General features: G+C 49.2%; 1 protein-coding gene across 1 annotated transcript; it reads left to right on the plus strand.

The window, feature by feature from the left end:
• Window positions 1–3,831: 3,831 nt before the first annotated feature.
• Window positions 3,832–27,097, plus strand: LOC142922633 (oxygen-dependent coproporphyrinogen-III oxidase, mitochondrial-like). Its single transcript, XM_076063458.1, has 6 exons — window positions 3,832–3,987; window positions 6,213–6,351; window positions 10,886–11,608; window positions 16,126–16,184; window positions 20,882–20,927; window positions 22,038–27,097. Exons 1-6 carry the CDS (start codon window positions 3,897–3,899, stop codon window positions 22,120–22,122), a joined length of 1,143 nt encoding a protein of 380 aa, XP_075919573.1. The 5' UTR covers window positions 3,832–3,896; the 3' UTR covers window positions 22,123–27,097.
• Window positions 27,098–72,089: the final 44,992 nt, after the last annotated feature.

Here is a 72,089-nt window from a genome sequence, read left to right on the forward strand (position 1 = left end):
ATCATCACCATCATCACCATCACTACCATCATCATCACTACCATCACTACCACCCCCATCGTCAGCATCACTATCACCATCACCATCATCACCATCACTACCATCATCATCACTACCATCACTACCACCCCCATCGTCACCATCACGTCATCACTACCATCACTACCATCGTCACCATCACGAACATCGTCACCATCACCATCACCACCATCGTAACCATCACGAACATCGTCACCATCACTACCATCACTACCATCGTCATCACTACCATCGTCATCACTACCATCGTCATCACTACTACCATCACTACTACCATCACTATCACCATCACGACCGTCGTCACCATCACTACCATCACTACCACCCCCATTGTCACCATCACGTCATCACTACCATCACTATCACCATCACCACCATCGTCACCATCACTACCATCGTCACCATCACGTCATCACTACCATCACTACCATCGTCACCATCACGAACATCGTCACCATCACTACCATCGTCACCATCACGTCATCACTACCATCACGAACATCGTCACCATCACTATCACCATCACTACCATCACTACCATCACCATCACGACCATCACCATCATCACTATCACCATCACTACCATCACTACCACCATCACTACCATCACTACCATCACCACTATCACTACCATCACCACCATCACTACCATCACTACCATCACCACCATCACTACCATCACTACCACCACTACCATCACTACCACCATCACTACCATCACTACCACCATCACTACCACCATCACTACCATCACCACCATCACGACCATCACTACCATCACCACCATCACTACCATCACTACCATCACTTTCATCACCACCATCACTACCATCACCACCATCACTACCATCATCACAACCACCATCACCATCACTACCATCACCACCACCACTACCATCACCATCATCACACCGGGCGCCAACAGTACCCCCATCACCGCCATCACCGCCATCACCATCATCATCAGCAACGCCATCACCAGCATTAGTGGCCATTGTGGTGGTTTATTTTGATTGTGGTTATTGTGATATTGGTTGTGGTTGTTGTGATATTGATTGTGGTTATTGTGCTGTTAATGGTTGTTGTGATTTGGTTGTGGATGTTGTTGTTATATTGGTTGTGGATGTTGTTGTGATATTGGTTGTGGATGTTGTGATATTGGTTGTGGTTGTTGTGATATTGGTTGTGGTTGTTGTTGTGATATTGGTTGTGGTTGTTGTGATTTGGTTATGGTTGTTGTGATATTGGTTGTGGTTGTTGTGATATTGGTTGTGGATGTTGTTGTGATATTGGTTGTGGATGTTGTTGTGATATTGGTTGTGGTTGTTGTGATATTGGTTGTGGTTGTTGTGATTGATTGTGGTTGTTGTTGTGATTGATTGTGGTTGTTGTGATATTGGTTGTGGTTGTTGTGCTGTTGATGGTTGTTGTGATTTGGTTGTGGTTGTTGTTGTGATATTGGTTGTGGTTGTTGTGATATTGGTTGTGGATGTGGTTGTGATATTGGTTGTGGATGTTGTGATATTGGTTGTGGTTGTTGTTGTGATATTGATTGTGGTTGTTGTGATATTGGTTGTGGCTGTTGTGATATTGGTTGTGGTTGTTGTTGTGATATTGGTTGTGGATGTGGTTGTGATATTGGTTGTGGATGTTGTTGTGATATTGGTTGTGGTTGTTGTTGTGATATTGGTTGTGGTTGTTGTTGTGATATTGGTTGTGGATGTTGTGATATTGGTTGTGGATGTTGTTGTGATATTGGTTGTGGTTGTTGTTGTTGTGATATTGGTTGTGGTTGTGATATTGGTTGTGGCTGTTGTGATATTGGTTGTGGTTGTTGTTGTGATATTGGTTGTGGATGTGGTTGTGATATTGGTTGTGGATGTGGTTGTGATATTGGTTGTGGTTGTTGTGATATTGGTTGTGGATGTGGTTGTGATATTGGTTGTGGATGTTGTTGTGATATTGGTTGTGGATGTTGTTGTGATATTGGTTGTGGATGTTGTTGTGATTTAGTTGTGGATGTTGTGATATTGGTTGTGGTTGTTGTGATATTGGTTGTGGTTGTTGTTGTGATATTGGTTGTGGTTGTTGTGATATTGGTTGTGGTTGTTGTGATATTGGTTGTAGTTGTTGTGATATTGGTTGTAGTTGTTGTGATATTGGTTGTGGATGTTGTGGTATTGGTTGTGGATGTGGTTGTGATATTGGTTGTGGTTGTGGTTATGATATTGGTTGTGGTTGTTGTTGTGATATTGGTTGTTGTTGTGATATTGGTTGTGGATGTTGTTGTGATATTGGTTGTAGTTGTGATATTGGTTGTGGATGTTGTGATATTGGTTGTGGATGTTGTTGTGATATTGGTTGTGGATGTTGTGATGTTGGTTGTGGTTGTTGTGATATTGGTTGTGGATGTTGTTGTGATATTGGTTGTGGATGTTGTGATATTGGTTGTGGATGTGGTTGTGATATTGGTTGTGGATGTGGTTGTGATATTGGTTGTGGATGTTGGTGATATTGGTTGTGGATTTTGTGATATTGGTTGTGGATGTTGTTGTGATATTGGTTGTGGATGTTGTGATATTGGTTGTGGATGTTGTGATATTCGTTGTGGTTGTGATATTGGTTGTGGTTGTTGTGATATTGGTTGTGGATGTTGTTGTGATATTGGTTGTGGATGTTGTTGTGATATTGGTTGTGGATGTTGTTGTGATATTGGTTGTGGATGTTGTTGTGATATTGGTTGTGGATGTGGTTGTGATATTGGTTGTGGATGTTGTGATATTGGTTGTGGATGTTGTTGTGATATTGGTTGTGGATGTTGTTGTGATATTGGTTGTGGTTGTTGTGATATTGGGTGTGGTTGTTGTTGTGATATTGGTTGTTGGTTGTTGTGATATTGGTTGTGGTTGTTGTGATATTGGTTGTGATATTGGTTGTGGTTGTTGTGATATTGGTTGTGGATGTTGTGATATTGGATGTTGTTGTGATATTGGTTGTGGATGTTGTTGTGATATTGGTTGTGGTTGTTGTGATATTGGTTGTGGTTGTTGTGATATTGGTTGTGGTTGTTGTGATATTGGTTGTGAATGTTGTGATATTGGATGTTGTTGTGATATTGGTTGTGGATGTTGTTGTGATATTGGTTGTGGTTGTGATATTGGTTGTGGTTGTTGTGATATTGGTTGTGGTTGTTGTGATATTGGATGTTGTTGTGATATTGGTTGTGGTTTTTGTGATATTGGTTGTGGTTGCGGTTGTTGTTGTGATATTGGTTGTGGATGTTGTTGTGATGTTGGTTGTGGTTGTTGTGATTTAGTTGTGGTTGTTGTGATTTAGTTGTGGTTGTTGTGATATTGGTTGTGGATGTTGTGATATTGGTTGTGGATGTTGTTATATTAGTTGTTGTTGTGATTTTGGTTATTGTTCTTGTGGTTATTGTTGTGATATTGATTGTTGTTGTTGTGGTTGTTGTTGTGATATTGGTTATTGTTGTGGGTATTGTTGTTGTGGTTATTGTTGTGATATTGATTGTTGTTGTTGTGGTTGTTGTGATATTGGTTATTGTTGTTGTGGGTATTGTTGTTGTGATATTGGTTGTTGTTGTGGTTGTTGTTGTTGTTGTGGTTATTGTTGTTGTGGTTGTTGTGGTTGTTGTTGTGGTTATTGTTGTTGTTGTTGTGATATTGGTTGTTGTTATTATTGTTGTTGTGGTGTTGGTTGTTGTTGTGGTATTGGTTGTTGTTGTGGTTATTGTTGTTGTGATATTGGTTGTTGTTGTTATTATTGTTGTTGTGGTTATTGTTGTGGTTGTGGTTGTTGTTGTTGTTGCTCTGGCAGGCCAGTACCCGTTTGTGGCGATGGGCGTGAGCTCGGTGATCCACCCACACAGCCCCCACGTGCCCACACTGCACTTCAACTACCGCTACTTTGAGATTCAGCAGCAACAAGGTGGGTGGGTGGGTGAGTGGGTGGGTGGGTGGGTGAGTGGGTGGGTGGGTGGGTGAGTGGGTGGGTGGGTGAGTGGGTGGGTGGGTGGGTGGGTGAGTGAGTGAGTGGGTGGGTGGGTGGGTTGGTTGGTGAGTGAGTGGGTGGGTTGGTTGGTGAGTGAGTGGGTGGGTTGGTTGGTGAGTGAGTGGGTGGGTGGGTTGGTGAGTGAGTGGGTGGGTGGTTGGGTGAGTGGGTAAGTGGGTGAGTGGGTTGGTGAGTGGGTGAGTGGGTTGGTGAGTAGGTGGGTGGGTTGGTGAGTGGGTGGGTGGGTTGGTGAGTGAGTGGGTGGGTGGGTTGGTGAGTGAGTGAGTGGGTGGGTTGGTGAGTGAGTGGGTTGGTGAGTGAGTGGGTGGATGGGTGGGTGGGTGAGTGGATGGGTGAGTGGGTGGGTGGGTTGGTGAGTGGGTGGGTGAGTGGGTGGGTGGGTGGGTGGGTGGGTGGGTGGGTGAGTGAGTGGGTGGGTGGGTGAGTGAGTGGGTGGGTGGGTGGGTTGGTTGGTGAGTGGGTGGGTTGGTGAGTGGGTGGGTGAGTGGGTGGGTGAGTGGATGAGTGGGTGGGTGGGTGAGTGGGTGGGTGGGTTGGGGTGGGTTGGTGAGTGGGTGGGTGGGTTGGTGAGTGGGTGGGTGGTTGGGTGGGTGGGTGGGTTGGTTGGTGAGTGAGTGGGTTGGTGAGTGAGTGGGTGGGTGGTTGGGTGAGTGGGTGAGTGGGTTGGTGAGTAGGTGGGTGGGTTGGTGAGTGGGTGGGTGGGTTGGTGAGTGAGTGGGTGGGTGGGTTGGTGAGTGAGTGGGTGGGTTGGTGAGTGAGTGGGTTGGTGAGTGAGTGGGTGGATGGGTGGGTGGGTGAGTGGATGGGTGAGTGGGTGGGTGGGTTGGTGAGTGGGTGAGTGAGTGGGTGGGTGGGTGAGTGGGTGGGTGGGTGAGTGGGTGGGTGGGTGGGTGGGTGAGTGGGTGGGTGAGTGGGTGAGTGGGTGGGTGGGTGAGTGGGTGAGTGGGTGGGTGGGTGAGTGGGTGGGTGGGTGGGTTGGTGGGTGGGTGAGTGGGTGGGTGAGTGGGTGGGTTGATTGGTGAGTGAGTGAGTGGGTGGGTTGGTGAGTGGGTGGGTGGGTGGGTTGGTGAGTGGGTGGGTGAGTGGGTTGGTGAGTGGGTGGGTGGGTGAGTGGATGAGTGGGTGGGTGGGTTGGGGTGGGTTGGTGAGTGGGTGGGTGGGTTGGTGAGTGGGTGGGTGGGTGAGTGGGTGGGTGGGTGAGTGGGTGGGTGGGTGGGTTGGTTGGTGAGTGAGTGGGTGGGTTGGTTGGTGAGTGAGTGAGTGGGTGGGTGGTTGGGTGAGTGGGTAAGTGGGTGAGTGGGTTGGTGAGTAGGTGGGTGGGTTGGTGAGTGGGTGGGTGGGTTGGTGAGTGGGTGGGTGGGTGGGTGAGTGGGTGGGTGGGTGAGTGGATGGGTGAGTGGGTGGGTGGGTTGGTGAGTGGGTGAGTGAGTGGGTGGGTGGGTGAGTGGGTGGGTGGGTGAGTGGGTGGGTGGGTGGGTGAGTGGGTGGGTGGGTGAGTGGGTGGGTGAGTGGGTGGGTGGGTGGGTGGGTGAGTGGGTGGGTGGGTGGGTGAGTGGGTGGGTGGGTTGGTGGGTGGGTTGGTTGGTGAGTGAGTGGGTGAGTAGGTGGGTGGGTTGGTGAGTGAGTGGGTGGGTGGGTGGGTTGGTGAGTGAGTGGGTGGGTTGGTGAGTGGGTGGGTGAGTGAGTGGGTGGGTGAGTGGGTGGGTGGGTTGGTGAGTGGGTGGGTGGGTTGGTGAGTGGGTGGGTGGGTTGGTGGGTGGGTGGGTGGGTTGGTGAGTGGGTGGGTTGGTGAGTGGGTGGTGGGTGGGTTGGTGAGTGAGTGGGTGGGTGGGTTGGTGAGTGAGTGGAGAGGTGGGCGCTCAGAGAGAGTTGTGGTTGTATGGTTGTGGTTGTTGTGTGGTTGTGGTGATGGTTGTGGTGGTGGTTGTGTTGTGGTGATGGTTGTTGTATGGTTGTGGTTGTTGTATGGTTGTGTTGTGGTGATGGTTGTTGTATGGTTGTGGTTGTTGTATGGTTGTGTTGTGGTGATGGTTGTTGTATGGTTGTGGCTGTGGTGATGGTTGTGGTGATGGTTGTTGTATGGTTGTGGTGATGGTTGTGGTTGTTGTATGGTTGTGGTTGTTGTATGGTTGTGGTTGTAGGCGGCACGGTGTGGTGGTTTGGTGGTGGTACCGACATGACTCCGAGTTTCCTGGTGGAGGAGGACGTCACCCACTTCCACGGCACCCTACAGGCGGCACTCACAGCCTTCCCTGGCCTCTACCGCCACTACAAGAAGTGGTGACGCCTACAGTCACTCACTACAGTCACTCACTACAGTCACTCACTACAGTCACTCACTACACCTACAGTCACTCACTACAGTCACTACACCTACAGACACTCACTACAGCCACTCACTACACCTACAGACACTCACTATACCTACAGACACTCACTACAGTCACTCACTACAGCCACTCACTACACCTACAGACACTCACTACACCTACAGTCACTCACTACAGTCACTCACTACACCTACAGTCACTCACTACACCTACAGACACTCACTACACCTACAGACACTCACTACAGTCACTCACTACACCTACAGACACTCACTACACCTACAGACACTCACTACACCTACAGACACTCACTACAGTCACTCACTACACCTACAGACACTCACTACAGACACTCACTACACCTACAGTCACTCACTACACCTACAGTCACTCACTACACCTACAGACACTCACTACACCTACAGACACTCACTACACCTACAGACACTCACTACACCTACAGACACTCACTACACCTACAGACACTCACTACACCTACAGTCACTACACCTACAGACACTCACTACAGCCACTCACTACACCTACAGTCACTCACTACAGTCACTCACTACACCTACAGACACTCACTACACCTACAGACACTCACTACACCTACAGACACTCACTACACCTACAGACACTCACTACAGACACTCACTACACCTACAGACACTCACTACACCTACAGACACTCACTACAGTCACTCACTACACCTACAGACACTCACTACAGTCACTCACTACACCTACAGACACTCACTACAGTCACTCACTACACCTACAGACACTCACTACACCTACAAACACTCACTACACCTACAGACACTCACTACACCTACAGACACTCACTACACCTACAGACACTCACTACACCTACAGACACTCACTACACCTACAGACACTCACTACAGACACTCACTACAGACACTCACTACACCTACAGACACTCACTACACCTACAGACACTCACTACACCTACAGACACTCACTACACCTACAGACACTACACCTACAGTCACTCACTACACCTACAGACACTCACTACAGTCACTCACTACACCTACAGACACTCACTACACCTACAGACACTCACTACACCTACAGACACTCACTACACCTACAGTCACTCACTACACCTACAGACACTCACTACACCTACAGACACTCACTACAGACACTCAATACACCTACAGACACTCACTACAGACACTCACTACACCTACAGTCACTCACTACACCTACAGTCACTCACTACACCTACAGACACTCACTACAGACACTCACTACACCTACAGTCACTCACTACACCTACAGACACTCACTACAGACACTCACTACACCTACAGACACTCACTACACCTACAGACACTCACTACACCTACAGACACTCACTACAGACACTCACTACATCTACAGACACTCACTACACCTACAGTCACTCACTACAGTCACTCACTACACCTACAGACACTCACTACACCTACAGACACTCACTACAGACACTCACTACATCTACAGACACTCACTACACCTACAGTCACTCACTACAGTCACTCACTACACCTACAGTCACTCACTACACCTACAGACACTACACCTACAGACACTCACTACACCTACAGACACTACACCTACAGTCACTCACTACACCTACAGACACTCACTACACCTACAGACACTCACTACACCTACAGACACTCACTACACCTACAGACACTCACTACACCTACAGACACTCACTACACCTACAGACACTCACTACAGACACTCACTACACCTACAGACACTCACTACACCTACAGGCACTCACTACACCTACAGACACTCACTACAGACACTCACTACACCTACAGACACTCACTACAGACACTCACTACACCTACAGACACTCACTACAGACACTCACTACACCTACAGACACTCACTACAGCCACTCACTACACCTACAGCCACTCACTACACCTACAGACACTCACTACAGCCACTCACTACACCTACAGACACTCACTACACCTACAGACACTCACTACACCTACAGACACTCACTACAGCCACTCACTACACCTACAGACACTCACTACAGCCACTCACTACACCTACAGACACTCACTACAGCCACTCACTACACCTACAGACACTCACTACAGACACTCACTACATCTACAGACACTCACTACACCTACAGACACTCACTACAGCCACTCACTACACCTACAGACACTCACTACACCTACAGACACTCACTACACCTACAGACACTCACTACACCTACAGACACTCACTACAGCCACTCACTACACCTACAGACACTCACTACACCTACAGTCACTCACTACACCTACAGTCACTCACTACACCTACAGCCACTCACTACACCTACAGACACTCACTACACCTACAGACACTCACTACACCTACAGACACTCACTACAGACACTCACTACACCTACAGACACTCACTACACCTACAGACACTCACTACACCTACAGACACTCACTACACCTACAGACACTCACTACACCTACAGACACTCACTACAGACACTCACTACACCTACAGACACTCACTACAGACACTCACTACACCTACAGACACTCACTACACTACAGTCACTCACTACACCTACAGACACTCACTACACCTACAGACACTCACTACACCTACAGTCACTCACTACACCTACAGACACTCACTACACCTACAGACACTCACTACAGACACTCAATACACCTACAGACACTCACTACAGACACTCACTACACCTACAGTCACTCACTACACCTACAGTCACTCACTACACCTACAGACACTCACTACAGACACTCACTACACCTACAGACACTCACTACACCTACAGACACTCACTACACCTACAGACACTCACTACAGACACTCACTACATCTACAGACACTCACTACACCTACAGTCACTCACTACAGTCACTCACTACACCTACAGACACTCACTACACCTACAGACACTCACTACAGACACTCACTACATCTACAGACACTCACTACACCTACAGTCACTCACTACAGTCACTCACTACACCTACAGTCACTCACTACACCTACAGACACTACACCTACAGACACTCACTACACCTACAGACACTACACCTACAGTCACTCACTACACCTACAGACACTCACTACACCTACAGACACTCACTACACCTACAGACACTCACTACACCTACAGACACTCACTACACCTACAGACACTCACTACACCTACAGACACTCACTACACCTACAGTCACTCACTACACCTACAGACACTCACTACACCTACAGACACTCACTACACCTACAGGCACTCACTACACCTACAGACACTCACTACAGACACTCACTACACCTACAGACACTCACTACAGACACTCACTACACCTACAGACACTCACTACAGACACTCACTACACCTACAGACACTCACTACAGACACTCACTACACCTACAGACACTCACTACAGCCACTCACTACACCTACAGCCACTCACTACACCTACAGACACTCACTACAGCCACTCACTACACCTACAGACACTCACTACAGACACTCACTACATCTACAGACACTCACTACACCTACAGACACTCACTACACCTACAGACACTCACTACACCTACAGACACTCACTACAGACACTCACTACACCTACAGACACTCACTACACCTACAGACACTCACTACACCTACAGACACTCACTACAGACACTCACTACACCTACAGACACTCACTACACCTACAGTCACTCACTACACCTACAGACACTCACTACACCTACAGACACTCACTACACCTACAGACACTCACTACACCTACAGACACTCACTACACCTACAGACACTCACTACACCTACAGACACTCACTACAGACACTCACTACACCTACAGACACTCACTACACCTACAGTCACTCACTACACCTACAGACACTCACTACACCTACAGACACTCACTACACCTACAGACACTCACTACAGACACTCACTACACCTACAGACACTCACTACACCTACAGACACTCACTACACCTACAGACACTCACTACACCTACAGACACTCACTACAGACACTCACTACACCTACAGACACTCACTACACCTACAGACACTCACTACACCTACAGACACTCACTACAGACACTCACTACACCTACAGACACTCACTACACCTACAGACACTCACTACAGACACTCACTACACCTCCTCACTCCCTCCGGACCACCCTCCTCACCACCACCACCTCCTCACCACCTCCTCACCACCTCCTCACCCTCACCAGGTGTGACGACTACTTCTCCCCTCCTCACCCCCTCCTCACCCCCTCCTCACCACCTCCTCACCCCCTCCTCACCCCCTCCTCACCACCTCCTCACCACCTCTTCCTCACCAGGTGTGACGACTACTTCTCCCCTCCTCCTCACCACCTCCTCACCCCCTCCTCACCACCCTCACCACCTCCTCACCAGGTGTGACGACTACTTCTCCCTGCCTCACCGTGGCGGCGAGCGCCGCGGCGTCGGCGGAATCTTCTTCGACGACCTCACCTCACCCTCGGCCGCTCACCACCCGCTCACCTCGGCAACGCCCTCCGCTCACCACCCGCTCACCTCGCCCTCGGCAATGCCGTCCGCTCACCACCCGCTCACCTCGCCCTCGGCAATGCCGTCGGCTCACCACCCGCTCACCTCGCCCTCGGCCGCTCACCACCCGCTCACCTCGCCCTCGGCCGCTCACCACCCGCTCACCTCGCCCTCGGCCGCTCACCACCCGCTCACCTCGCCCTCGGCCGCTCACCACCCGCTCACCTCGCCCTCGGCCGCTCACCACCCGCTCACCTCGCCCTCGGCCGCTCACCACCCGCTCACCTCGCCCTCGGCAATGCCGTCGGCTCACCACCCACTCACCTCGCCCTCCGGTGGCGAGGGTGGCGAGGGTGGTGGTGAGGGTGGTGGTGGTGAGGGTGGTGGTGAGGGTGGTGGTGAGGGTGGTGGTGAGGGTGGTGGTGAGGGTGGTGGTGGTGAGGGTGGTGAGGGTGAGGGTGGTGGTGGTGAGGACCCCGAGGGAGCGTTTGCGGTGGTGCGAGCGTGTGGGCGAGCCGTGCTGCCCTCCTACCTGCCCGTGGTGGAGCGACGTCGCCACGGCAACCACGACGGGGCCCAGCGGCGCTGGCAACAGCTACGGCGGGGACGGTGAGTACTACTATAGTACTATTATAGTACCGGTACTATAGTACTATAGTACCGGTACTATACGACGTCGCCACGGCAACCACGACGGGGCCCAGCGGCGCTGGCAACAGCTGCGGCGGGGACGGTGAGTACTATAGTACTATAGTACTATTACAGTACTAGTACTATAGTACTAGTACTGTAATAGTAGTAGTAGTAATAGTACTAGTACTGTAGTACTAGTACTACTACTATAGTACTAGTATAGTAATAGTACTAGTAGTAATAGTAGTACTAGTACTATAGTACTAGTACTATAGTAGTACTATAGTAGTATAGTACTATAGTAGTACTATAGTAGTATAGTGCTATAGTAGTACTACTATAGTAGTATAGTGCTACTATAGTAGTACTATACTACTATAGTAATACTATACTACTATAGTAGTAGTACTATAGTGCTACTATACTACTGCTATAGTAGTATACTATACACTACTAATATTACTATAGTAGTAGTAGTATACTATACACTACTAATATTACTATAGTAGTAGTAGTATACTATACACTACTAATATTACTATAGTAGTAGTAGTGTACTATACACTACAAATATTACTATAGTAGTAGTATACTATACACTAATATTACTATAGTAGTAGTATACTATACACTACTAATATTACTATAGTAGTAGTAGTATACTATACACTACTAATATTACTATAGTAGTAGTATACTATACACTACTAATATTACTATAGTAGTATATACTATACACTACTAATATTACTATAGTAGTAGTATACTATACACTACTAATATTACTATAGTAGTAGTAGTATACTATACACTACTAATATTACTATAGTAGTAGTAGTATACTATATACTACTAATATTACTATAGTAGTAGTAGTATACTATACACTACTAATATTACTATAGTAGTAGTATACTATATACTACTAATATTACTATAGTAGTAGTAGTATACTATACACTACTAATATTACTATAGTAGTAGTGTACTATACACTACTAATATCACTATAGTAGTATACTATACACTACTAATATTACTATAGTAGTATACTATACACTACTAATATTACTATAGTAGTATATACTATACACTACTAATATTACTATAGTAGTAGTATACTATACACTACTAATATTACTATAGTAGTATACTATATACTACTAATATTACTATAGTAGTAGTATACTATACACTACTAATATTACTATAGTAGTAGTATACTATACACTACTAATATTACTATAGTAGTAGTATACTATATACTACTAATATTACTATAGTAGTAGTATACTATACACTACTAATATTACTATAGTAGTAGTAGTATACTATACACTACTAATATTACTATAGTAGTAGTAGTATACTATACACTACTAATATTACTATAGTAGTAGTATACTATATACTACTAATATTACTATAGTAGTAGTAGTATACTATACACTACTAATATTACTATAGTAGTAGTATACTATGTACTACTAATATTACTATAGTAGTAGTGTACTATACACTACAAATATTACTATAGTAGTAGTGTACTATACACTACAAATATTACTATAGTAGTAGTATACTATACACTACTAATATTACTATAGTAGTAGTATACTATACACTACTAATATTACTATAGTAGTAGTGTACTATACACTACTAATATTACTATAGTAGTAGTAATATACTATATACTACTAATATTACTATAGTAGTAGTATACTATACACTACTAATATTACTATAGTAGTATATACTATACACTACTAATATTGCTATAGTAGTAGTGTACTATACACTACAAATATTACTATAGTAGTAGTATACTATACACTACTAATATTACTATAGTAGTAGTAGTATACTATACACTACTAATATCACTATAGTAGTATATACTATACACTACTAATATTACTATAGTAGTAGTATACTATACACTACTAATATTACTATAGTAGTAGTATACTATACACTACTAATATTACTATAGTAGTGTATACTATACACTACTAATATTGCTATAGTAGTAGTGTACTATACACTACAAATATTACTATAGTAGTAGTAGTATACTATACACTACTAATATTACTATAGTAGTAGTATACTATACACTACTAATATTACTATAGTAGTAGTATACTATACACTACTAATATTACTATAGTAGTAGTAGTATACTATATACTACTAATATTACTATAGTAGTAGTATACTATACACTACTAATATTACTATAGTAGTAGTAGTATACTATACACTACTAATATTACTATAGTAGTAGTAGTATACTATACACTACTAATATATATTAGTAGTATATAGTATACTACTATAGTAATATTAGTAGTATATATTATACTACTACTACTATAGTAATATTAGTAGTGTATAGTATATACTACTACTATAGTAATATTAGTAGTATATAGTATACTACTATAGTAATATTAGTAGTATATATTATACTACTACTACTATAGTAATATTAGTAGTGTATAGTATACTACTACTACTATAGTAATATTAGTAGTGTATAGTATACTACTACTACTATAGTAATATTAGTAGTGTATAGTATATACTACTACTATAGTAATATTAGTAGTATATAGTATACTACTACTACTATAGTAATATTAGTAGTGTATAGTATACTACTACTATAGTAATATTAGTAGTGTATAGTATACTACTACTATAGTAATATTAGTAGTGTATAGTATACTACTACTACTATAGTAATATTTGTAGTGTATAGTACACTACTACTATAGCAATATTAGTAGTGTATAGTATATACTACTATAGTAATATTAGTAGTGTATAGTATACTACTACTATAGTAATATTAGTAGTGTATAGTATACTACTACTATAGTAATATTAGTAGTGTATAGTATATACTACTATAGTGATATTAGTAGTGTATAGTATACTACTACTACTATAGTAATATTAGTAGTGTATAGTATACTACTACTATAGTAATATTTGTAGTGTATAGTACACTACTACTATAGCAATATTAGTAGTGTATAGTATATACTACTATAGTAATATTAGTAGTGTATAGTATACTACTACTATAGTAATATTAGTAGTATATAGTATATTACTACTACTATAGTAATATTAGTAGTGTATAGTATACTACTACTATAGTAATATTAGTAGTGTATAGTATATACTACTACTATAGTAATATTAGTAGTATATAGTATACTACTACTATAGTAATATTAGTAGTATATAGTATACTATTACTACTATAGTAATATTAGTAGTGTATAGTATACTACTACTATAGTAATATTTGTAGTGTATAGTACACTACTACTATAGCAATATTAGTAGTGTATAGTATATACTACTATAGTAATATTAGTAGTGTATAGTATATACTACTATAGTGATATTAGTAGTGTATAGTATACTACTACTACTATAGTAATATTAGTAGTGTATAGTACACTACTACTATAGTAATATTAGTAGTGTATAGTATACTACTACTACTATAGTAATATTAGTAGTGTATAGTATACTACTACTATAGTAATATTTGTAGTGTATAGTACACTAATATAACTATAGTTGTAGTATACTATACACTACTAATATTACTATAGTAATAGTATACTATACACTACTAATATTACTATAGTAGTAGTATACTATACACTACTAATATTACTATAGTAGTAGTATACTATACACTACTAATATTACTATAGTAGTAGTATATACTATACACTACTAATATTACTATAGTAGTAGTATACTATACACTACTAATATAACTATAGTTGTAGTATACTATATACTACTAATATTACTGTAGTAGTAGTATACTATATACTACTAATATTACTATAGTAGTAATAGTATACACTACTAATATTACTATAGTAGTAGTATACTATACACTACTAATATTACTATAGTAGTAGTATACTATACACTACTAATATTACTATAGTAGTAGTATATACTATACACTACTAATATTACTATAGTAGTAGTATACTATACACTACTAATATAACTATAGTTGTAGTATACTATATACTACTAATATTACTGTAGTAGTAGTATACTATATACTACTAATATTACTATAGTAGTAATAGTATACACTACTAATATTACTATAGTAGTAGTATACTATACACTACTAATATTACTATAGTAGTAGTATACTATACACTACTAATATTACTATAGTAGTAGTATATACTATACACTACTAATATTACTATAGTAGTAGTATACTATACACTACTAATATAACTATAGTTGTAGTATACTATATACTACTAATATTACTGTAGTAGTAGTATACTATATACTACTAATATTACTATAGTAGTAATAGTATACACTACTAATATTACTATAGTAGTGGTATAGTGGTTGTTGTTGCCGTGGTGGTGGTTCCCGTGGTTTCCATGGTTACCGTGGTTGTTGTTGCCGTGGTGACGCAGCTACGTGGAGTTCAATCTCCTCCACGACCGAGGGACCAAGTTTGGGCTGGCGACACCAGGTTCACGTACAGAGAGCATCCTGATGTCTCTACCCCTCACCGCCCGGTGAGTGGCTACTCACCCACACACCTAGTCACTCACCTAGTCACTCACTCACTCACCTACTCACTCACCTAGTCACTCACTCACCTACACACTCACCCACTCACTCACCTAGTCACTCACTCACCTACACACTCACCCACTCACTCACCTACTCACCCACACACCTAGTCACTCACCTACTCACCTAGTCACTCACCTAGTCACTCACCTAGTCACTCACCTAGTCACTCACCTAGTCACTCACCTAGTCACTCACCTAGTCACTCACCAAGTTTGGGCTGGCGACACCAGGTTCACGTACAGAGAACATCCTGATGTCTCTACCCCTCACCGCCCGGTGAGTGGCCACTCACTCACCTACTCACTCACCTACACACTCACCTACACACTCACCTAGTCACTCACCTAGTTACCTACACACTCACCTAGTCACTCACCTAGTCACCTACACACTCACCCACTCACTCGCTCACCTACTCACCTAGTCACTCGCCTACTCACCTACTCACTCACCCACCCACTCACTCACCCACTCACCCACCCACTCACCTAGTCACTCACCTAGTCACTCACCTAGTCACTCACCTAGTCACTCACCTAGTCACTCACTCACTCACTCACCTACTCACTCACTCACTCACCTACTCACTCACCTAGTCACTCACCTAGTCACTCACCTAGTCACTCACCTAGTCACTCACTCACTCACCTACTCACTCACTCACTCACCTACTCACTCACCTAGTCACTCACCTAGTCACTCACCTAGTCACTCACCTAGTCACTCACTCACCTAGTCACTCACTCACCTAGTCACTCACTCACCTAGTCACTCACCTAGTCACTCACCCACTCACTCACCAAGTTTGGGCTGGCGACACCAGGTTCACGTACAGAGAGCATCCTGATGTCTCTACCCCTCACCGCCCGGTGAGTGGCCACTCACCCACCTACTCACTCACCTAGTCACTCACCTACTCACTCACCTACTCACCTAGTCACTCACTCACCCACTCACTCACCCACTCACTCACCTAGTCACTCACTCACCCACTCACTCACCAACTCACTCACCTAGTCACTCACCTAGTCACTCACCTAGTTTGGGCTGGCGACACCAGGTTCACGTACAGAGAGCATCCTGATGTCTCTACCCCTCACCGCCCGGTGAGTGGCCACTCACCCACCTACTCACTCACCTAGTCACTCACCTACTCACTCACCTACTCACCTAGTCACTCACTCACCCACTCACTCACCCACTCACTCACCTAGTCACTCACTCACCTAGTCACTCACCTAGTCACTCACTCACTCACTCACCTAGTCACTCACCTAGTTTGGGCTGGCGACACCAGGTTCACGTACAGAGAGCATCCTGATGTCTCTACCCCTCACCGCCCGGTGAGTGGCCACTCACCCACTCACCTAGTCACTCACCTACTCACCTACTCACTCACCCACTCACTCACTCACCTACTCACTCACCTAGTCACTCACCTACACACTCACCCACTCACTCACCTAGTCACTCACTCACCTAGTCACTCACTCACCTAGTCACTCACTCACCTAGTCACTCACCTAGTCACTCACCTAGTCACTCACCTAGTCACTCACCTAGTCACCTACTCACTCACCCACTCACTCACTCACCTACTCACTCACCTAGTCACTCACCTAGTCACTTACCTACTCACTCACTCACCTACTCACTCACTCACTCACCCACTCACTCACCCACTCACTCACCTAGTCACTCACTCACCCACTCACTCACCAACTCACTCACCTAGTCACTCACCTAGTCACTCACCTACTCACTCACTCACTCACCTAGTCACTCACCTAGTCGCTCACCTACACACTCACTCACTCACCTAGTCACTCACCTAGTCACTCACCTACTCACTCACTCACCTAGTCACTCACCTAGTCACTCACTCACCTAGTCACTCACCTACTCACTCACCTAGTCACTCACTCACTCACCTAGTCACTCACCTACTCACTCACCTACTCACTCACTCACCTAGTCACTCACCTACTCACTCACCTACTCACCTAGTCACTCACTCACCCACTCACCCACTCACTCACCTAGTCACTCACTCACCCACTCACTCACCAACTCACTCACCTAGTCACTCACCTAGTCACTCACCTACTCACTCACTCACTCACCTAGTCACTCACCTAGTCGCTCACCTACACACTCACTCACTCACTCACCTAGTCACTCACCTAGTCACTCACCAAGTTTGGGCTGGCAACACCAGGTTCACGTACAGAGAGCATCCTGATGTCTCTACCCCTCACCGCCCGGTGAGTGGCCACTCACCCACACACCTAGTCACTCACCTAGTTACCTACACACTCACCCACACACCTACTCACTCACCTAGTCACTCACCTAGTCACTCACCTAGTCACTCACCTACTCACTCACCTAGTCGCTCACCTAGTCACTCACCTAGTCACTCACCTACTCACCTAGTCACTCACCTAGTCACTCACTCACCTAGTCACCCAGTCACTCACCTACTCACTCACCTAGTCACTCACCTAGTCACTCACCTACTCACTCACTCACCTAGTCACTCACCTAGTCACCCAGTCACTCACCTACTCACTCACCTAGTCACTCACCTAGTCACTCACCTAGTCACTCACTCACCTAGTCACTCACCTAGTCACTCACCAAGTTTGGGCTGGCGACACCAGGTTCACGTACAGAGAGCATCCTGATGTCTCTACCCCTCACCGCCCGGTGAGTGGCCACTCACCCACACACCTAGTCACTCACCTAGTCACTCACCTAGTCACTCACCTACTCACTCACCTAGTTACCTACACACTCACCTACACACTCACCCACTCACTCACCTAGTCACTCACTCACCCACTCACTCACCAACTCACTCACCTACTCACTCACCTAGTCACTCACCTAGTCACTCACTCACCTAGTCACTCACCTAGTCACTCACTCACCTAGTCACTCACCTAATCACTCATCTAGTCACTCACTCACCTACTCACCCACTCACCTAGTCACTCACTCACCCACTCACCTACTCACTCACCTAGTCACTCACCTAGTCACTCACCTACTCACTCACCCACTCACCTACTCACTCACCTAGTCACTCACCTACTCACTCACCCACTCACTCACCCACTCACCTAGTCACTCACCTACTCACTCACTCACCTAGTCACTCACCTAGTCACTCACCTACTCACTCACCTACTCACTCACTCACCTAGTCACTCACCTAGTCACTCACCTAGTCACTCACTCACTCACTCACCTAGTCACTCACCTAGTTTGGGCTGGCGACACCAGGTTCACGTACAGAGAGCATCCTGATGTCTCTACCCCTCACCGCCCGGTGAGTGGCCACTCACCCACACACCTAGTCACTCACCTAGTCACTCACCTAGTCACTCACCTACTCACTCACCTAGTTACCTACACACTCACCTACACACTCACCCACTCACTCACCTAGTCACTCACTCACCCACTCACTCACCAACTCACTCACCTACTCACTCACCTAATCACTCACCTACTCACTCACCTAGTCACTCACCTAGTCACTCACTCACCTAGTCACTCACCTAGTCACTCATCTAGTCACTCACTCACCTACTCACCCACTCACCTAGTCACTCACTCACCCACTCACCTACTCACTCACCTAGTCACTCACCTAGTCACTCACCTACTCACTCACCCACTCACCTACTCACTCACCTAGTCACTCACCTACTCACTCACCCACTCACTCACCCACTCACCTAGTCACTCACCTACTCACTCACCTACTCACTCACTCACCTAGTCACTCACCTAGTCACTCACCTACTCACTCACCTACTCACTCACTCACCTAGTCACTCACCTACTCACTCACCTAGTCACTCACTCACTCACCTAGTCACTCACCTAGTCACTCACCTAGTCACTCACTCACTCACCTAGTCACTCACCTAGTTTGGGCTGGCGACACCAGGTTCACGTACAGAGAGCATCCTGATGTCTCTACCCCTCACCGCCCGGTGAGTGGCCACTCACCCACACACCTAGTCACTCACCTAGTCACTCACCTAGTCACTCACCTACTCACTCACCTAGTTACCTACACACTCACCTACACACTCACCCACTCACTCACCTAGTCACTCACTCACCCACTCACTCACCAACTCACTCACCTACTCACTCACCTAGTCACTCACCTACTCACTCACCTAGTCACTCACCTAGTCACTCACTCACCTAGTCACTCACCTAGTCACTCATCTAGTCACTCACTCACCTACTCACCCACTCACCTAGTCACTCACTCACCCACTCACCTACTCACTCACCTAGTCACTCACCTAGTCACTCACCTACTCACTCACCCACTCACCTACTCACTCACCTAGTCACTCACCTACTCACTCACCCACTCACTCACCCACTCACCTAGTCACTCACCTACTCACTCACCTACTCACTCACTCACCTAGTCACTCACCTAGTCACTCACCTACTCACTCACCTACTCACTCACTCACCTAGTCACTCACCTACTCACTCACCCAGTCACTCACTCACTCACCTAGTCACTCACCAAGTTTGGGCTGGCGACACCAGGTTCACGTACAGAGAGCATCCTGATGTCGCTACCCCTCACCGCCCGGTGAGTAGCCACTCACCCACTCACCTAGTCACTCACCTAGTCACTCACTCACCTAGTCACTCACTCACTCACCTAGTCACTCACTCACTCACCTAGTCACTCACTCACTCACCTAGTCACTCACCTACTCACCTAGTCACTCACACACTCACTCGCCTAGTCACTCACCTAGTCACTCACTCACCCACACACCTAGTCATTCACTCACCCACTCACACACTCACCTAGTCACTCACCTACTCACTCACCTAGTCACTCACTCACCCACTCACCCACACACTCACCTAGTCACTCACCTAGTCACTCACTCACCCACTCACCCACACACTCACCTAGTCACTCACCTACTCACTCACCTAGTCACTCACTCACCCACACACTCACCTAGTCACTCACCTAGTCACTCACTCACCCACACACTCACCTATTCACCTAGTCGCTCACCTACTCACTCACCCACTCACTCACTCACCCACTCACCCACACACTCACTCACCTACTCACTCACCTACTCACCCACTCACTCACCTACTCACTCACCTACTCACCCACTTACTCACCTACTCACTCACCTACTCACCCACTCCGCCACCCACTCACTCACTCACCAACCCACCCACCCACTCACCCACCCACCTACTAACTCTCACCTACTCACTCACCCACTCATGCACCCACCCACTAACCCACCCACTCACTGACCCACCCACTAACCCACCCACTAACCCACTCACTCACCAACCCACTCACCAACCCACTCACCCACCCACTAACCCACCCACTAACCCACTCACTCACCCATCCACTAACCCACCCACTAACCCACCCACTCACCCATCCACTAACCCACTCACCCACTCACTCACCCACTCACCCACTCACCCACCCACTCACTCACCCATCCACTAACCCACCCACTAACCCACTCACTCACCCATCCACTAACCCACCCACTAACCCATCCACTCACCCATCCACTAACCCACTCACCCACTAACCTACTTACCCACTCACTCACCCACTCACCCACCCACTCACTCACCCACTCACTCACCCACCCACTCACTCACCCACCCACTCACCCACCCACCGCTCACCACCCCTCACCAGGTGGGAGTATGCGTTTGAGCCGGAGCCTGGGAGCCCTGAGGAGAAGATGCTGGACGTGCTGAGAAACCCTAGAGACTGGGTCTGACTCACCATCTCACTCACCATCTCACTCACCATCTCACTCACCACTTCTCAACACTCACTCACTCGCTCGCTACTCACCCATTCACTCAACACTCAACCGCTCACTCAACCATTTACTCACCACTCACTCAACCACTCGCAACTCACTCCTCACCCACTCACCCACTCACTCCTCACCCACTCACCCACTCAACCGCTCACTCAACCACTCACCATATGGCGCTACTGATAAAGTTATAGCGACGTCAGTGAGGCTACTGATAAAGTTATAGCGACGTCAGTGAGGCTACTGATAAAGTTATAGCGACGTCAGTGACGCTACTGATAAAGTTATACCGAAGTCAGTGAGGCTACTGATAAAGTTATAGCGACGTCAGTGACGCTACTGATAAAGTTATAGCGACATCAGTGAGGCTACTGATAAAGTTATACCGACGTCAGTGAGGCTGCTGATAAAGTTATACCGACGTCAGTGAGGCTACTGATAAAGTTATAGCGACGTCAGTGAGGCTACTGATAAAGTTATACCGACGTCAGTGAGGCTACTGATAAAGTTATAGCGACGTCAGTGAGGCTACTGATAAAGTTATAGCGACGTCAGTGACGCTACTGATAAAGTTATAGGGACGTCAGTGAGGCCACTGATCAAGTTATACCGACGTCAGTGAGGTTACTGATAAAGTTATAGCGACGTCAGTGAGGCTACTGATAAAGTTATAGCGACGTCAGTGACGCTACTGATAAAGTTATAGCGACGTCCGTGAGGCTACTGATAAAGTTATACCGACGTCAGTGAGGCTACTGATAAAGTTATAGCGACATCAGTGAGGCTACTGATAAAGTTATACCGACGTCAGTGAGGCTACTGATAAAGTTATAGCGACGTCAATGAGGCTACTGATACAGTTATAGCGACGTCAGTGAGGCTACTGATAAAGTTATAGCGACGTCAGTGAGGCTACTGATAAAGTTATAGCGACGTCAGTGAGGCTACTGATACAGTTATACCAACGTCAGTGAGGCTACTGATAAAGTTATACCAGCGTCTGTGAGGCTACTGATAAAGTTATAGCGACGTCAGTGACGCTACTGATAAAGTTATAGCGACGTCAGTGAGGCTACTGATAAAGTTATAGCGACGTCAGTGAGGCTACTGAAGTTATAGCGACGTCAGTGACGCTACTGATAAAGTTATACCGACGTCAGTGAGGCTACTGATAAAGTTATACTGACGTCAGTGAGGCTACTGATAAAGTTATACCGACGTCAGTGAGGCTACTGATAAAGTTATACCGACGTCAGTGAGGCTACTGATAAAGTTATACCGACGTCAGTGAGGCTACTGATAAAGTTATACCAACGTTGGTGAGGCTACTGATAAAGTTATAGTGACGTCAGTTAGGCTACTGATAAAGTTATAGCGACGTCAGTGAGGCTACTGATAAAGTTATAGCGACGTCAGTTAGGCTACTGATAAAGTTATAGCGACGTCAGTGAGGCTACTGATAAAGTTATAGCGACGTCAGTGAGGCTACTGATAAAGTTATAGCGACGTCAGTGACGCTACTGATAAAGTTATAGCGACGTCCGTGAGGCTACTGATAAAGTTATACCGACGTCAGTGAGGCTACTGATAAAGTTATAGCGACATCAGTGAGGCTACTGATAAAGTTATACCGACGTCAGTGAGGCTACTGATAAAGTTATAGCGACGTCAGTGAGGCTACTGATACAGTTATAGCGACGTCAGTGAGGCTACTGATAAAGTTATAGCGACGTCAGTGACGCTACTGATAAAGTTATACCGACGTCAGTGAGGCTACTGATAAAGTTATAGCGACGTCAGTGAGGCTACTGATAAAGTTATAGCGACGTCAGTGAGGCTACTGATCAAGTTATACCGACGTCAGTGAGGCTACTGATAAAGTTATAGCGACGTCAGTGAGGCTACTGATAAAGTTATACCAACGTCAGTGAGGCTACTGATAAAGTTATACCAGCGTCTGTGAGGCTACTGATAAAGTTATAGCGACGTCAGTGACGCTACTGATAAAGTTATAGCGACGTCAGTGAGGCTACTGATAAAGTTATAGTGACGTCAGTGAGGCTACTGATAAAGTTATAGCGACGTCAGTGAGGCTACTGATGAAGTTATAGCGACGTCAGTGACGCTACTGATAAAGTTATACCGACGTCAGTGAGGCTACTGATAAAGTTATACCGACGTCAGTGAGGCTACTGATAAAGTTATACCGACGTCAGTGAGGCTACTGATAAAGTTATACCGACGTCAGTGAGGCTACTGATAAAGTTATACCGACGTCAGTGAGGCTACTGATAAAGTTATACCAACGTTAGTGAGGCTACTGATAAAGTTATAGTGACGTCAGTTAGGCTACTGATAAAGTCATAGTGACGTCAGAAACGTGAGAATATTATTGTGTTATTTTATTTTATCAATTTATTATTTTATTCTCATTCTACGTGGTGACTTTACCGAAAGAACCAAAGAAGATGAATAATTGCAGTCACGAAAGCTTTAAATCGAAATTTGACGTCAGTGAGGCTACTGATGAAGTTATAGCGATGTCAGTGAGGCTACTGATAAAGTTATACCGACGTCAGTGAGGCTACTGATAAAGTTATACCGATGTTAAATCACTTTTTGATATTCTTGGTTCTTTCGGTAAAGTCACCACCACGTAGAAGGGAAACAATAAAATAATAAAAATATAAAACAATAACATTATTATTCTTGGTTCTTTCGGTAAAGTCACCACCACGTAGAAGGGAAACAATAAAATAATAAAAATATAAAACAATAAAATTATTATTCTTGGTTCTTTCGGTAAAGTCACCACCACGTAGATAGGGAAACAATAAAATAATAAAAATATAAAACAATAACATTATTATTCTTGGTTCTTTCGGTAAAGTCACCACCACGTAGAAGGGAAACAATAAAATAATAAAAATATAAAACAATAAAATGATTATTCTTGGTTCTTTCGGTAAAGTCACCACCACGTAGATAGGGAAACAATAAAATAATAAAAATATAAAACAATAAAATTATTATTCTTGGTTCTTTCGGTAAAGTCACCACCACGTAGAAGGGAAACAATAAAATAATAAAAATATAAAACAATAAAATTATTATTCTTGGTTCATTCGGTAAAGTCACCACCACGTAGAAGGGAAACAATAAAATAATAAAAATATAAAACAATAAAATTCTTATTCTTGGTTCTTTCGGTAAAGTCACCACCACGTAGATAGGGAAACAATAAAATAATAAAAATATAAAACAATAAAATTATTATTCTTGGTTCTTTCGGTAAAGTCACCACCACGTAGAAGGGAAACAATAAAATAATAAAAATATAAAACAATAAAATTATTATTCTTGGGTCATTCGGTAAAGTCACCACCACGTAGAAGGGAAACAATAAAATAATAAAAATATAAAACAATAAAATTCTTATTCTTGGTTCTTTCGGTAAAGTCACCACCACGTAGATAGGGAAACAATAAAATAATAAAAATATAAAACAATAAAATTATTATTCTTGGTTCTTTCGGTAAAGTCACCACCACGTAGATAGGGAAACAATAAAATAATACAAATATAAAACAATAAAATTATTATTCTTGGTTCTTTCGGTAAAGTCACCACCACGTAGATAGGGAAACAATAAAATAATAAAAATATAAAACAATAAAATTATTATTCTTGAGTTCTTTGGGTAAAGTCACCACCACGTAGAAGGGAAACAATAAAATAATAAAAAAATATAAAACAATAAAATTATTATTCTTGGTTCTTTGGGTAAAGTCACCACCACGTAGAAGGGAAACAATAAAATAATAAAAATATAAAACAATAAAATTCTCACGACGTTTGGACTGCAACACAAGCAATCATCATCAGGTGTGAATACCACAACAATAATGTTTTTATTCTTAGTTTTTTTTATATATTTTGTTGTTTCTCTTCAACGTGACTTTACCGAAAAAACTAAGAATATGAATTACTGCAGTCACGAAAGCTTTAAATCAAAATGTAATGTTTTTCTTGCTGTTTTATATTTTTATTATTTTATTGTTTCCCTTCTACGTGGTGACTTTACCGAAAGAACCAAGAATATAAAAATCACATTTTTTAAAATATTTTTATTATTTGATGATATTTTTTATTATTTTATTACTTTATAAAAATATTTAAAAAAATGTTTTATCTTTTTATTATTTTATTGTTTCCCTTCTACGTGGTGACTTTACCGAAAGAACCAAGAATATAAAAATCACATTTTTTTAAATATTTTTATTATTTGATGATATTTTTATTATTTTATTACTTTATAAAAATATAAAAAAACATTTTTTATCTTTTTATTATTTTATTGTTTCCCTTCTACGTGGTGACTTTACCGAAAGAACCAAGAATATAAAAATCACATTTTTAAAAATATTTTGATTATTTGATGATATTTGTATTATTTTATTACTTTATTTAAAAAATTGTTTTATATTTTTATCATTTTATTGTTTCCCTTCTACGTGGTGACTTTACCGAAAGAACCAAGAATACTTTAAACCACTTTATAAAGTTGTTGAATATTAATCAGTAAAGTGATTACCAATGTTTTATATAAGTCCCGCTGTTGGTAAAGTTATTGAATGTTAATCTGAGCTTTAAAATTGGTGTGTTTGTGTTGCCTATAAAGTTATACAATCCTTATCAAGTTATTCGATTCCGATGGTTATCGATAAAGTTTACTTTGATTACCCAGCTGCTATCGATAAAGTTATTGAATTGAATCCCTACCCCCCCTGCACCTCACTAATGTGGAGCTGTCCATAAAGTTACTTTGATAATTATCGATGCACTTACCACCCAGTGAATGTAGCCATCAATAAATGTAATCGATCTATATTTCTACGACGTTTTCAATAAAGTTTTTTTTTAATCTTAACTCTCGCCTGAGCCTCTCTCCGTGACTCCGCCCCCCCAATCGGTGACTCCTCCCCCCCAATCGGTGACTCCTCCCCCTTCCCGTGATTACCCCCCCTCAGTAACTCCTCCCTCCCCCTGGGTAACTCCTCCCCCCTCGGTGACTCTTCCCCTACTTGACTCCTCCCCCTTGGCTTCCTCCCCACCCTTCCCTTGACTCCTCCCCCTTTCCTCCTCCCCTTCCCTTGGCTCCTCCCCCACTGATCCCTTCTCTTGACTCCTCCCCCTTTCATCCTCCCCTTTGCTCCTCCCCCACTGATCCTTTCCCTTGACTCCTCCCCCTTTCCTCCTCCCTTCCCTTGGCTCCTACCCCACTGATCCCTTCCCTTGACTCCTCCCCCTTTCCTCCTCCCCCCTTCACTTGGCTCCTCCCCCACTGATCCCTTCCCTTGACTCCTCCCCCTTTCCTCCTTCCCCCCTTCCCTTGGCTCCTCCCCCACTGATCCCTTCCCTTGACTCCTCCCTTCCCTTGGCTCCTCCCCCCTGATCTCTTGACTCCTCCCCCACCGCCTTGGCCCCTCCTCGTGTCTTACCCACTGTGTTCTGCCACTTCTCGGTCGTCTCCTCCACCTCCTCCTCCACCTCCTCCTGCACCTCCTCCACCTCCTCGCGATGTCTTCTACACCTCGTCGACACCTCACCCTCATCCTCTTCCACCTCCTCCTACTACTCTCAGTGGCGTCCATGGATCCAGGTGATGGTGGTGGTGGTGGTGTTGATGGTGGTGGTGATGGTGATGGTGGTGATGATGATGTTGATGATGGTGGTGGTGTTGATGTTGGAGGTGATTGTGGTGTTGATGGTGGTGATGGTGGTGTTGATGATGGTGTTGGTGGTGATGGTGTTGATGGTGATGGTGTAGATGGTGGTGATGGTGGTGGTGTTGATGGTGAGTGATGGTGTTGGTGGTGGTGTTGATGGTGGGAGTGAGAGGGGTGATGGTGGTGGAGGTGATGGTGTTGATGGTGGTGTTGTTGATGGTGGTGGTGGTGTTGATGATGGAGGTGGTGGTGGTGTTGTTGATGGTGGTGGTGTTGATGGTGGTGGTGTTGATGATGGTGTTGGTGGTGGTGGTGTTGGTGATGGTGGTGGTGGTGATGATGGTGGTGTTGATGGTGGTGGTGTTGGTGGGGTGATGGTGTTGATGGTGGTGTTGTTGATGGTGGTGGTGGTGTTGATGATGGAGGTGGTGGTGGTGGTGTTGTTGATGGTGGTGTTCATGATGATGATGGTGGTGTTGATGGTGGTGGTGTTGGTGGTGGTGGTGTTGATGGTGGTGGTGTTGGTGGTGGTGGTGTTGATGGTGGTGGTGTTGATGATGGTGTTGGTGGTGGTGGTGTTGGTGATGGTGGTGGTGGTGATGATGGTGGTGTTGATGATGGTGTTGTTGATGGTGGTGGTGTTGGTGGTGGAGGTGATGGTGTTGATGGTGGTGTTGTTGATGGTGGTGGTGGTGTTGATGATGGAGGTGGTGGTGGTGTTGTTGATGGTGGTGGTGTTGATGGTGGTGGTGTTGATGGAGGTGGTGTTGATGGTGGTGGTGTTGATGGTGGTGGTGTTGATGATGGTGGTGGTGTTGATGGTGGTGGTGTTGATGGTGGTGGTGGTGGTGTTGATGGTGGTGGTGGTGGTGGTGTTGATGGTGGTGATGGTGATGGTGGTGGTGATGGTGGTGATGATGGTGGTGATGGTGGTGATGGTGGTGATGGTGGTGATGGTGGTGATGGTGGTGATGGTGGTGGTGATGGTGGTGGTGGTGATGGTGGTGGTGGGGGTGATGATGGTGGTGGTGGTGGTGGTGATGGTGGTGGTGGTGGTGGTGGTGATGGTGTTGTTGATGATGGTGGTGGGGGTGGTGGTGTTGATGGTGGTGTTGATGGTGGTGGTGATGGTGGTGGTGGTGGTGATGGTGGTGGTGGTGGTGATGGTGGTGGTGGTGGTGGTGTTGATGGTGGTGGTGATGGTGGTGGTGATGGTGGTGGTGTTGATGGTGGTGGTGGTGGTGGTGATGATGGTGGTGGTGGTGGTGATGATGGTGGTGGTGTTGATGATGGTGGTGATGGTGGTGATGGTGGTGGTGGTGGTGGTGATGGTGGTGATGGTGGTGTTGATGATGGTGGTGATGGTGGTGATGATGGTGGTGGTGGTGATGGTGGTGGTGGTGGTGATGGTGGTGTTGGTGGTGATGGTGGTGATGGTGGTGATGGTGGTGATGGTGTTGTTAATGGTGGTGGTGGTGGTGGTGATGGTGGTGGTGTTGATGGTGGTGGTGATGATGATGGTGAGTGATGGTGTTGATGGTGGTGGTGAGTGATGGTGCTGATGGTGAGTGTTGATGGTGAGTGATGGTGTTAATGCTGAGTGTTGGTGGTGAGTGATGGTGAGTGATGGTGGTGAGTGTTGATGGTGAGTAATGGTGGTGAGTGATGGTGGTGAGTGATGGTGGTGAGTGTTGGTGGTGAGTGATGGTGGTGAGTGTTGATGGTGAGTGTTGATGGTGAGTGATGGTGGTGAGTGATGGTGGTGAGTGATGGTGGTGAGTGTTGATGGTGAGTGATGGTGGTGAGTGATGGTGGTGAGTGTTGATGGTGAGTGTTGATGGTGAGTGATGGTGGTGAGTGATGGTGGTGAGTGATGGTGGTGAGTGTTGATGGTGAGTGATGGTGGTGAGTGATGGTGGTGAGTGATGGTGGTGAGTGTTAATGCTGAGTGTTGGTGGTGAGTGATGGTGGTGAGTGTTGGTGGTGAGTGATGGTGGTGAGTCTTGATGGTGAGTGATGGTGGTGAGTGTTGGTGGTGAGTGATGGTGGTGAGTGTTGATGGTGAGTGATGGTGGTGAGTGATGGTGGTGAGTGATGGTGGTGAGTGTTGATGGTGAGTGATGGTGGTGAGTGTTGGTGGTGAGTGATGGTGGTGAGTGATGGTGGTGAGTGTTGATGGTGAGCGATGGTGGTGAGTGTTGATGGTGAGTGTTGATGGTGAGTGATGGTGGTGAGTGATGGTGGTGAGTGTTGATGGTGAGTGATGGTGGTGAGTGATGGTGGTGAGTGATGGTGGTGAGTGGTGATGGTGGTGAGTGGTGAGTGATGGTGGTGAGTGGTGGTGTTAATGCTGAGTGATGGTGGTGAGTGATGGTGGTGAGTGATGGTGGTGAGTGATGGTGGTGAGTGGTGAGTGATGGTGGTGAGTGGTGGTGGTGAGTGGTGGTGGTGAGTGATGGTGGTGAGTGTTGATGGTGAGTGATGGTGGTGAGTGATGGTGGTGAGTGATGGTGGTGAGTGACGGTGGTGAGTGGTGGTGGTGAGTGATGGTGGTGAGTGATGGTGGTGAGTGATGGTGGTGAGTGGTGAGTGATGGTGGTGAGTGATGGTGGTGAGTGGTGGTGTTAATGCTGAGTGTTGGTGGTGAGTGTTGGTGGTGAGTGATGGTGGTGAGTGTTGATGGTGGTGAGTGATGGTGGTGAGTGTTGGTGGTGAGTGTTGGTGGTGAGTGATGGTGGTGAGTGGTGGTGGTGAGTGGTGGTGTTAATGGTGAGTGTTGGTGGTGAGTGATGGTGGTGAGTGTTGATGGTGGTGAGTGATGGTGGTGAGTGTTGGTGGTGAGTGTTGGTGGTGAGTGATGGTGGTGAGTGATGGTGGTGAGTGATGGTGGTGAGTGAGTGATGGTGGTGAGTGGTGGTGTTGATGGTGAGTGATGGTGGTGAGTGGTGGTGTTAATGGTGAGTGGTGGTGTTGATGATGGTGGTGGTGTTGTTGATGATGGTGGTGGTGGTTTTGATGGTGTTGATGGTGATGGTGTTGTTGGTGTTAATGGTGAGTGGTGTTTACGCAACAGACATCATTGAGAAACATCAGCAGTCAGCAGTCTTGCAACACCATCAGAGAAAGGTTCCCCGTGTAGCCTCTAGGAGACTCTGGGGCAAGTGCTGTCCCCACAGAGGCATTGACAACGCCACTCGTGCCAGGCTAGGTGCACATTGAGGTCGTTACGTGATGTGGGTCAGTTGCAAGAGGTCACGGGGTCAGACCGTGACTGCCACCCACTCTGCCACTCACTCAGTCACCCACTCATCCACTCACTCACTTACTCAGTCAGTCAGTCTCTCACTCACCACTCACTCACCACTCACTCAACCACTCAGCCACTCACCCACTCACCCACTCACTCACTCACCCACTCACTCACTCACCCACTCACTCACCCACTCACTCACTCACCCACTCAGCCACTCACCCACTCACTCACTCACCCACTCACTTGCTCACTCACTCACTCACCCACTCACCCACTCACTCACCCACTCACTCACCCACTCAGCCACTCACCCACTCACCCACTCACTCACCCACTCACTTACCACTCACCCAATCACCCACTCACTCACTCACCCACTCACTTACCACCCACTCACTCACCCACTCACCCACTTACTCACCCACTCAGCCACTCACCCACTTACTCACCACTCATTCACCCACTCACTCACTCACCCACTTACCACTCACTCACCCACTCAGCCACTCACCCACTCACTTACTCACTCACTTACTCACCCACTCACTCACTCACCCACTCACTCACTCACCCACTCACTCACCCACTCAATCACCCACTCACCCCACCCCCCACCCCCACCCCCCAGCCCCCACCCTCTGTGTGTGGTTGAACCGGTTTCTCTTGACCGCGCAGACACGTGGTCACGTGATGCCACACAGACACAGGGCACCCGGGTAGCTCACCAACTCACTCACCACTCACTCACCAACTCACTCACCACTCACCATCTCACTCACCATCTCACTCACCACTCACTCACCAACTCATTCACCACTCACTCACCATCTCACTCACCAACTCACTCACCACTCACCATCTCACTCACCTTCTCACTCACCACTCATTCACCAACTCACTCACCACTCACTCACCAACTCACTCACCACTCACCATCTCACTCACCACCTCACTCACTCACCACCTCACTCTCCATCTCACTCTCCATCTCACTCACCACTCACCACTCACTCACCAACTCACTCACCAACTCACTCACCAACTCACTCACTCACTCACCACCTCACTCACCACTCACTCACCATCTCACCACTCACTCACTAACTCACCACCGCACTCACCACCTCACTCACCATCTCACTCACCATTTCACTCACCACTCACCATCTCACTCACCACCTCACTCACCAACTCACTCACCAACTCACCATCTCCCTCACCACTCACCATCTCACTCACCACTCACCATTTCACTCACCACTCACCACCTCACTCACCACTCACCACCTCACCATCTCACTCACCACTCACTCACCATCTCACTCACTCACCATCTCACTCACCACCTCACCACTCACTCACCACCTCACTCACCACCTCACTCACACAAAGCTCTCCCAGGTAGCCTCTAGCAGGCTGTAGGGGCAAGTGCTGTTACACACACAGACAAAGCTCCCCCAGGTAGCCTCTAGCAGGGCAGTAGTGGCAAGTGCTGTTACACACACAGACAAAGCTCCCCCAGGTAGCCTCTAGCAGGGCTGTAGGGGCAAGTGCTGTTACACACACAGACAAAGCTCCCCCAGGTAGCCTCTAGCAGGGCAGTAGTGGCAAGTGCTGTTACACACACAGACAAAGCTCCCCCAGGTAGCCTCTAGCAGGGCTGTAGGGGCAAGTGCTGTTACACACACAGACAAAGCTCCCCCAGGTAGCCTCTAGCAGGACAGTAGGGGCAAGTGCTGTTAGCGAGCACCTATGAAGGCTGGTACGGCACACGAGGGGGTGGGTGGCCAGCACCACGCCCGGCCGCCTTTGTCTCCCCAGGTACTCATTTGAGGCTGAGTCGACCTAGGGGAGGTCCGGGACCGGTTCAGATAATCGTCACTGGTGTTGGTGGCCGTGAGCGGGAATCGAACCCGGGTCGTCGGGTTCATAGCTCAGCGTAGCGCTAACCACTACACTACCGCTCCCCACACACACAGAGATACACACACACAGATACACACACACAGATACACACACAGATACACACACAGACACACACAGACACACACACAGACACACACAGACACACACAGAGATACACACACACAGACACACAGATACACACACAGACACACACAGAGATACACACACACAGACACACACAGTACACACACACAGTACACACACACACAGTACACACACACAGACACACAGCACACACACACAGATACACACACAGACACACACAGTACACACACACAGATACACACACAGACTGACACACACACAGTACACACAAACACAGACTGACACACAGACACACACACAGACACACACACAGACTGACACACACACAGTACACACACAGACACACACACAGACTGACACACAGACTGACACACAGACACACACACACACAGACACACACACACACACAGACTAACACAGACACAGTACACAGACACACACACAGACACACACACACAGACACACACAGTACACACACACAGTACACACACACACAGTACACACACAGTGACACACACAGTACACACACACAGTACACACACACACAGTACACACACAGACACACACAGTACACACACACAGATACACACACAGACGGACACACACACAGTACACACACACACAAACACAGACTGACACACAGACACACACACACAGACACACACACAGACTGACACACACACAGTACACACACAGACTGACACACAGACACACAGACTAACACAGACACAGTACACAGACACACACACAGACACACGCAGACACACACACAGACACACACACACAGACACACACACACACAGAGACACACGTAGAGACACACTGACACACAGACACACACAGACACACACAGACACAGACACACGCAGACACACACACAGACTGACACACAGACTGACACACAGACACACACACAGACACACACACACAGACTAACACAGACACATTACACAGACACACACAGACACACAGACACACACAGAGATACACACACACAGACACACACAGTACACACACACACAGTACACACACACACAGTACACACACAGTGACACACACAGACACACACAGCACACACACAGATACACACACAGACTGACACACACACAGTACACACAAACACAGACTGACACACAGACACACACACACAGACACACACACAGACTGACACACACACAGTACACACACAGACACACACACAGACTGACACACAGACTGACACACAGACACACACAGACACACACACAGGCTAACACAGACACAGTACAAAGACACACACACAGACACACGCAGACACACACACAGACACACACACACAGACACACACACACAGAGACACACGTAGAGACACACTGACACACAGACACACATAGACACACACAGAGACACACACACAGACACACGCAGACACACACACAGACACACACACAGACACACGCAGACACACACACAGACACACACAGACACACACACACAGACACACACACAGACACACGCAGACACACACACACAGACACACACAGACACACACAGACACACACACAGACACACGCAGACACACACAGACTGACACACAGACACACACACAGACTGACACACAGACACACAAAAGACACAGACACACACACAGAGACACACGTAGAGACACACTGACACACAGACACACACAGACACACACACAGACACACACACAGACACACACACAGACACACGCAGACACACACACAGACACACGCAGACACACACACAGACACACACAGACACAGTACACAGACACACACAGACTGACACACAGACACACACACAGACTGACACACACACACAGACACACACACATAGAGACACACGTAGAGACACACTGACACACAGACACACAGACACACACAGACACACGCAGACACACACACAGACTGACACACAGACACACACACACAGAAACACACACACAGACACACACAAACACACACAGACACAGACACACACAGACACACACACAGACTGACACACACAGACTGACACACAGACACACACACACACAGACACACACACACAGGGACACACGTAGAGACACACTGACACACAGACACACAGACACACACACACAGACACACACAGATACACACAGACACACACACAGACACACACAGACACACACAGACACAGACACACACACAGACACACACAGACACACACACACACAGACACACACACAGACTGACACACACACAGACTAACACAGACACACACATACACACACAGACACACACACTGACACACACAGACACACACACAGACACACACAGACACACACACACAGACACACACAGGTACACAGACACACACATAGACACACACAGACACACACACAGACTGACACAATGTGTCTGATGGTGGTCTGTGTCTGACTGTGCCCTACAGTTCCCTTTGAGAACGTGACAACCGCCTCCTCCTACAACAACACCACCGTCACCATGACACCCGGAGCCAGCACAAGTACACTCAGACACTACACACACACACTCAGACACTACACTCACACACTACACACACACACTACACTCAGACACTACACTCACACACTCAGACACACTCAGACACTACACTCAGACACACACACTCAGACACTACACTCACACACACTACACTCAGACACTACACTCCGACACTACACTCAGACACTACACTCACACACACACACTCAGACACTACACTCACACACACTACACTCAGACACTACACTCAGACACTACACTCAGACACTACACTCACACACACACACTCAGACACTCACACACACACACTCAGACACTACACTCACACACACACTCAGACACTACACTCACACACACTCAGACACTACACTCACACACACACTCAGACACTACACTCACACACACACTCAGACACTAACACAGACACACACACTCAGACACACACACAGACACACACACACAGACACACACTCAGACACTACACACACACACAGACACATACACACTCACACACACACTTAGACACACACACACACTCAGACACACACAGACACGACACCCAGACACTACACTCAGACACTACAGACACTCACACACACACTCAGACACACACACACACACACTCAGACACACACAGACACGACACCCAGACACTACACTCAGACACACACAGACACATAGACACACACACAGACACATAGACACACACACAGACACATAGACACACTCACACACACACTCAGACACACACACACTCAGACACACACTCAGACACACACTCAGACACTACACACACTCACACACACACTCAGACACACACAGACACGACACCCAGACACTACACTCAGACACACACAGACACATAGACACAGACACATAGACACACACACAGACACGACACTACACTCAGACACACACACAGACACACACAGACACAGACACACAGACACATAGACATACACACAGACACTACACTCAGACACACACACAAAGACACATAGACACACACACAGACACATAGACACACTCACACACACACTCAGACACACACACTCAGACACACACACACAGACACACACACACTCAGACACACACTCAGACACACACAGACACGACACCCAGACACTACACTCAGCGACACACACAGACACACACACACAGACTGACACACACTCAGACACACACACAGACACTACACACAGACACTCAGTCACACACACACGGACACTACACACAGACACTACACTCAGACACACAGACACTTCATATACGCACTACACACAAATGCATAGCTACACCCAGACACTACATATACACATATACTACACACACAGCTACACACACACGTACACACACAGATACACACACACACAGATATACACACACACAGAGACTGCACACACACAGACTGCACACACAGAAACACACACAGATACACACACACAGCTACAAACACCGCTAGACATAGACACAGACACTACACAGACACATCTACAGCCAGACTACAGCCAGACTACAGCCATACTATAGCCAGACTACAGCCAGACTACAGTCTGACTACAGCCAGACTGCAGCCAGACTACAGCCAGACTTTAACCAGACTACAGTTGGATGACATCCAGATCACAGCCACACCACACCCTCATACAACACCCTCACTACACCATGCCAGTGTCTGATGGTGGTCTGTGTCTGACTGTGCCCTACAGTTCCCTTCGAGAACGTGACAACCGCCTCCTCCTACAACAACACCACCGTCACCATGACACCCGGAGCCAGCACAAGTACACTCAGACACTACACTCAGACACTACACTCACACACTACACTCAGACACTACACTCAGACACTACACTCACACACACACTCAGACACACACACTCAGACACTACACACTCAGACACACTCAGACACACACACACTCAGACACTACACACAGACACACACACACTCACACACACTCAGACACTACACACACACAAACACACACAGACACAGACACACACACACAGACACACACACACAAACAGACACACACACAGTGGCACACACACATAGTGACACACACACACACATAGTGACACACACAGTGACACACACACAGTGACACACACACAGTGACACACACAGTGACACACACACACAGTGACACACACAGTGACACACAGTGACACACACACACAGTGACACACACAGTGACACACACAGTGACATACACAGTGACACACACACACAGTGACACACACACAGTGACACACACAGTGACACACACACAGTGACACACACACAGTGACACACACAGTGACACACACACAGTGACACACACAGTGACACACACACAGTGACACACACAGTGACACACACACAGTGACACACACACAGTGACACACACACAGTGACACACACAGTGACACACACACACAGTGACACACACACAGTGACACACACAGTGACACACACAGTGACACACACACACAGTGACACACACAGTGACACACACACAGTGACACACACAGTGACACACACACAGTGACACACACAGTGACACACACACACAGTGACACACACAGTAACACACACACAGTGACACACACACAGTGACACACACAGTGACACACACAGTGACACACACACACAGTGACACACACAGTGACACACACACACACAGTGACACACACAGTGACACACACACAGTGACACACACAGTGACACACACACAGTGACACACACACAGTGACACACACAGTGACACACACACAGTGACACACACAGTGACACACACACACACAGTGACACACACACAGTGACACACACACACAGTGACACACACAGTGACACACACACACAGTGACACACACAGTGACACACACACAGTGACACACACACAGTGACACACACACAGTGACACACACAGTGACACACACACAGTGACACACACACAGTGACACACACACACACAGTGACACACACACAGTGACACACACAGTGACACACACACACAGTGACACACACACAGTGACACACACACACAGTGACACACACAGTGACACACACACAGTGACACACACAGTGACACACACACACAGTGACACACACACAGTGACACACACACACAATGACACACACAGTGACACACAGAGTGACACACACACAGTGACACACACAGTGACACACACACAGTGACACACACACAGTGACACACACAGTGACACACACACACAGTGACACACACAGTGACACACACACAGTGACACACACACAGTGAGACACACACACACAGTGACACACACACAGTGACACACACACAGTGACACACATACACAGTGACACATACACAGTGACACACACAGTGACACACACAGTGACACACACACAGTGACACACACAGTGACACACACACACAGTGACACACACAGTGACACACACAGTGACACACACACAGTGACACACACAGTGACACACACACACAGTGACACACACACACACAGTGACACACACACAGTGACACACACAGTGACACACACACACAGTGACACACACAGTGACACACAGTGACACACACACACACAGTGACACACACACAGTGACACACACACAGTGACACACACAGTGACACACACACACAGTGACACACACACAGTGACACACAGAGTGACACACACACAGTGACACACACGGTGACACACACACACAGTGACACACACACAGTGACACACACAGTGACACACACACACAGTGACACACACAGTGACACACACACACAGTGACACACACAGTGACACACACACACAGTGACACACACAGTGACACACAGAGTGACACACACACAGTGACACACACAGTGACACACACACAGTGACACACACAGTGACACACACACAGTGACACACACAGTGACACACACACACAGTGACACACACACAGTGACACACACACACACAGTGACACACACACAGTGACACACACACAGTGACACACACAGTGACACACACACACAGTGACACACACACAGTGACACACACACAGTGACACACACAGTGACACACACACACAGTGACACACACACAGTGACACACACACACAGTGACACACACAGTGACACACAGAGTGACACACACACAGTGACACACACAGTGACACAACAACAACCGCCATTCGCCACTAAGTGGCGGTGACGTCACCACGACGCTTGTGCCAGGCTATGTGCACCCTGAGGCCACGTGAAGTGTCGAACGCCCGCTGGCAGGAGGTCACGGGGCAGACCCAGGTGCCACGGGTCGACTGACTGAGATGACTGGCTGATGCACCACCTGTGCCCCCTACTGTGCCAACCTGCTGTGCTTTAGCCACCCGGCGCTCCGCTCGCTGTTGTGAGCGTCGCTCCTCCGCCCTCCGTTGTTGTTGGAGGGCGACTGCCTCCAACTGCCCAGTAGCATCCTTCACGAGCCTCCTCCACAGAGGCCGATCTTGACACCGCTGGTACCAGTCATCGGCAAGTCCACTCAGCTCCACGTCCTCCTGTACTACATCACTCCATCTCTTCTCTAGCCCGTGCCGCGCCCGCTTAGCCCCCTCAATCCGGCCAAACAAAAGCTGTTTCGGCATGCGGTGGCTGGGCATGCGGGCTACATGACCCAGCCATCGCAGCCTTGCCTGCCGGAGGAGCTCACCGATGGGACCCTGCCCAGATCTTTCAAGGATTTGTGAGCTCCTCACACAATCCAGTCTGGTTAAACCCAGGATGGATCGTAGGCAGGCCAGCCTAAATATTTCTAACCGGCGAAGATGTTCCATTAGGGGGGTCCACGTTTCGCAAGCGTAGAGAAGGGAGGGAATGACCGTGGCCGAGAAGACCTGAAGCTTAGTGCGGAGCGACAGACCAGGTAGCTTCCACACAGCGTTACGCAACCGATGAAAAGATATTGCCGCTCGATTGATTCGGAGTGAGACCTCTGCTGTTAAACTGGAGCCAGTCATAAGCACACTGCCCAGGTATGGGAAACTCTCCACTCTCTCCACAACTGCCCCATCACCGATTGGGAGTTGTGGGGGTGGAGTGTCCGATGGTACAAAATACCCAGGCAGGTGCTTAGTTTTGGTGGGGCTGATGGTAAGGCCCCACCTCTTAGTGGCACGCTCCAGTCTCAGCAGCAGCGTCTCCAACTCCTCCTCTGACTGAGCAGCTATTACCAAGTCATCAGCATACATAACGTGGTTGAGCAATAGGGAGCCATCCCTTGACCGCACCCGGGCATCGATTATCCTCCCATTATATCTGTACCATATGGAGATTCCCCCGGTACAGCTATTGAAGGCTTCACGAACTACGTGGTCAAAATAGATGTTAAATAATGTGGGAGCCAGAGGACATCCCTGTCGCACCCCAAGGTGTACAGGGAATGGCTCTGACTCCCGGCCACGTAGTTTTACCCGGGCCCGCTCACCATCATGAAGGTCCTTAATGATCGTGAGCAGAGGGTCAGGTACTCCAAAAGCACGAAGAACGACCCAGAGCCCAGGCCTACTGATGGTATCATAGGCCTTGACCAGGTCAATAAAGCAGAGATGTAGGTCTTGTTGGAATTCCCTACACCTCTGCTGTAGCAGACGGACAGAAAATATGGCATCTGTGCAGGACCGCCCTTTCCTGAAACCGCATTGGGGCTCCGCAAGCCTCTCCTCAGCGTGCCTGGCAAGGCGATGCTGAATAATCCTTGCCAGGACCTTTCCCGGCACACTGAGGAGTGAGATGCCCCTGTAGTTGTTACAGTCTGTGCGGACCCCCTTCTTAAAAAGGGGGACCACCAGGGCATCCTTCCAATCCTGCGGAACCCGTCCAGTGGTCCAGACTGTTGTTATGTCATATAGGGCAGTCTGTGCACAAACGCCACCCTCCCTCAGCATTTCGCTTGGGAGATCATCTCTGCCCGCTGCCTTTCCTGGTCTCAGACTCCGGATCGCCTTCAATACTTCCTCAGCAGATGGCACCTCAGCCAGCCACTCACAGGGGGTGACTTCATCCAATATTTGAGGCACCGCAGCCTCAGCAGGGTCATCCTCACTTTGTGCCACGATGTTTTCCTGGCTGAGGGATTTTCCCTCCCCCAGGACCTCACAGAAATGCTCAGCAAATCTGCGAACCTGTTCCTGGGGGTCGGAAATTGGATCACCGTTTTTTCCCCTAATGATGGTAATAGGTGTGGCGCTGCAGGTTACTTTTTGATGGAGTTAAATAGAGATTTGTGATCACGGGCCACTGAGGCAGACTCCATCTCCTCAGCAACCCGCGACCACCACCCATCCTTGCAGCGCCTCACGGCTCTCCGAACCTCCGAGCGAAGGCTGCGGTAAGCCTCCTCATTCTCTGACGTGGGATTCTGTAGCCGATGACAGTGGGCCTGTCGCTTTTTCTCAACCATCGTGAACAACTCCTCTGTCATCCAGGGTGTCTGGGGAGGTCTGGACCGCGTACCCAAAGCAGCCATTGCAGCTGCATGAGTCACAGTCCTAAACCTCGCCCATTTACCCTCGACATCAGGAGGAGTCGGGGACGATGCCAATCCCAGCCGCAAGCGATGATGAAATTCTCGCTTGCAACTTTCATCAGATAACTGAGACCAGGCCACTTTAGGTTGGAATGGGGTCCTGGGTGTACACCCACCACCGGAGTGGAAGAATGGCAGGCGCATCTTACAGATGACTAGTCGATGGTCAGAGGGCAGATCAGCTCCACGGTAGGTCCTGGTGTCAAGGACATGGGCTCGCATTCGCTGGTCCGTCACTATGTAGTCCAGCAGATGTTCTTGCTTGGACCCGGCATGCATCCATGATGTTGTGTGGATGCGCCGATGCCGGAACAGCATGTTGGTAATTACAAGCCCATGGGCTGCACAAAAATCTAGCAGCCTCCTACCGTTGTTATTGAGCTGATCTGGCCCATGCCCTCCAATCACTCCAGACCAGGTGCCAGTATCATGACCAACTCGGGCATTGAAGTCACCCAACATGATGACTCTATCCCGAGGGGCCACTTTAGCCAGCACCTGTGACAGGAGGTCATAGAAGGCATCTGACTCATCGGCTTTGCCTGCATCCCTCCACGGATGTTCATCTTCGGTGGGGGCATAAGTAACCACGACCACCATTCCTCGCCTCCGGTTGATGGGAAGGCGAGCCCAAAGTAGCCTGGGGCTTACAGCTTCCCACACCTCACCACCACGCTCCCACGCCCCCTTCATTCTTTTGTTCAAAAGAAGACCCACACCCTGTTGTTTGGCAGTCTGCTGCCCCGAGTAGAGGACTGTCCACCCCTCATGGTGGCAGGAGCCAGAGCCGGTCCACCGGACCTCCTGAATGCCGCATAGATCCAGGCGGTACCGGTCCAGCTCCCGACAGAGGAGTGGCAGCCTCTCCTCTGCAGTGAGCGTTCGAACATTCCACGTGGCCAACCGTAGTGGCTTTTCGTTGTTTCTGGAGTAGCCCCGAGGGTAGAGATTCAATCTCCTGGCTCCGCCAATTGGGGTTTGGCCAGGAGACGTCATAGACGCCTGGCCCCCCCGGGGCCTCCGGCACAAGCTTATTAATTACATATTTCAGTTTAACTCGTGGTTTCGTGGTAATTAATTGAAGGTGGAGGGGTTACCAGCCCCTCGCACCCGTCCAGAGCCCCCGTTTAGCCCCTGTGGTGGTCACAGACGCCATGAGGGGAGGAGCCAATCAAAATTGGATCTCCCCCCACAGCACTGTCCACGACAGAGTTGCCCGTCCGGCACCGCGAGGAGGTAGGGGGTTGTTTTGCCACACACAGACACACACAGTGACACACACACAGTGACACACACACACACAGTGACACACACACACACAGTGACACACACAGTGACACACACACAGTGACACACACACACAGTGACACACACACACAGTGACACACACACAGTGACACACACACACAGTGACACACACACACAGTGACACACACAGTGACACACACACAGTGACACACACAGTGACACACACACACAGTGACACACACACACAGTGACACACACAGTGACACACAGAGTGACACACACACAGTGACACACACAGTGACACACACACACAGTTACACACACAGTGACACACACACAGTGACACACACACAGTGACACACACACAGTGACACACACAGTGACACACACACAGTGACACACACAGTGACACACACACAGTAACACACACAGTGACACACACACAGTGAAACACACACAGTGACACACACACACACAGTGACACACACACAGTGACACACACACACACAGTGACACACACACACAGTGACACACACAGTGACACACACACAGTGACACACACACACACAGTGACACACACACAGTGACACACACAGTGACACACACACAGTGACACACACACACAGTGACACACGCACACAGTGACACACACAGTGACACACACACACAGTGACACACACACACAGTGACACACACAGTGACACACACACAGTGACACACACAGTGACACACACACACAGTGACACACACACACAGTGACACACACAGTGACACACAGAGTGACACACACACAGTGACACACACAGTGACACACACACACAGTGACACACACACACAGTGACACACACAGTGACACACACACAGTGACACACACACGGTGACACACACACACAGTGACACACACACAGTGACACACACAGTGACACACACACAGTGACACACACAGTGACACACACACACAGTGACACACACAGTGACACACACACAGTGAAACACACACAGTGACACACACACACACAGTGACACACACACAGTGACACACACACACAGTGACACACACACACACAGTGACACACACACACAGTGACACACACACACAGTGACACAGACAGTGACACACACACAGTGACACACACACAGTGACACACACAGTGACACACACACAGTGACACACACGCACAGTGACACACACAGTGACACACACAGTGACACACACACACAGTGACACACACACACAGTGACACACACAGTGACACACACAGTGACACACAGAGTGACACACACACAGTGACACACACAGTGACACACACACACAGTGACACACACACACACAGTGACACACACAGTGACACACACACAGTGACACACACACAGTGACACACACAGTGACACACACACACAGTGACACACACAGTGACACACACACACAGTGACACACACAGTGACACACACACAGTGACACACACACAGTGAAACACACACAGTGACACACACACACACACAGTGACACACACACACAGTGACACACACACACAGTGACACACACACACAGTGACACAGACAGTGACACACACACAGTGACACACACACAGTGACACACACACACACAGTGACACACACACAGTGACACACACAGTGACACACACACACAGTGACACACACAGTGACACACACACAGTGACACACACACACAGTGACACACACAGTGACACACACACACACAGTGACACACACAGTGACACACACACAGTGACACACACAGTGACACACACACAGTGACACACACAGTGACACACACACAGTGAAACACACACAGTGACACACACAGTGACACACACACAGTGACACACACACACAGTGACACACACACACAGTGACACACACAGTGACACACACACACAGTGACACACACAGTGACACACACACAGTGAAACACACACAGTGACACACACACACAGTGACACACACACAGTGACACACACACACAGTGACACACACACACAGTGACACACACACAGTGACACACACACACAGTGACACAGACAGTGACACACACACACAGTGACACACACAGTGACACACACACACAGTGACACACACAGTGACACACACACAGCGAAACACACACAGTGGCACACACACACACAGTGACACACACACACAGTGACACACACACAGTGACACACACACACAGTGACACACACACACAGTGACACACACACAGTGACACACACACAGTGACACAGACAGTGACACACACACACAGTGACACACACAGTGACACACACACACAGTGACACACACACACACAGTGACACACACACACAGTGACACACACACAGTGACACACACACACAGTGACACACACAGTGACACACACACAGTGACACACACACAGTGACACACACAGTGACACACACACACAGTGACACACACAGTGACACACACACAGTGACACACACACACAGTGACACACACAGTGACACACACACAGTGACACACACAGTGACACACACACAGTGACACACACAGTGACACACACACAGTGAAACACACACAGTGACACACACAGTGACACACACACACAGTGACACACACACAGTGACACACACACACAGTGACACACACACACAGTGACACACACAGTGACACACACACACAGTGACACACACAGTGACACACACACAGTGAAACACACACAGTGACACACACACACAGTGACACACACACACAGTGACACACACACAGTGACACACACACACAGTGACACACACACAGTGACACACACACACAGTGACACAGACAGTGACACACACACACAGTGACACACACAGTGACACACACACAGTGACACACACACACTGACACACACACAGTGACACACAGTGACACACACAGTGACACACACACAGTGATACACACAGTGACACACACACACACAGTGACACACACAGTGACACACACACACAGTGACACACACACAGTGACACACACACACAGTGACACACACACAGTGACACACACACAGTGACACACACACACAGTGACACACAGTGACACACACAGTGACACACACACACACAGTGACACAGACAGTGACACACACACACAGTGACACACACACAGTGACACACACAGTGACACACAGAGTGACACACACACAGTGACACACACACACAGTGACACAGACAGTGACACACACACACAGTGACACACAGTGACACACACAGTGACACACACACACAGTTACACACACAGTGACACACACACAGTGACACACACACACAGTGACACACACACAGTGACACACACAGTGACACACACACAGTGACACACACAGTGACACACACACAGTAACACACACAGTGACACACACACAGTGAAACACACACAGTGACACACACACACACAGTGACACACACACAGTGACACACACACACATAGTGACACACACACACAGTGACACACACAGTGACACACACACAGTGACACACACACACACAGTGACACACACACAGTGACACACACAGTGACACACACACAGTGACACACAACAACAACAACAACAACCGCCATTCGCCACTAAGTGGCGGTGACGTCACCACGACGCTTGTGCCAGGCTATGTGCACCCTGAGGCCACGTGAAGTGTCGAACGCCCGCTGGCAGGAGGTCACGGGGCAGACCCAGGTGCCACGGGTCGACTGACTGAGATGACTGGCTGATGCACCACCTGTGCCCCCTACTGTGCCAACCTGCTGTGCTTTAGCCACCCGGCGCTCCGCTCGCTGTTGTGAGCGTCGCTCCTCCGCCCTCCGTTGTTGTTGGAGGGCGACTGCCTCCAACTGCCCAGTAGCATCCTTCACGAGCCTCCTCCACAGAGGCCGATCTTGACACCGCTGGTACCAGTCATCGGCAAGTCCACTCAGCTCCACGTCCTCCTGTACCACATCACTCCATCTCTTCTCTAGCCCGTGCCGCGCCCGCTTAGCCCCCTCAATCCGGCCAAACAAAAGCTGTTTCGGCATGCGGTGGCTGGGCATGCGGGCTACATGACCCAGCCATCGCAGCCTTGCCTGCCGGAGGAGCTCACCGATGGGACCCTGTCCAGATCTTTCAAGGATTTGTGAGCTCCTCACACAATCCAGTCTGGTTAAACCCAGGATGGATCGTAGGCAGGTCAGCCTAAATGTTTCTAACCGGCGAAGATGTTCCATTAGGGGGGTCCACGTTTCGCAAGCGTAGAGAAGGGAGGGAATGACCGTGGCCGAGAAGACCTGAAGCTTAGTGCGGAGCGACAGACCAGGTAGCTTCCACACAGCGTTACGCAACCGATGAAAAGATATTGCCGCTCGACTGATTCGGAGTGAGACCTCTGCTGTTAAACTGGAGCCAGTCATAAGCACACTGCCCAGGTATGGGAAACTCTCCACTCTCTCCACAACTGCCCCATCACCGATTGGGAGTTGTGGGGGCGGAGTGTCCGATGGTACAAAATACCCAGGCAGGTGCTTAGTTTTGGTGGGGCTGATGGTAAGGCCCCACCTCTTAGTGGCACGCTCCAGTCTCAGCAGCAGCGTCTCCAACTCCTCCTCTGACTGAGCAGCTATTACCAAGTCATCAGCATACATAACGTGGTTGAGCAATAGGGAGCCATCCCTTGACCGCACCCGGGCATCGATTAGCCTCCCATTATATCTGTACCATATGGAGATTCCCCCGGTACAGCTATTGAAGGCTTCACGAACTACGTGGTCAAAATAGATGTTAAATAATGTGGGAGCCAGAGGACATCCCTGTCGCACCCCAAGGTGTACAGGGAATGGCTCTGACTCCCGGCCACGTAGTTTTACCCGGGCCCGCTCACCATCATGAAGGTCCTTAATGATCGTGAGCAGAGGGTCAGGTACTCCAAAAGCACGAAGAACGACCCAGAGCCCAGGCCTACTGATGGTATCATAGGCCTTGACCAGGTCAATAAAGCAGAGATGTAGGTCTTGTTGGAATTCCCTACACCTCTGCTGTAGCAGACGGACAGAAAATATGGCATCTGTGCAGGACCGCCCTTTCCTGAAACCGCATTGGGGCTCCGCAAGCCTCTCCTCAGCGTGCCTGGCAAGGCGATGCTGAATAATCCTTGCCAGGACCTTTCCCGGCACACTGAGGAGTGAGATGCCCCTGTAGTTGTTACAGTCTGTGCGGTCCCCCTTCTTAAAAAGGGGGACCACCAGGGCATCCTTCCAATCCTGCGGAACCCGTCCAGTGGTCCAGACTGTTGTTATGATGTCATATAGGGCAGTCTGTGCACAAACGCCACCCTCCCTCAGCATTTCGCTTGGGAGATCATCTCTGCCCGCTGCCTTTCCTGGTCTCAGACTCCGGATCGCCTTCAATACTTCCTCAGCAGATGGCACCTCAGCCAGCCACTCACAGGGGGTGACTTCATCCAATATTTGAGGCACCGCAGCCTCAGCAGGGTCATCCTCACTTTGTGCCACGATGTTTTCCTGGCTGTGGGATTTTCCCTCCCCCAGGACCTCACAGAAATGCTCAGCAAATCTGCGAACCTGTTCCTGGGGGTCGGAAATTGGATCACCGTTTTTTCCCCTAATGATGGTAATAGGTGTGGCGCTGCAGGTTACTTTTTTGATGGAGTTAAATAGCGATTTGTGATCACGGGCCACTGAGGCAGACTCCATCTCCTCAGCAACCCGCGACCACCACCCATCCTTGCAGCGCCTCACGGCTCTCCGAACCTCCGAGCGAAGGCTGCGGTAAGCCTCCTCATTCTCTGACGTGGGATTCTGTAGCCGATGACAGTGGGCCTGTCGCTTTTTCTCAACCATCCTGAACAACTCCTCTGTCATCCAGGGTGTCTGGGGAGGTCTGGACCGCGTACCCAAAGCAGCCATTGCAGCTGCATGAGTCACAGTCCTAAACCTCGCCCATTTACCCTCGACATCAGGAGGAGTCGGGGACGATGCCAATCCCAGCCGCAAGCGATGATGAAATTCTCGCTTGCAACTTTCATCAGATAACTGAGACCAGGCCACTTTAGGTTGGAATGGGGTCCTGGGTGTACACCCACCACCGGAGTGGAAGAATGGCAGGCGCATCTTACAGATGACTAGTCGATGGTCAGAGGGCAGATCAGCTCCACGGTAGGTCCTGGTGTCAAGGACATGGGCTCGCATTCGCTGGTCCGTCACTATGTAGTCCAGCAGATGTTCTTGCTTGGACCCGGCATGCATCCATGATGTTGTGTGGATGCGCCGATGCCGGAACAGCGTGTTGGTAATTACAAGCCCATGGGCTGCACAAAAATCTAGCAGCCTCCTACCGTTGTTATTGAGCTGATCTGGCCCATGCCCTCCAATCACTCCAGACCAGGTGCCAGTATCATGACCAACTCGGGCATTGAAGTCACCCAGCATGATGACTCTATCCCGAGGGGCCACTTTAGCCAGCACCTGTGACAGGAGGTCATAGAAGGCATCTGACTCATCGGCTTTGCCTGCATCCCTCCACGGATGTTCATCTTCGGTGGGGGCATAAGTAACCACGACCACCATTCCTCGCCTCCGGTTGATGGGAAGGCGAGCCCAAAGTAGCCTGGGGCTTACAGCTTCCCACACCTCACCGCCACGCTCCCACGCCCCCTTCATTCTTTTGTTCAAAAGAAGACCCACACCCTGTTGTTTGGCAGTCTGCTGCCCCGAGTAGAGGACTGTCCACCCCTCATGGTGGCAGGAGCCAGAGCCGGTCCACCGGACCTCCTGAATGCCGCATAGATCCAGGCGGTACCGGTCCAGCTCCCGACAGAGGAGTGGCAGCCTCTCCTCTGCAGTGAGCGTTCGAACATTCCACGTGGCCACCCGTAGTGGCTTTTCGTTGTTTCTGGAGTAGCCCCGAGGGTAGGTATTCAATCTCCTGGCTCCGCCAATTGGGGTTTGGCCAGGAGACGTCATAGACGCCTGGCCCCCCGGGGCCTCCGGCACAAGCTTAGTTGTTACATATTTCACTTTAATTCGTGGTTTTGTGGTAATTAATTGAAGGTGGAGGGGTTACCAGCCCCTCGCACCCGTCCAGAGCCCCCGTTTAGCCCCTGTGGTGGACACATATGCCATGAGGGGAGGAGCCAATCAAAATTGGAACTCCCCCCACAGCACTGTCCACGACAGAGTTGCCCGTCCGGCACCGCGAGGCACAGTGACACACGCACACAGTGACACACACAGTGACACACACACACAGTGACACACACACACAGTGACACACACAGTGACACACACACAGTGACACACACAGTGACACACACACACAGTGACACACACACAGTGACACACACACAGTGACACACACAGTGACACACACACACAGTGACACACACACACAGTGACACACACAGTGACACACACACAGTGACACACACACAGTGACACACACAGTGACACACACACACAGTGACACACACACACAGTGACACACAGAGTGACACACACACAGTGACACACACAGTGACACACACACACAGTGACACACACACACAGTGACACACACAGTGACACACACACAGTGACACACACACGGTGACACACACACACAGTGACACACACACAGTGACACACACAGTGACACACACACAGTGACACACACAGTGACACACACACACAGTGACACACACAGTGACACACACACAGTGAAACACACACAGTGACACACACACACACAGTGACACACACACAGTGACACACACACACAGTGACACACACACACAGTGACACACACACACAGTGACACACACACACAGTGACACAGACAGTGACACACACACAGTGACACACACACAGTGACACACACAGTGACACACACACAGTGACACACACGCACAGTGACACACACAGTGACACACACAGTGACACACACACACAGTGACACACACACACAGTGACACACACAGTGACACACACAGTGACACACAGAGTGACACACACACAGTGACACACACAGTGACACACACACACAGTGACACACACACACACAGTGACACACACAGTGACACACACACAGTGACACACACAGTGACACACACACACAGTGACACACACAGTGACACACACACACAGTGACACACACAGTGACACACACACAGTGACACACACACAGTGAAACACACAGTGACACACACACACACACAGTGACACACACACAGTGACACACACACACAGTGACACACACACACAGTGACACACACACACAGTGACACAGACAGTGACACACACACAGTGACACACACACAGTGACACACACAAACAGTGACACACACACACACAGTGACACACACACAGTGACACACACAGTGACACACACACACAGTGACACACACAGTGACACACACACAGTGACACACACACACAGTGACACACACAGTGACACACACACACACAGTGACACACACAGTGACACACACACAGTGACACACACAGTGACACACACACAGTGACACACACAGTGACACACACACAGTGAAACACACACAGTGACACACACAGTGACACACACACAGTGACACACACACACAGTGACACACACACACAGTGACACACACAGTGACACACACACAGTGACACACACAGTGACACACACACAGTGAAACACACACAGTGACACACACACACAGTGACACACACACAGTGACACACACACACAGTGACACACACACACAGTGACACACACACAGTGACACACACACACAGTGACACAGACAGTGACACACACACAGTGACACACACAGTGACACACACACACAGTGACACACACAGTGACACACACACAGCGAAACACACACAGTGGCACACACACACACAGTGACACACACACAGTGACACACACACACAGTGACACACACACACAGTGACACACACACAGTGACACACACACAGTGACACAGACAGTGACACACACACACAGTGACACACACAGTGACACACACACACAGTGACACACACACACAGTGACACACACACAGTGACACACACACACAGTGACACACACACAGTGACACACACACAGTGACACACACAGTGACACACACACACAGTGACACACACAGTGACACACACACAGTGACACACACACACAGTGACACACACAGTGACACACACACACACACAGTGACACACACAGTGACACACACACAGTGACACACACAGTGACACACACACAGTGACACACACAGTGACACACACACAGTGAAACACACACAGTGACACACACAGTGACACACACACACAGTGACACACACACAGTGACACACACACACAGTGACACACACACACAGTGACACACACAGTGACACACACACACAGTGACACACACAGTGACACACACACAGTGAAACACACACAGTGACACACACACACAGTGACACACACACACAGTGACACACACACAGTGACACACACACACAGTGACACACACACAGTGACACACACACACAGTGACACAGACAGTGACACACACACAGTGACACACACAGTGACACACACACAGTGACACACACACACTGACACACACACAGTGACACACAGTGACACACACAGTGACACACACACAGTGATACACACAGTGACACACACACACACAGTGACACACACAGTGACACACACACAGTGACACACACACAGTGACACACAGTGACACACACAGTGACACACACACACACAGTGACACAGACAGTGACACACACAGTGACACACACACAGTGACACACACAGTGACACACAGAGTGACACACACACAGTGACACACACACACAGTGACACAGACAGTGACACACACACACAGTGACACACAGTGACACACACAGTGACACACACACACAGTTACACACACAGTGACACACACACAGTGACACACACACACAGTGACACACACACAGTGACACACACAGTGACACACACACACAGTGACACACACAGTGACACACACACAGTAACACACACAGTGACACACACACAGTGAAACACACACAGTGACACACACACACAGTGACACACACAGTTACACACACACAGTGATACACACACAGTGACACACACAGTGACACACACACAGTGACACACACACAGTGACACACACAGTGACACACACACACACAGTGACACACACACACACAGTGACACACACAGTGACACACACACACAGTGACACACACAGTGACACACACAGTGACACACACACAGTGACACACACAGTGACACACACACAGTGACACACACACACAGTGACACACACACACAGTGACACACACACAGTGACACACACACACAGTGACACACACACACAGTGACACACACACAGTGACACACACACACAGTGACACACACACAGTGACACACACACACAGTGACACACACACAGTGACACACACACAGTGACACACACACACACAGTGACACACACAGTGACACACACACACAGTGACACACACAGTGACACACACGCAGTGACACACACACAGTGACACACACACACAGACACACACACACACAGTGACACACACACACAGTGACACACACACACACAGTGACACACACAGTGACACACACACACAGTGACACACACAGTGACACACACACAGACACACACACAGTGACACACACACACAGTGACACACACAGTGACACACACAGTGACACACACACACAGTGACACACACAGTGACACACACACACACAGTGACACACACAGTGACACACACAGTGACACACACACAGTGACACACACAGTGACACACACACAGTGACACACACACACACAGTGACACACACCCCCTACCCCCTCCCCTTATCCCCCCAGCGCCCCCTCCCCCAGGCCGAGTGAACTCCTTTGACGCCGCCAGCTTCATCGGCGGCGTGGTCCTCTCACTGGCCCTGGTGGCCATTGTGTTCATCACGTGTCGTGTGGTGAACACTCACTCACCCAGCTACGACTCACTGTGAGACTCACTCACTCACTCAGTCACTCACTCACTCACTCAGTCTCTCACTGGCCCTGGTGGCCATTGTGTTCATCACGTGTCGTGTGGTGAACACTCACTCACCCAGCTACGACTCACTGTGAGACTCACTCACTCACTCAGTCACTCACTCACTCACTCAGTCTCTCACTCGCCCTGGTGGCCATTGTGTTCATCACGTGTCGTGTGGTGAACACTCACTCACCCAGCTACGACTCACTGTGAGACTCACTCACTCACTCAGTCACTCACTCAGTCACTCACTCAGTCTCTCACTGGCCCTGGTGGCCATTGTGTTCATCACGTGTCGTGTGGTGAACACTCACTCACCCAGCTACGACTCACTGTGAGACTCACTCACTCACTCAGTCACTCACTCAGTCACTCACTCAGTCATACACTCAGTCACTCATACACTCACTCAGTCACTCACTCATACACTCACTCACTCAGTCACTCACTCAGTCACTCACTCAGTCAGTCACTCACTCAGTCTCTCACTGGCCCTGGTGGCCATTGTGTTCATCACGTGTCGTGTGGTGAACACTCACTCACCCAGCTACGACTCACTGTGAGACTCACTCACTCAGTCACTCACTCAGTCACTCAGTCACTCACTCAGTCACTCACTCAGTCACTCACACAGTCTCTCACTGGCCCTGGTGGCCATTGTGTTCATCACGTGTCGTGTGGTGAACACTCACTCACCCAGCTACGACTCACTGTGAGACTCACTCACTCACTCAGTCACTCACTCAGTCACTCACTCAGTCACTCAGTCACTCACTCACTCAGTCTCTCACTGGCCCTGGTGGCCATTGTGTTCATCACGTGTCGTGTGGTGAACACTCACTCACCCAGCTACGACTCACTGTGAGACTCACTCACTCAGTCACTCACTCAGTCACTCACTCACTCAGTCACTCAGTCACTCACTCACTCAGTCTCTCACTGGCCCTGGTGGCCATTGTGTTCATCACGTGTCGTGTGGTGAACACTCACTCACCCAGCTACGACTCACTGTGAGTCTTATACACTTATACACTCACTCAGTCACTCACTCAGTCACTCACTCAGTCACTCACTCAGTCACTCACTCACTCAGTCAGTCACTCACTCACTCAGTCACTCACTCAGTCACTCACTCACTCAGTCACTCACTCAGTCTCTCACTCGCCCTGGTGGCCATTGTGTTCATCACGTGTCGTGTGGTGAACACTCACTCACCCAGCTACGACTCACTGTGAGCCTCACTCAGTCACTCAGTCACTCACTCACTCACTCAGTCACTCACTCACTCAGTCACTCACTCAGTCACTCACTCAGTCTCTCACTGGCCCTGGTGGCCATTGTGTTCATCACGTGTCGTGTGGTGAACACTCACTCACCCAGCTACGACTCACTGTGAGACTCACTCACTCACTCAGTCACTCACTCAGTCATACACTCAGTCACTCACTGAGTCACTCACTCAGTCTCTCACTCGCCCTGGTGGCCATTGTGTTCATCACGTGTCGTGTGGTGAACACTCACTCACCCAGCTACGACTCACTGTGAGACTCACTCACTCACTCAGTCACTCACTCAGTCATACACTCAGTCACTCACTGAGTCACTCACTCAGTCTCTCACTCGCCCTGGTGGCCATTGTGTTCATCACGTGTCGTGTGGTGAACACTCACTCACCCAGCTACGACTCACTGTGAGACTCACTCACTCACTCAGTCACTCAGTCAGTCACTCAGTCACTCACTCAGTCACTCACTCACTCAGTCACTCACTCAGTCACTCACTCAGTCACTCAGTCACTCACTCAGTCACTCACTCACTCAGTCACTCACTCAGTCAGTCACTCACTCACTCACCCACTCACTCAGTCTCTCACTGGCCCTGGTGGCCATTGTGTTCATCACGTGTCGTGTGGTGAACACTCACTCACCCAGCTACGACTCACTGTGAGACTCACTCACTCACTCAGTCACTCAGTCAGTCACTCAGTCACTCACTCAGTCACTCAGTCACTCACTCATACACTCACTCAGTCACTCAGTCAGTCACTCACTCAGTCACTCACTCAGTCACTCACTCATACACTCACTCACTCACTCAGTCACTCAGTCAGTCACTCAGTCACTCACTCAGTCACTCACTCAGTCTCTCACTCGCCCTGGTGGCCATTGTGTTCATCACGTGTCGTGTGGTGAACACTCACTCACCCAGCTACGACTCACTGTGAGACTCACTCACTCACTCAGTCACTCAGTCACTCACTCAGTCACTCACTCAGTCTCTCACTCGCCCTGGTGGCCATTGTGTTCATCACGTGTCGTGTGGTGAACACTCACTCACCCAGCTACGACTCACTGTGAGTCTTATACACTTATACACTCACTCAGTCACTCACTCAGTCACTCACTCAGTCACACAGTCACTCACTGGCCCTGGTGGCCATTGTGTTCATCACGTGTCGTGTGGTGAACACTCACTCACCCAGCTACGACTCACTGTGAGTCTTATACACTTATACACTCACTCAGTCACTCACTCAGTCACTCACTCAGTCACACAGTCACTCACTGGCCCTGGTGGCCATTGTGTTCATCACGTGTCGTGTGGTGAACACTCACTCACCCAGCTACGACTCACTGTGAGTCTTATACACTTATACACTCACTCAGTCACTCACTCAGTCACTCACTCAGTCACTCACTCAGTCACTCAGTCACTCAGTCAGTCACTCAGTCTCTCACTCGCCCTGGTGGCCATTGTGTTCATCACGTGTCGTGTGGTGAACACTCACTCACCCAGCTACGACTCACTGTGAGTATCACTCACTCAGTCACTCACTCAGTCATACACTCAGTCACTCACTCAGTCACTCAGTCACTCACTCAGTCACTCACTCACTCACTCAGTCACTCACTCAGTCTCTCACTGGCCCTGGTGGCCATTGTGTTCATCACGTGTCGTGTGGTGAACACTCACTCACCCAGCTACGACTCACTGTGAGACTCACTCACTCACTCAGTCACTCACTCACTCAGTCACTCACTCAGTCACTCACTCAGTCACTCACTCAGTCACTCACTCAGTCTCTCACTGGCCCTGGTGGCCATTGTGTTCATCACGTGTCGTGTGGTGAACACTCACTCACCCAGCTACGACTCACTGTGAGTCTTATACACTTATACACTCACTCAGTCACTCACTCAGTCACTCACTCAGTCACACAGTCACTCACTGGCCCTGGTGGCCATTGTGTTCATCACGTGTCGTGTGGTGAACACTCACTCACCCAGCTACGACTCACTGTGAGTCTTATACACTTATACACTCACTCAGTCACTCACTCAGTCACTCACTCAGTCACTCACTCAGTCACTCAGTCACTCAGTCAGTCACTCAGTCTCTCACTCGCCCTGGTGGCCATTGTGTTCATCACGTGTCGTGTGGTGAACACTCACTCACCCAGCTACGACTCACTGTGAGTATCACTCACTCAGTCACTCACTCAGTCATACACTCAGTCACTCACTCAGTCACTCAGTCACTCACTCAGTCACTCACTCACTCACTCAGTCACTCACTCAGTCTCTCACTGGCCCTGGTGGCCATTGTGTTCATCACGTGTCGTGTGGTGAACACTCACTCACCCAGCTACGACTCACTGTGAGACTCACTCACTCACTCAGTCACTCACTCACTCAGTCACTCACTCAGTCACTCACTCAGTCACTCACTCAGTCACTCACTCAGTCTCTCACTGGCCCTGGTGGCCATTGTGTTCATCACGTGTCGTGTGGTGAACACTCACTCACCCAGCTACGACTCACTGTGAGCCTCACTCACTCAGTCACTCACTCACTCAGTCACTCACTCACTCAGTCACTCACTCAGTCTCTCACTGGCCCTGGTGGCCATTGTGTTCATCACGTGTCGTGTGGTGAACACTCACTCACCCAGCTACGACTCACTGTGAGACTCACTCACTCACTCAGTCACTCACTCACTCAGTCACTCACTCAGTCACTCACTCAGTCACTCACTCAGTCACTCACTCAGTCTCTCACTGGCCCTGGTGGCCATTGTGTTCATCACGTGTCGTGTGGTGAACACTCACTCACCCAGCTACGACTCACTGTGAGCCTCACTCACTCACTCAGTCACTCACTCACTCAGTCACTCACTCAGTCACTCACTCAGTCACTCACTCAGTCTCTCACTGGCCCTGGTGGCCATTGTGTTCATCACGTGTCGTGTGGTGAACACTCACTCACCCAGCTACGACTCACTGTGAGACTCACTCACTCACTCAGTCACTCACTCAGTCATACACTCAGTCACTCACTCAGTCACTCACTCAGTCTCTCACTCGCCCTGGTGGCCATTGTGTTCATCACGTGTCGTGTGGTGAACACTCACTCACCCAGCTACGACTCACTGTGAGACTCACTCACTCACTCAGTCACTCACTCACTCAGTCACTCACTCAGTCACTCAGTCACTCAGTCACTCACTCAGTCACTCACTCAGTCACTCAGTCACTCACTCACTCACTCAGTCTCTCACTCACTCAGTCACTCACTCAGTCACTCAGTCACTCACTCACTCAGTCACTCAGTCACTCACTCAGTCACTCACTCACTCACTCAGTCTCTCACTCGCCCTGGTGGCCATTGTGTTCATCACGTGTCGTGTGGTGAACACTCACTCACCCAGCTACGACTCACTGTGAGTATCACTCACTCAGTCACTCACTCACTCAGTCACTCACTCAGTCACTCAGTCTCTCACTGGCCCTGGTGGCCATTGTGTTCATCACGTGTCGTGTGGTGAACACTCACTCACCCAGCTACGACTCACTGTGAGACTCACTCACTCACTCAGTCACTCACTCACTCAGTCACTCACTCAGTCACTCACTCAGTCACTCAGTCACTCACTCAGTCACTCACTCAGTCACTCAGTCACTCACTCAGTCACTCACTCACTCACTCAGTCACTCACTCACTCAGTCACTCACTCAGTCACTCACTCACTCACTCAGTCACTCACTCACTCACTCACCCAGTCACTCACTCACTCACTCAGTCTCTCACTCGCCCTGGTGGCCATTGTGTTCATCACGTGTCGTGTGGTGAACACTCACTCACCCAGCTACGACTCACTGTGAGCCTCACTCACTCACTCAGTCACTCACTCACTCAGTCACTCACTCAGTCACTCACTCAGTCACTCAGTCACTCACTCAGTCACTCACTCAGTCTCTCACTCGCCCTGGTGGCCATTGTGTTCATCACGTGTCGTGTGGTGAACACTCACTCACCCAGCTACGACTCACTGTGAGACTCACTCACTCACTCAGTCACTCACTCAGTCACTCACTCAGTCTCTCACTGGCCCTGGTGGCCATTGTGTTCATCACGTGTCGTGTGGTGAACACTCACTCACCCAGCTACGACTCACTGTGAGACTCACTCACTCACTCAGTCACTCACTCAGTCACTCACTCAGTCTCTCACTGGCCCTGGTGGCCATTGTGTTCATCACGTGTCGTGTGGTGAACACTCACTCACCCAGCTACGACTCACTGTGAGCCTCACTCACTCACTCAGTCACTCACTCAGTCATACACTCAGTCACTCACTGAGTCACTCACTCACTCACTCAGTCACTCACTCACTCAGTCACTCACTCAGTCACTCACTCAGTCACTCAGTCTCTCACTGGCCCTGGTGGCCATTGTGTTCATCACGTGTCGTGTGGTGAACACTCACTCACCCAGCTACGACTCACTGTGAGTCTCACTCACTCAGTCACTCACTCACTCAGTCACTCACTCAGTCACTCACTCAGTCACTCACTCAGTCACTCAGTCACTCACTCAGTCACTCACTCAGTCACTCACTCAGTCACTCACTCACTCAGTCACTCAGTCACTCAGTCACTCACTCACTCAGTCACTCAGTCAGTCACTCACTCAGTCTCTCACTGGCCCTGGTGGCCATTGTGTTCATCACGTGTCGTGTGGTGAACACTCACTCACCCAGCTACGACTCACTGTGAGTCTCACTCACTCAGTCACTCACTCACTCAGTCACTCACTCAGTCACTCACTCAGTCACTCAGTCACTCACTCAGTCACTCACTCAGTCACTCACTCAGTCACTCAGTCACTCACTCAGTCACTCACTCAGTCACTCACTCAGTCACTCACTCAGTCTCTCACTGGCCCTGGTGGCCATTGTGTTCATCACGTGTCGTGTGGTGAACACTCACTCACCCAGCTACGACTCACTGTGAGACTCACTCACTCACTCAGTCACTCACTCAGTCACTCACTCAGTCACTCACTGGCCCTGGTGGCCATTGTGTTCATCACGTGTCGTGTGGTGAACACTCACTCACCCAGCTACGACTCACTGTGAGCCTCACTCACTCACTCAGTCACTCACTCAGTCACTCACTCAGTCACTCACTCAGTCACTCAGTCACTCACTCAGTCACTCACTCAGTCACTCACTCAGTCACTCACTCAGTCACTCACTGGCCCTGGTGGCCATTGTGTTCATCACGTGTCGTGTGGTGAACACTCACTCACCCAGCTACGACTCACTGTGAGACTCACTCACTCAGTCACTCACTCAGTCACTCAGTCACTCACTCAGTCACTCACTCACTCAGTCACTCACTCAGTCTCTCACTGGCCCTGGTGGCCATTGTGTTCATCACGTGTCGTGTGGTGAACACTCACTCACCCAGCTACGACTCACTGTGAGTATCACTCACTCACTCACTCAGTCACTCACTCACTCAGTCAGTCACTCACTCACTCATACACTCACTCAGTCTCTCACTCGCCCTGGTGGCCATTGTGTTCATCACGTGTCGTGTGGTGAACACTCACTCACCCAGCTACGACTCACTGTGAGTATCACTCACTCAGTCACTCACTCAGTCACTCACTCAGTCACTCAGTCACTCACTCAGTCTCTCACTCGCCCTGGTGGCCATTGTGTTCATCACGTGTCGTGTGGTGAACACTCACTCACCCAGCTACGACTCACTGTGAGTATCACTCACTCACTCACTCAGTCACTCAGTCACTCACTCAGTCACTCACTCAGTCACTCAGTCACTCACTCAGTCACTCAGTCACTCACTCAGTCACTCACTCATACACTCACTCGCCCTGGTGGCCATTGTGTTCATCACGTGTCGTGTGGTGAACACTCACTCACCCAGCTACGACTCACTGTGAGTATCACTCACTCACTCAGTCACTCAGTCAGTCACTCAGTCACTCACTCAGTCACTCACTCATACACTCACTCAGTCACTCACTCACTCACTCAGTCACTCACTCAGTCACTCACTCAGTCACTCACTCAGTCTCTCACTCGCCCTGGTGGCCATTGTGTTCATCACGTGTCGTGTGGTGAACACTCACTCACCCAGCTACGACTCACTGTGAGTATCACTCACTCACTCAGTCACTCACTCACTCACTCAGTCACTCACTCAGTCACTCACTCAGTCTCTCACTCGCCCTGGTGGCCATTGTGTTCATCACGTGTCGTGTGGTGAACACTCACTCACCCAGCTACGACTCACTGTGAGCCTCACTCACTCAGTCACTCACTCAGTCACTCACTCAGTCACTCACTCAGTCACTCAGTCACTCACTCAGTCACTCACTCAGTCACTCACTCAGTCACTCACTCAGTCACTCACTCAGTCTCTCACTGGCCCTGGTGGCCATTGTGTTCATCACGTGTCGTGTGGTGAACACTCACTCACCCAGCTACGACTCACTGTGAGACTCACTCACTCACTCAGTCACTCACTCAGTCACTCACTCAGTCACTCACTGGCCCTGGTGGCCATTGTGTTCATCACGTGTCGTGTGGTGAACACTCACTCACCCAGCTACGACTCACTGTGAGCCTCACTCACTCACTCAGTCACTCACTCAGTCACTCACTCAGTCACTCACTCAGTCACTCAGTCACTCACTCAGTCACTCACTCAGTCACTCACTCAGTCACTCACTCAGTCACTCACTGGCCCTGGTGGCCATTGTGTTCATCACGTGTCGTGTGGTGAACACTCACTCACCCAGCTACGACTCACTGTGAGACTCACTCACTCAGTCACTCACTCAGTCACTCAGTCACTCACTCAGTCACTCACTCACTCAGTCACTCACTCAGTCTCTCACTGGCCCTGGTGGCCATTGTGTTCATCACGTGTCGTGTGGTGAACACTCACTCACCCAGCTACGACTCACTGTGAGTATCACTCACTCACTCAGTCACTCACTCACTCAGTCAGTCACTCACTCACTCATACACTCACTCAGTCTCTCACTCGCCCTGGTGGCCATTGTGTTCATCACGTGTCGTGTGGTGAACACTCACTCACCCAGCTACGACTCACTGTGAGTATCACTCACTCAGTCACTCACTCAGTCACTCACTCAGTCACTCAGTCACTCACTCAGTCTCTCACTCGCCCTGGTGGCCATTGTGTTCATCACGTGTCGTGTGGTGAACACTCACTCACCCAGCTACGACTCACTGTGAGTATCACTCACTCACTCACTCAGTCACTCAGTCACTCACTCAGTCACTCACTCAGTCACTCAGTCACTCACTCAGTCACTCAGTCACTCACTCAGTCACTCACTCATACACTCACTCGCCCTGGTGGCCATTGTGTTCATCACGTGTCGTGTGGTGAACACTCACTCACCCAGCTACGACTCACTGTGAGACTCACTCACTCACTCAGTCACTCACTCACTCAGTCACTCACTCACTCACTCAGTCACTCAGTCACTCACTCAGTCTCTCACTCACTCAGTCACTCACTCAGTCTCTCACTGGCCCTGGTGGCCATTGTGTTCATCACGTGTCGTGTGGTGAACACTCACTCACCCAGCTACGACTCACTGTGAGACTCACTCACTCACTCAGTCACTCACTCACTCAGTCACTCACTCACTCAGTCACTCACTCAGTCACTCACTCATACACTCACTCAGTCTCTCACTCGCCCTGGTGGCCATTGTGTTCATCACGTGTCGTGTGGTGAACACTCACTCACCCAGCTACGACTCACTGTGAGTATCACTCACTCACTCAGTCACTCAGACAGTCACTCACTCACTCACTCAGTCACTCACTCAGTCTCTCACTGGCCCTGGTGGCCATTGTGTTCATCACGTGTCGTGTGGTGAACACTCACTCACCCAGCTACGACTCACTGTGAGACTCACTCACTCACTCAGTCACTCACTCACTCAGTCACTCACTCACTCAGTCACTCACTCAGTCACTCACTCAGTCTCTCACTCAGTCACTCACTCAGTCTCTCACTGGCCCTGGTGGCCATTGTGTTCATCACGTGTCGTGTGGTGAACACTCACTCACCCAGCTACGACTCACTGTGAGACTCACTCACTCACTCAGTCACTCACTCACTCAGTCACTCACTCACTCAGTCACTCACTCAGTCACTCACTCATACACTCACTCAGTCTCTCACTCGCCCTGGTGGCCATTGTGTTCATCACGTGTCGTGTGGTGAACACTCACTCACCCAGCTACGACTCACTGTGAGACTCACTCACTCACTCAGTCACTCACTCAGTCACTCAGTCACTCACTCAGTCACTCACTCACTCAGTCACTCACTCAGTCACTCACTCAGTCACTCACTCACTCACTCAGTCACTCACTCACTCAGTCACTCAGTCACTCACTCACTCAGTCACTCACTCAGTCTCTCACTGGCCCTGGTGGCCATTGTGTTCATCACGTGTCGTGTGGTGAACACTCACTCACCCAGCTACGACTCACTGTGAGCCTCACTCACTCACTCAGTCACTCAGACAGTCACTCACTCACTCAGTCACTCATACACTCACTCAGTCACTCACTCAGTCACTCACTCAGTCACTCAGTCTCTCACTGGCCCTGGTGGCCATTGTGTTCATCACGTGTCGTGTGGTGAACACTCACTCACCCAGCTACGACTCACTGTGAGTCTCACTCACTCACTCAGTCACTCACTCACTCAGTCACTCACTCAGTCAGTCACTCAGTCTCTCACTGGCCCTGGTGGCCATTGTGTTCATCACGTGTCGTGTGGTGAACACTCACTCACCCAGCTACGACTCACTGTGAGCCTCACTCACTCACTCAGTCACTCACTCAGTCACTCACTCAGTCACTCACTCAGTCACTCAGTCACTCACTCAGTCACTCACTCAGTCTCTCACTGGCCCTGGTGGCCATTGTGTTCATCACGTGTCGTGTGGTGAACACTCACTCACCCAGCTACGACTCACTGTGAGTATCACTCACTCAGTCACTCACTCACTCAGTCACTCACTCAGTCACTCAGTCTCTCACTGGCCCTGGTGGCCATTGTGTTCATCACGTGTCGTGTGGTGAACACTCACTCACCCAGCTACGACTCACTGTGAGTATCACTCACTCAGTCACTCACTCACTCAGTCACTCACTCAGTCACTCAGTCTCTCACTGGCCCTGGTGGCCATTGTGTTCATCACGTGTCGTGTGGTGAACACTCACTCACCCAGCTACGACTCACTGTGAGCCTCACTCACTCACTCAGTCACTCACTCAGTCACTCACTCAGTCACTCACTCAGTCACTCAGTCTCTCACTCAGTCACTCACTCAGTCTCTCACTCGCCCTGGTGGCCATTGTGTTCATCACGTGTCGTGTGGTGAACACTCACTCACCCAGCTACGACTCACTGTGAGTATCACTCACTCAGTCACTCAGTCACTCACTCAGTCACTCACTCAGTCTCTCACTCGCCCTGGTGGCCATTGTGTTCATCACGTGTCGTGTGGTGAACACTCACTCACCCAGCTACGACTCACTGTGAGCCTCACTCACTCACTCATACACTCAGTCACTCACTCAGTCACTCACTCAGTCACTCAGTCACTCACTCAGTCACTCACTCAGTCTCTCACTCGCCCTGGTGGCCATTGTGTTCATCACGTGTCGTGTGGTGAACACTCACTCACCCAGCTACGACTCACTGTGAGTATCACTCACTCAGTCACTCAGTCACTCACTCAGTCACTCACTCAGTCTCTCACTCGCCCTGGTGGCCATTGTGTTCATCACGTGTCGTGTGGTGAACACTCACTCACCCAGCTACGACTCACTGTGAGACTCACTCACTCACTCAGTCACTCACTCAGTCACTCACTCAGTCACTCACTCACTCACTCAGTCACTCATACACTCACTCAGTCACTCACTCAGTCACTCACTCAGTCACTCACTCATACACTCAGTCACTCACTCAGTCTCTCACTCGCCCTGGTGGCCATTGTGTTCATCACGTGTCGTGTGGTGAACACTCACTCACCCAGCTACGACTCACTGTGAGACTCACTCACTCACTCAGTCACTCACTCAGTCACTCACTCAGTCACTCACTCAGTCACTCAGTCACTCACTCAGTCACTCACTCAGTCTCTCACTGGCCCTGGTGGCCATTGTGTTCATCACGTGTCGTGTGGTGAACACTCACTCACCCAGCTACGACTCTCTGTGAGACTCACTCACTCAGTCACTCACTCAGTCACTCAGTCACTCACTCACTCACTCAGTCTCTCACTGGCCCTGGTGGCCATTGTGTTCATCACGTGTCGTGTGGTGAACACTCACTCACCCAGCTACGACTCACTGTGAGACTCACTCACTCACTCAGTCACTCACTCACTTATACACTCACTCAGTCACTCACTCAGTCACTCACTCACTCACTCAGTCACTCACTCAGTCTCTCACTGGCCCTGGTGGCCATTGTGTTCATCACGTGTCGTGTGGTGAACACTCACTCACCCAGCTACGACTCACTGTGAGACTCACTCACTCATACACTCACTCAGTCACTCACTCAGTCAGTCACTCACTCAGTCTCTCACTGGCCCTGGTGGCCATTGTGTTCATCACGTGTCGTGTGGTGAACACTCACTCACCCAGCTACGACTCTCTGTGAGACTCACTCACTCAGTCACTCACTCAGTCACTCAGTCACTCACTCACTCACTCAGTCTCTCACTGGCCCTGGTGGCCATTGTGTTCATCACGTGTCGTGTGGTGAACACTCACTCACCCAGCTACGACTCACTGTGAGACTCACTCACTCACTCAGTCACTCACTCACTTATACACTCACTCAGTCACTCACTCAGTCACTCACTCACTCACTCAGTCACTCACTCAGTCTCTCACTGGCCCTGGTGGCCATTGTGTTCATCACGTGTCGTGTGGTGAACACTCACTCACCCAGCTACGACTCACTGTGAGTATCACTCACTCAGTCACTCACTCAGTCACTCAGTCACTCACTCACTCACTCATACACTCACTCAGTCTCTCACTCGCCCTGGTGGCCATTGTGTTCATCACGTGTCGTGTGGTGAACACTCACTCACCCAGCTACGACTCACTGTGAGACTCACTCACTCACTCAGTCACTCACTCAGTCACTCAGTCACTCACTCAGTCACTCACTCACTCACTCAGTCACTCACTCACTCAGTTACTCACTCAGTCACACAGTCACTCACTGGCCCTGGTGGCCATTGTGTTCATCACGTGTCGTGTGGTGAACACTCACTCACCCAGCTACCACTCACTGTGAGCATCACTCACTCAGTCACTCACTCAGTCACTCACTCACTCAGTCACTCACTCAGTCACTCAGTCATACACTCAGTCACTCAGTCACTCAGTCTCTCACTGGCCCTGGTGGCCATTGTGTTCATCACGTGTCGTGTGGTGAACACTCACTCACCCAGCTACGACTCACTGTGAGCCTCACTCACTCACTCAGTCACTCACTCAGTCATACACTCAGTCACTCACTGAGTCACTCACTCACTCACTCAGTCACTCACTCACTCAGTTACTCACTCAGTCACACAGTCACTCACTGGCCCTGGTGGCCATTGTGTTCATCACGTGTCGTGTGGTGAACACTCACTCACCCAGCTACCACTCACTGTGAGCATCACTCACTCAGTCACTCACTCAGTCACTCACTCACTCAGTCACTCACTCAGTCACTCAGTCATACACTCAGTCACTCACTCACTCAGTCTCTCACTGGCCCTGGTGGCCATTGTGTTCATCACGTGTCGTGTGGTGAACACTCACTCACCCAGCTACGACTCACTGTGAGACTCACTCACTCACTCAGTCACTCACTCACTCAGTCACTCAGTCACTCACTCAGTCACTCACTCACTCAGTCACTCACTCAGTCACTCAGTCATACACTCAGTCACTCACTCACTCAGTCTCTCACTGGCCCTGGTGGCCATTGTGTTCATCACGTGTCGTGTGGTGAACACTCACTCACCCAGCTACGACTCACTGTGAGTCTCACTCACTCACTCAGTCACTCACTCAGTCACTCAGTCACTCACTCAGTCACTCACTCACTCAGTCACTCACTCAGTCACTCACTCAGTCACTCACTCATACACTCACTCAGTCACTCACTCACTCACTCAATCACTCATACACTCACTCAGTCACACAGTCACTCACTGGCCCTGGTGGCCATTGTGTTCATCACGTGTCGTGTGGTGAACACTCACTCACCCAGCTACGACTCACTGTGAGACTCACTCACTCACTCAGTCACTCACTCAGTCACTCAGTCACTCACTCAGTCACTCACTCACTCAGTCACTCACTCAGTCACTCACTCAGTCACTCACTCATACACTCACTCAGTCACACAGTCACTCACTGGCCCTGGTGGCCATTGTGTTCATCACGTGTCGTGTGGTGAACACTCACTCACCCAGCTACGACTCACTGTGAGACTCACTCACTCAGTCTCTCACTCAGTCACTCACTCAGTCACTCACTCACTCAATCACTCAGTCACTCACTCAGTCACTCACTCAGTCTCTCACTGGCCCTGGTGGCCATTGTGTTCATCACGTGTCGTGTGGTGAACACTCACTCACCCAGCTACGACTCACTGTGAGACTCACTCAGTCACTCACTCAGTCACTCACTCACTCAGTCACTCACTCAGTCATACACTCAGTCACTCAGTCACTCACTCAGTCACTCAGTCACTCACTCAGTCACTCACTCACTCAGTCACTCACTCAGTCTCTCACTCGCCCTGGTGGCCATTGTGTTCATCACGTGTCGTGTGGTGAACACTCACTCACCCAGCTACGACTCACTGTGAGCCTCACTCACTCAGTCACTCACTCAGTCACTCACTCAGTCACTCACTCAGTCACTCACTCAGTCACTCACACACTCACTCATACACTCAGTCACTCAGTCACTCACTCACTCATACACTCACTCAGTCTCTCACTCGCCCTGGTGGCCATTGTGTTCATCACGTGTCGTGTGGTGAACACTCACTCACCCAGCTACGACTCACTGTGAGTATCACTCACTCACTCAGTCACTCACTTATACACTCAGTCACTCACTCACTCAGTCACTCACTCACTCAGTCACTCACTCAGTCACTCAGTCACTCAGTCTCTCACTCACTCACTCAGTCACTCACTCAGTCACTCACTCAGTCACTCACTCAGTCACTCAGTCTCTCACTCACTCACTCAGTCACTCACTCAGTCACTCACTCAGTCACTCACTCACTCACTCAGTCACTCACTCAGTCACTCAGTCACTCACTGGCCCTGGTGGCCATTGTGTTCATCACGTGTCGTGTGGTGAACACTCACTCACCCAGCTACGACTCACTGTGAGACTCACTCAGTCACTCAGTCACTCACTCACTCAGTCACTCACTCAGTCACTCACTCACTCAGTCAGTCACTCACTCACTCAGTCACTCACTCAGTCACTCACTCACTCACTCAGTCTCTCACTCGCCCTGGTGGCCATTGTGTTCATCACGTGTCGTGTGGTGAACACTCACTCACCCAGCTACGACTCACTGTGAGACTCACTCAGTCACTCAGTCACTCACTCACTCAGTCACTCACTCAGTCACTCACTCACTCAGTCAGTCACTCACTCACTCAGTCACTCACTCAGTCACTCACTCACTCATTCACTCACTCAGTCTCTCACTCGCCCTGGTGGCCATTGTGTTCATCACGTGTCGTGTGGTGAACACTCACTCACCCAGCTACGACTCACTGTGAGACTCACTCAGTCACTCAGTCACTCACTCACTCAGTCACTCACTCAGTCACTCACTCACTCAGTCAGTCACTCACTCACTCAGTCACTCACTCAGTCACTCACTCACTCAGTCACTCACTCAGTCTCTCACTCGCCCTGGTGGCCATTGTGTTCATCACGTGTCGTGTGGTGAACACTCACTCACCCAGCTACGACTCACTGTGAGACTCACTCACTCACTCAGTCACTCACTCACTCACTCAGTCTCTCACTGGCCCTGGTGGCCATTGTGTTCATCACGTGTCGTGTGGTGAACACTCACTCACCCAGCTACGACTCACTGTGAGACTCACTCACTCACTCAGTCACTCACTCAGTCACTCACTCAGTCACTCACTGGCCCTGGTGGCCATTGTGTTCATCACGTGTCGTGTGGTGAACACTCACTCACCCAGCTACGACTCACTGTGAGCCTCACTCACTCACTCAGTCACTCACTCAGTCACTCACTCAGTCACTCACTCAGTCACTCAGTCACTCACTCAGTCACTCACTCAGTCACTCACTCAGTCACTCACTCAGTCACTCACTGGCCCTGGTGGCCATTGTGTTCATCACGTGTCGTGTGGTGAACACTCACTCACCCAGCTACGACTCACTGTGAGACTCACTCACTCAGTCACTCACTCAGTCACTCACTCAGTCACTCACTCACTCACTCAGTCACTCACTCACTCAGTCACTCACTCACTCAGTCTCTCACTCGCCCTGGTGGCCATTGTGTTCATCACGTGTCGTGTGGTGAACACTCACTCACCCAGCTACGACTCACTGTGAGCCTCACTCACTCACTCAGTCACTCACTCAGTCATACACTCAGTCACTCACTGAGTCACTCACTCACTCACTCAGTCACTCACTCACTCAGTCACTCACTCAGTCACTCACTCAGTCACTCAGTCTCTCACTGGCCCTGGTGGCCATTGTGTTCATCACGTGTCGTGTGGTGAACACTCACTCACCCAGCTACGACTCACTGTGAGACTCACTCACTCACTCAGTCACTCACTCAGTCACTCACTCATACACTCACTCAGTCACACAGTCACTCACTGGCCCTGGTGGCCATTGTGTTCATCACGTGTCGTGTGGTGAACACTCACTCACCCAGCTACGACTCACTGTGAGCCTCACTCACTCAGTCACTCACTCACTCAGTCAGTCACTCAGTCACTCACTCAGTCACTCAGTCACTCACTCAGTCACTCACTCAGTTACTCACTCAGTCACTCACTCAGTCTCTCACTCGCCCTGGTGGCCATTGTGTTCATCACGTGTCGTGTGGTGAACACTCACTCACCCAGCTACGACTCACTGTGAGTATCACTCACTCAGTCACTCACTCAGTCACTCACTCACTCAGTCACTCAGTCACTCACTCACTCAGTCACTCAGTCACTCACTCAGTCACTCACTCAGTCACTCACTCAGTCACTCACTCAGTCACTCACTCAGTCACTCAGTCACTCACTCACTCACTCAGTCACTCACTCAGTCACTCAGTCTCTCACTCGCCCTGGTGGCCATTGTGTTCATCACGTGTCGTGTGGTGAACACTCACTCACCCAGCTACGACTCACTGTGAGCCTCACTCACTCAGTCACTCACTCACTCAGTCACTCAGTCAGTCATACACTCAGTCACTCATACACTCACTCAGTCACTCACTCAGTCACTCACTCAGTTACTCACTCAGTCACTCACTCAGTCTCTCACTCGCCCTGGTGGCCATTGTGTTCATCACGTGTCGTGTGGTGAACACTCACTCACCCAGCTACGACTCACTGTGAGCCTCACTCACTCACTCAGTCACTCACTCAGTCATACACTCACTCACTCAGTCACTCACTCAGTCACTCAGTCACTCACTCACTCAGTCACTCACTCAGTCACTCACTCACTCAGTCACTCACTCAGTCAGTCACTCACTCAGTCACTCAGTCACTCACTCATACACTCACTCATACACTCAGTCACTCACTCAGTCACTCACTCAGTCACTCACTCAGTCAGTCACTCACTCACTCAGTCACTCACTCATACACTCAGTCACTCACTCAGTCACTCACTCAGTCACTCACTCACTCAGTCACTCACTCACTCAGTCACTCACTCACTCACTCAGTCACTCACTCACTCAGTCACTCACTCAGTCATACACTCAGTCATACACTCAGTCACTCACTCAGTCACTCAGTCACTCACTCAGTCATACACTCAGTCACTCACTCACTCACTCAGTCACTCACTCAGTCACTCACTCAGTCACTCAGTCACTCACTCAGTCACTCACTCAGTCACTCACTCACTCAGTCACTCACTCAGTCACTCACTCAGTCACTCATACACTCACTCACTCAGTCACTCAGTCAC

The sequence above is a fragment of the Petromyzon marinus genome, unplaced genomic scaffold, assembly GCF_048934315.1.
Source record: "Petromyzon marinus isolate PM22_M1 ecotype Great Lakes invasive population unplaced genomic scaffold, UKy_Petmar_22M1.pri1.0 PM_Scaffold_125, whole genome shotgun sequence".
Taxonomy (NCBI): Eukaryota; Metazoa; Chordata; class Hyperoartia; order Petromyzontiformes; family Petromyzontidae; genus Petromyzon; species Petromyzon marinus.

Coding starts and splice junctions, on each gene's coding strand:
- LOC142922633 (XM_076063458.1), top strand. CDS start 3,897: ATGGGCGTGAGCTCGGTGATCCACCCACACAGCCCCCACGTGCCCACA. Junction 6,352..10,885: donor TACCGCCACTACAAGAAGTG/GTGACGCCTACA, acceptor CCTCCTCACCAG/GTGTGACGACTACTTCTCCC. Junction 11,609..16,125: donor CAACAGCTACGGCGGGGACG/GTGAGTACTACT, acceptor GTGGTGACGCAG/CTACGTGGAGTTCAATCTCC.